Source organism: Phyllopteryx taeniolatus, unplaced genomic scaffold (genome assembly GCF_024500385.1).
Source record: "Phyllopteryx taeniolatus isolate TA_2022b unplaced genomic scaffold, UOR_Ptae_1.2 contig_34, whole genome shotgun sequence".
Taxonomy (NCBI): domain Eukaryota; kingdom Metazoa; phylum Chordata; class Actinopteri; order Syngnathiformes; family Syngnathidae; genus Phyllopteryx; species Phyllopteryx taeniolatus.
This window is the reverse complement of record NW_026903272.1, coordinates 8,826-69,773: the sequence shown is the minus strand read 5'-3', so window position 1 is coordinate 69,773 and position 60,948 is coordinate 8,826. Positions and strand designations below refer to the sequence as shown.

Genomic DNA, 60,948 nt, shown 5'->3' with positions numbered 1-60,948 from the left:
GATATTTTGTGTGTCCAGGAGAGCAGGCGGAAATGCAGTAAGGCTAGAAGCTTAGCCAGGCCTGGAGGTGGGGCTCGACGGCGAGCGCCTGGTGGCCGGGCCTGCACCCATGGGGCCCGGCCGGGCACAGCCCGAAAGGGTAACGTGGGTCCCCCTTCCCATGGGTTCACCACCTGTGGGAGGGGCCATAGGGGTCGGGTGCAGTGCGAGCTGGGCGGAGGCCGAAGGCGGGGACATTGGCGATCCGATCCCCGGCTACAGAAGCTGGCAATAGGGACGTAGAATGTCACCTCTCACGCCCGAACTGGTGTGTGAAGTTGAGATGTTCCGACTAGATAGAGTCGGACTCGCCTCCACACACTGCTTGGGCTCTGGTACCAGTCTTCTTGAGAGGGGTTGGACTCTCTTCCACTCTGGAGTTGCCCACGGTGAGAGGCGCCGAGCAGGTGTGGGTATACTTATTGCCCTCCGGCTGGCTCGGCGCCTGTACGTTGGGGTTCACCCCGGTGGCCGAGACGGTAGCCCCCTCCGCCTTCGGGTGGGGGAACGGGTCCTGACTGTTGTATGCGCCTATGCACCAAACAGCAGTTCAGAGTACCCACCCTTTTTGGAGTCCTTGGAGGGGGTGCTGGAGAGCTCTCGTGCTGGGGACTCCATCGTCGTGAATGCTCACGACCTGGAAGGGTATGATTGGGAGGAACGGCCCCCCCGATCAGAACCTGAACTGTTCTGTTATTGGACTTCTGTGCTCATCACGGATTGCCCATAACGAACACCATGTTCAAGCATAAAGGTGTCCACACGTGCACTTGGCACCAGGACACCCTAGGTCACAGTTCCATGATCGACTTTGTGGTCATGTCATCGGACCGCATGTCTTGTGAAGAGAGGGGCGCAGCTGTCAACTGATCACCACCTGGTGGTGAGTTGGCTCCGATGGTGGGGGAAGATGCCGGTCCGACGTGGCAGGCCCAAACGTATTCTGAGGGTCTGCTGAGAACGTCTTGCAGAATCCCGTCAGAAGGAGTTTTAACTCCCACCTCCGACAGAACATTGCTCATGTTCCGGGGGAAGCGGGGGACATCGAGTCCGAGTGGACCATGTTTCGCGCCTCCATTGCTGAGGTGGCCGACAGGAGCTGTGGCCGTAAGGTAGTTGGTGCCTGTCGTGGCGGCAATCCCCGAACCCGTTGGTGGACACCAACGGTGAGGGATGCCGTTAAGCTGAAGAAGGAGTCTTCTAGTCTTCTATACCTGACCACTTGTACCAGGCCAGACTTAAGCTTTGTGATGAGCAGGTTGTCACAGTAATTTGATGTATTTAGTTTAGGATTTATTGAGTATTCGTATTAGAGTGAACTAGACTGCAGCCCTATGGGGGGCACAAGCCAGTGCAAACTGTAGGCCGGTCCCAAGCCCGGATAAAAGCAGAGGGTTGCGTCAGGAAGGGCATCCGGTTTAAAACTTTGCCAAACAAATATGAGCGTTCATCCAAAGAATTCCATACCGGATCGGTCGTGACCCGGGTTAACAACGTCCGCCACCGTCTCGGTCAACCTGCAGGGCGCCGTTGGAAATTCAGCTACTGTGGGTCGAAGTCGAAGAAGAAGAAGAAGAAGAAGAGGTGGAAAGCGGGTTCTTCGGCAGAAAGAGAAGAGGAAAACACAGAGCCTAGAACTGAATGTGGGGACTTTGAATGTTGGGACTACGACAGGAAAATCTCGGGAGTTGGTTGACATGATGATTAGGAGAAAGGTCGATATATTGTGTGTCCAGGAGACTAGGTGGAAAGGCAGTGAGGCGAGAAGTTTAGGAGCAGGGTTTAAATTATTTTACCATCGAGTGATGAGGCTGAAACTTGAAATTGAGGGTGTTATGTATAATGTGATTAGTGGCTATGCCCCACAGGTAGGATGTGACCTAGAGGTTAAAGAGAAATTCGGGAAGGAGCTCGACAAAGTAGTTCTGAGCACCCCGGACAGAGAGAGTGTCGTGATTGGTGCAGGAAATGGGGGTGATGAAGAAGTGATGGGTAAGTACGGCATCCAGGAAAGGAACTTGGAGGGAGAGATGGTGGTAGACTTTGCAAAAAGGATGCAAATGGCTTTCGTGAACACTTTTTCCAGAAGAGGCAGGAACATTGGGTGACCTACAAGAGCGGAGGTAGAAGCACAAAGGTGGATTACATCTTGTGCAGACGATGTCATCTGAAGGAGGTTACCAACTGTAAGGTAGTGGTAGGGGAGAGTGTGGCTAGACAGCATCGGATGGTAGTGTGTAAGATGACTCTGGTGGTGGGGAGGAAGATTAGGAAGACAAAGGCAGAGCAGAGAACCATGTGGTGGAAGCCGAGAAAGCAAGAGTGTCGTGCGGCTTTTCGGGAAGAGGTGAGACAGGCTCTCGGTGGACGGGAGGAGCTTCCAGAAGACTGGACCACTGCAGCCAAGGTGATCAGAGAGGCAGGCAGGAGAGTACTTGGTGTATCTTCTGGCAGGAAAGGAGAGAAGGAGACTTGGTGGTGGAACCTCACAGTACAGGAAATCATACAAGGAAAAAGGTTAGCTAAGAAGAAGTGGGACACTGAGAGGACCGAGGAGAGGCGAAAGGAATACATTGAGATGCGACACAGGGCAAAGGTAGAGGTGGCAAAGGCAAAACAAGAGGCATATGATGACATGTATGGCAGGTTGGACACTAAAGAAGGAGAAAAGGATCTATACAGGCTGGCCAGACAGGGATAGTTGGGAAGGATGTGCAGCAGGTTAGGGTGATTAAGGATAGAGATGGAAATGTGTTGACTGGTGCCAGTAGTGTGCTGGACAGATGGAAAGAATACTTGGAGTTGATGAATGAGGAAAATGAGAGAGAAAGGAGAGTAGAAGAGGCAAGTGTGGTGGACCAGGAAGTGGCAATGATTAGTAAGGGGGAAGTTAGAAAGGCATTAAAGAGGATGAAAAATGGAGAGGCAGTTGGTCCTGATGATATTCCTGTGGAGGTATGGAAGCATCTAGGAGAGGTGGCTGTGGAGTTTTTGACCAGCTTGTTCAATAGAATTCTAGCGCGTGAGAAGATGCCTGAGGTCAGAAGGAGCTACATTGTGTCTTTGTAGATCTAGAGAAAGCGTATGACAGGGTACCCAGAGAGGAACTGTGGTACAGCATGCGGAAGTCTGGAGTGGCAGAAGTATATTATAATAATACGGGACATGTACGAGGGCAGCAGAACAGCGCTGAGGTGTGCTGTAGGTGTGACAGATGAATTTAAGGTGGAAGTGGGACTGCATCAGGGATCAGCCCTGAGCCCCTTCCTGTTTGCAGTGGTGATGGATAAGCTGACAGATGAGGTTAGACTGGAATCCCCGTGGACCATGATGTTTGCAGATGACATTGTGATCTGCAGTGAAAGCAGGGAGCAGCTGGAGGAACAGTTAGAAAGATGGAGGCATGCACTGGAAAGCAGAGGAATGAAGATTGGCCGAAGTAAAACAGAATATATGTGCATGAATGAGAGGGGTGGTGGGGGAAGAGTGAGGCTACAGGGAGAAGAGATAGCAAGGGTGGAGGACTTGAAATACTTGGGGTCAACAGTCCAGAGCAATGGTGAGTGTGGTCAGGAAGTGAAGAAACGGGTCCAAGCAGGTTGGAACGGGTGGAGGAAGGTGTCAGGTGTGTTATGTGACAGAAGAGTCTCTGCCAGGATGAAGGGCAAAGTTTAGAAAACAGTGGTGAGGCCAGCCATGATGGACGGATTAGAGACAGTGGCACTGAAGAGACAACAGGAAGCAGAGCAAATGAAGATGTTGAGGTTCGCTCTCGGAGTGACCAGGTTGGATCAAATTAGAAATGAGCTCATCAGAGGGACGGCCGAGGTTCGATGTTTTGGAGACAAAGTTAGAGAGAGCAGACTTCGATGGTTTGGACACATCCAGAGGAGAAATAGAGTATATTGGTAGAAGGATGATGAGGATGGAGCTGCCAGGCAAGAGAGCTAGAGGAAGACCAAAGAGAAGGTTGATGGATGTCGTGTGGGAAGACATGAGGGCAGTTGGTGTTTGAGAGGAGGATGCAGGAGATAGGCTTACATGGAAAAGGATGATGCGCTGTGGCGACCCCTAAAGGGACAAGCTGAAAGGAAAGAAGAAGAAGAAGAAGAAGAGTGAACGAGGCTGCATGTTTCGGGGTTGTTGATCTCTGAATACCAGAGATTGATAGGGGGATTAATGAGATACAGAGTTTTATTGTGTAACTGGTCTGGGTGTGAACATGGGTGTTTATTGCAGGGAGAATAAAATGTAAATCAGATGAGGGTGTGGGGGTGTGATGCAGGAAAGCTTCCAGCAGGGTGCATGTTGATCCAGCGGGGAACATTTGTTGGAGACGACAATGGCTGCAGGTCCTAGACTGGCCTGCCGCTAGACGATTGTCCGCGTAAATCGGATTGGCCTATTTTGAGTTCAAAAGGGTAACCTTCGCCGAAAGGCGATTTATTTGCATGTATGAGCCAGCCACCCTTCTCCTAAAATCTGCAACCTGTGGATTATTCTGGACTCAACCCTATTTTCCAATCCCATATCAAACTCATCACAAAATTAGCTTTCATCCACCGGAAACAAATTTCAAGACTGCCCATCACTCATCATGGACGACTACTGTTTCTTGTCCTGTACGTGATAACTAGCAAGGTCTTGGACATGCTCCAATATGTTGACATTCCTGCTTACTTCTCAGTCACTCAAACCTCTGGCAGCACATCACCCCCACCCTCATGCACCTTCACTGGCAACCAATCAAGTGGACCACTGTGGACCACACACACGTACACACACTGTTTGGAGACCCTGAAAGCCGCTCTATAAATGTCGTATTTAATCTATAATCTAATCATCCATCCATCCATCCATCCATTTTCTGAGCCGCTTCTTCTCACTCGGGTCGCGGGCGTGCTGGAGCCTATCCCAGCTATCTTCGGGCAGGAGGCGGGGTACACCCTGAACTGGTTGCCAGCCAATCGCAGGGCACATACAAACAAACAACCATTCGCATTCACGGGCAATTTAGAGATTTCAATTAACCGAGCATGCATGTTTTTGGGGTGTGGGAGGAAACCGGAGTGCCCACGCGGGTACGGGGAGAACATGCAAACTCCACACAGGCCGGCCCAGGGATTGAACCCCGGTCCTCAGAACTGTGAGGCTAACGCTCTAACCAGTCGTCCACCGTGCCTCCATTTGGGAATAGATTCGGTAATTTTTTTTAAATGTAACCAGTGTGACTGTGAAATAAATACTTGGATACTGGAAAGTCGAGGTGAAATTTCCGAAATTGGTTTTGTTTTTTGTAAAGATATCAGGTAAAGTTAATTATGGAAAAACAAAAAAAAAGCAAGCGATAACCAACCATTCTGGCAAATGATAATAATGGCAAATGCATTCACACTTTATTTGAATAAAATGCAAATGACAAGTTGGATTAACACTCGGTTTACCTGCTACTACTGATGTGTTTTGAAAAATGATGAAAATCTTATTGTAATTGAAAAACACCTCATTTATGCATGTTCAAATCGTATTTATTAGTACTCACTCACGAGTCACGATGTGTGACGTAGTGGTGACGTTAGTTCCCATCTGTCCAGGGTGAGACACTTTCCAGTCTGCCTGCTCGATGCTCTCTTTGACTACTTTGGTCTGTTTTAGTAGTGTTGGTGTTCGTTTTGGTGAAGTACAGTATGTCCGTGAAGGAATTTCAAATGTGTTTCCCAACCTTTTAGCTCTCGATTGTGCTATCATGAAGAAAACCTGGATGAAATGTCTCACAAATTGATGGTTGGCCTCGGCTTGCTTCTTGCTTGTGCGTGATTGTGGCTTTTCATATTACTTATATTTCACGACTTGTCGACGGCGGCGGTCGGCAAAAAGGTTATTGCATGCCCGTCATGTTTTTTTCTTCAATTGTTTCTTATGACTGGAAAACCAAAGAGTGTCCATACTTTTCATCACATACGTTACTGATTTAACTTTGATGGACATTCAGTGGCCTGGATTCAACCTTTGCAGATTCCACTCGTGAAGTTTTGCGTTCTGCATTGCGCACTTCTCATCCTGCGCAGTGCGCAGTGGATCATGGGAGATGTGATTTGCTTCTTAGACTGGTCCATTCAATCGTGCCAGAAAAAAAAAACACAGTTTGATTCTCTCATGTTCCCAAACTTAATCGAGTCACGCTGAACAATATATCATTAAAAGTGGTAGAAAAATAAATAAACAAAAAATAATAAAAAAAACACACATTCATCCATCTCAAGTCTGCTGTACGAAAATCCAATCTAATCTAATCGAATCCAATCCTAGGAATAGGAATTGATACATCGATATGAAGAATGGATCATTGCACCCTGAATAATAATAATAATAATAATGATTTCTCCTTCCCTGGCCCTTTCGTGACACTACCAGTATTAATCACTGTGTGCTTGTTTATGTGTGTGTGTGTGTGTTTTTGTGTGGGTATATTTTGTGATGGGCTGGGCTCTTGAATATTTTTTTGCGATTTTAAATGTCTGTTTTGAAATTTGTTTTGACACTGTATCTACGAATATTGAGACTATACTTCCACATGTTTTGTGAAGCGTGGACGGGTGGCCGACTGGTTAGAGCGTCAGCCTCACAGTTCTGAGGACCCGGGTTCAATCCCCGGCCCCGCCTGTGTGGAGTTTCCATGTTCTCCCCGTGCCTGCGTGGGTTTTCTCTGGGTACTCCGGTTTCATCCCAAAAACATGCATGAATTGGAGACTCTCAATTGCCCGTAGGCATGACTGTGAGTGCGAATGGTTGTTTGTTCCTATATCCCCGACAGCTGGAATAGGCTCCAGCACACCCGCGACCCTAGTGAGGAGAAGTGGCTCAGAAAATGGATGGATGGATGTTTTGTGAAGCTCATTTTTGCAATATCTTTTTATTGGGTTTTTAATGTAACAGCCATTGGTGGTATAGTGGTGAGCATAGCTGCCTTCCAAGCAGTTGACCCGAGTTCGATTCCTGGCCAATGCAAGATTTTTTAATGCAGCCCTATGGGGGGCACAAGTCAATGCAAACTGTAGGCCGGTCCCAAGCCCGGATAAATGCAGAGGGTTGTGTCAGGAAGGGCATCCGGCTTAAAACTTTGCCAAACAAATATGAGCGTTCATCTGAAGAATTCCATACCGGATCGGTCGTGGCCCGGGTTAACAACTTCCGCCACCGGCGCCGTCAACCTGCAGGGCGCCGTTGAAAATTCAGCTACTATGGGTCGAAGTCAAAGAAGAAGTCGAGGTGGAAATCGGGTTCTTCGGCAGAAAGAGAAGAGGAAAGCACAGAGCCTAGAACTGAATGTGGGGACTTTGAATGTTGGGACTATGACAGGAAAATATCGGGAGTTGGTTGACATGATGATTTGGAGAAAGGTTGATATATTGTGTGTCCAGGAGACCAGCTGGAAAGGCAGTAAGGCTCGAAGTTTAGGGGCAGGGTTGGAATTATTTTACCATGGTGGAGAAATGGAGTCGGGGTTATTTTAAAAGAAGAGTTGGCTAAGAATGTCTTGGAGGTGAAAAGAGTATCAGATCGAGTGATGAGGCTGAAACTTGAAATTGAGGGTGTTATGTATAATGTGATTAGTGGCTATGCCCCACAGGTAGGATGTGACCTAGAGGTGAAAGAGAAATTCTGGAAGGAGCTCGACGAAGTAGTTCTGAGCATCCCAGACAGAGAGAGTCGTGATTGGTGCAGATTGTAATGGACATGTTGGTCAAGGTAATAGGGGTGATGAAGAAGTGATGGGTAGGTACAGCATCCAGGAAAGGAACTTGGAGGGACAGATGGTGGTAGACTTTGCAACAAGGATGCAAATGGCTGTAGTGAACACTTTTTTCCAGAAGAGGCACGAACATAGGGTGACCTACAAGAGCGGAGGTAGAAGCACGCAGGTGGATTACATCTTGTGCAGATGATGTAATCTGAAGGAGGTTACTGACTGTAAGGTAGTGGTAGGGGAGAGTGTGGCTAGACAGCATAGGATGGTGGTGTGTAGGATGACTCTGGTGGTGGGGAGGAAGATTCGGAAGACAAAGGCAGAGAAGAGAACCATGTGGTGGAAGCTGAGACAGGACGAGTGTTGTGTAGTTTTTCGGGAAGAGGTAAAACAGGCTCTCGATGGATGGGAGGAGCTTCCAGAAGACTGGACCACGACAGCCAAGGTGATCAGAGAGGCAGGCAAGAGAGTACTTGGTGTATCTTCTGGCAGGAAAGAAGAGAAGGAGACTTGGTGGTGGAACCTCACAGTACAGGGAATCATACAAGGAAAAAGGTTAGCTAAGAAGAAGTGGGACACTGAGAGAACCGAGGAGAGGCGAAAGGAATACATTGAGATGCGACACAGGGCAAAGGTAGAGGTGGCAAAGGCCAAACGAGGCATATGATGACATGTATGGCAGGTTGGACACTAAAGAAGGAGAAAAGGATCTATACAGGCTGGCCAGACAGAGGGATAGAGATGGGAAGGATGTGCAGCAGGTTAGGGTGATTAAGGATAGAAATGAAATTGTTGACTGGTGCCAGCAGTGTGCTAGGTAGATGGAAAGAATACTTCGAGGAGTTGATGAATGAGGAAAATGAGAGAGAAGGGAGAGTAGAAGAAGCAAGTGTGGTGGACCAGGAAGTGACAATTAGTCAGGGGGAAGTTAGAAAGGCATTAAAGAGGATGAAAAATGGAAAGGCAGTTGGTCCTGATGACATTCCTGTGGAGGTATGGAAGCATCTCGGAGAGGTGGCTGTGGAGTTTTTGACCAGTTTTTTGTTCAATAGAATTCTAGTGCGTGAGAAGATGCCTGAGGAATGGAGGAAAAGTGTACTGTTGCCCATTTTTAAGAACAAGGGTGATGTGCAGAGCTGTGGGAACTATAGAGGAATAAAGTTGATGAGCCACACAACGAAGTTATGGGAAAGAGTAGTGGAGGCTAGACTCAGGACAGAAGTGAGTATTTGCGAGCAACAGTATGGTTTCATGCCTAGAATGAGTACCACAGATGCATTATTTGCCTTGAGGATGTTGATGGAAAAGTACAGAGAAGGTCAGAAGGAGCTACATTGTGTCTTTGTAGATCTAGAGAAAGCCTATGACAGATTACCCAGAGAGGAACTGTGGAACTGCATGCGGAAGTCTGGAGTGGTAGAGAAGTATGTTAGAATAATACAGGACATGTACGAGGGCAGCAGAACAGTGGTGAGGTGTGCTGTAGGTGTGACAGACGAATTTAAGGTGGACGTGGGACTGCATCAGGGATCAGCCCTGAGCCCCTTCCTTTTTGCAGTGGTGATGGATAGGCTGACAGAAGAGGAATGAAGATTAGCCGAAGTAAGACAGAATATATGTGCATGAATGAGAGGGGTGGTGGGGGAAGAGTGAGGCTACAGGGAGAAGAGATAGCAAGGGTGGAGGACTTTAAATACTTGGGGTCAATCGTCCAGCGCAATGGTGAGTGTGGTCAGGAAGTGAAGAAACGGGTCCAAACAGGTTGAAACGGGTGGTGGAAGGTGTCAGGGTGTGTTATGTAACAGAAGAGGCATCCTGCTAGGATGAAGGGCAAAGTTTATAAAACAGTGGTGAGGCCAGCCATGATGTACGAATTAGAGACAGTGGCACTGAAGAGATAAAAGATAGAGATACATCATCCATCCATTCATACAGTTTTTTCCTCATTGATTTTGTTTTAATGTGAAATAAGGAAAAGTCAATAGGGCGCGACTTACACCTAGTGGGATGTAGTACGAAAGACATCGTTGTCGATTGGTCGTTCGAGTTTATATTAATGATATTGTCCCAACATTATATTAAAAACTTTGCTTCATAATACGAGTAAAACTCAAGGATGGTTCTGATTTTTGATACCCGCATACAAATTGGGATTTCAAAGTGTAATTACAGCTAATCACACAGACGTTATTGATATCTATCATCTTGATTCCGTATTCGTAAAATTTAGCTTTTAAATGTTGAATCCGCTTGCCAGAGTTAGACTCCACTATCTCCTAGCAAATACAGTTTCTCGTTTTCGTAAGTGAATGTGAGACATTCTAATTTCCTCACAATTTGTAACTTCTCTTTCTGAATGATTGATAAAGTCTTCAGTGCTCTCTGACATTATGTGCACTTGCACGTTTTAATATGAATTAATCAACAATTAGTAATCACCAAAAGTATATATTTTTTAGCGTTTTATGATTAAGTCATTTTCCAACAGCAACACTTATTTAGCCTTTACGTAAGAACACTGAGATGTCCCAGGTGACCTGAACATCACTTTGGAAAACGAGTGGTCAAGATAGGTTAGCTTAACAAATTAATGACAAAATTGCATTTTCGCCATCAACGCCTGAAAGAAAATTTTAATACGGAAGACAGACTCCTGTAAGTTGTCAACCTCCTTCGAGTGACCAGTCAGAAGATTTTAAGGAAGCTAAATTGGATATGATGTCACTTCACATCAACAGGGAAAGCTAATTGAGACACACGGGGCCTACTCGTGACCATACATTACCTGTGTGGAGTTTGCATGTTCTCCCCGTGCCTGCGTGGGTTTTCTCCGGGCACTCCGGTTTCCTCCCACATCCCAAAAACATGCATGAATTGGAGACTCTAAATTTCCCGTAGGTGTGAATGTGTGTTTGTTTGTATGTCCCCTGCGATTGGCTGGCTACCAGTTCAGGGTGTACCCCGCCTCCTGCCCGATGATAGCTGGGATAGGCTCCAGCACGCCCGCGACCCGAGTGAGGAGAAGCGGCTCAGAAAATGGATGGATGGATGGTAACCAAATTCGTAGAAGGGGTGTAATTTGCCTCCTCAGCGACGATGGCGCTAGAGTCCTACTTTCAATTAGCAAAGCTGGAAACAGGAAGTAGTTGACTGAGGCAAGGCTATTGATTTCTTTTTGTCAAAATGTTGAGCAAACAGCTATTCCGCTTGTGGCCACAACAAAAATAAATTAACAAATAAATAACAAAACTTGTGGCCACAACATTATACCAACAACCAATTGTTATTACAAAAAACTCATTTTTTGGTTGTTTAAGACTTTATACACGGCTAAATCTATTGGATCGACGTGGACCACGTGACCAAAAAACATGAGCATCAGGCAACATTCTTTCGATACAAACGTTGAAAAACAACACAGTTGACATTCGTTTCATAATTGTTGTTTGGCGTGTCCATATGTGACTCATCTGTGATTATCATGTCGAGCACAACCTCCAGGCAAAAGCCTGGAGGTGGGGCTCGAAGGCGAGTGCCTGGTGTCCCATGGGGCCCGGCAGGGCACAGCCCTATAGGGTAACTTGGGTCTCCCTTCCCATGGGCTCACCACCTGTGGGAGGGGCCATAGGGGTCGGGTGCAGTGCGAGCTGGGCGGCGGCCGAAGGCGGGGACGTTGGCGATCCGATCCCCGGCTACAGAAGCTGGCTCTCGCGATGTGGTATGTCACCTCTCTGGCAGGGAAGAAGCCCGAGCTGGTGTGTGAGATCGAGAAGTTCCGACTAGATATAGTTGGACTCGCCTCCACACGCAGCTTGGGATCTGGTACCAGTCCTCTCGAGAGGGGTTGGACTCTCTTCCACTCTGGAGTTGCCCACGGTGAGAGGCGCCGAGCAGGTGTGGGTATACTTATTGCTCCCCGGCTTGGCGCCTGTACGTTGGGGTTCACCCTGGTGGACGAGAGGGTAGCCTCACTCCGCCTTCGGGTGGGGGGACGGGTCCTGACTGTTGTTTGTGCCTATGCACAAAACAGCAGTTCAGAGTACCCACCCTTTTTGGAATCCTTGGAGGGGGTGCTGGAGAGCGCTCCCGCTGGGGACTCCATCGTTCTGCTGGGGGACTTCAATGCTCACGTGGGCAATGACCGTGAGACCTGGAAAGGCGTGATTGGGAGGAACGGCCCGATCAAAACCCGAGCGATGTTCTGTTATTGGACTTCTGTGCTCATCACGGATTGTCCATAACGATCACCATGTTCTAGCATAAGGGTGTCCACACTTGCACTTGGCACCAGGACACCCTAGGTGGCAGTTCGATGATTGACTTTGTGGTCGTGTCATCTGACTTGCGGGCGCATGTTTTGACACTCGGGTGCAAAGAGGGGCGGAGCTGTCAACTGATTACCACCTGGTGGTGAGTTGGCTCCGATGGTGGGGGAAGATGCCGGTCCGACGTGGCAGGCCAAAACGTATTGTGAGGGTCTGCTTGGAACGTCTGGCGGAATCCCCTGTCAGAAGGAGTTTCAACTCCCACCTCCGATAGAACTTTGCTCTTCCAGGGGAGGCGGGGGACATCGAGTCCCAGTGGACCATGTTCTGCGCCTCCATTGCTGAATGTGATGATTCATTGTTAATGAATTCATATTAAAATGTGCAAGTGGACATAATGTCAGAGAGCACTGAATACTTTACCAATTATTCAGAAATAAGTTACAAATTGCCCTGCGATTGGCTGGCAACCAGTTCAGCGTGTACCCCGCCTCCTGCCCGACGATAGCTGGGATAGGCTCCAGCATTCCCGCGCTACTGAAAGAGCTGATGTAATATTCTGTTGGCAGTAACAATGAAATTGCTCAAAAGGGAAAAGAAAGTGATCTGTTATTATCAGTTTAATATCTGATACGTCTCCTATCCGGGGACCATATATTAAATTTATTTTTGGAACTGGGAGATGGAATAGGGGCTTGCTCCGTCCACTCCACGCATCGACCTGGTATTGCAGTACCTCCAGGAATGTTGCACACCCACAACTTGGTAAAAGTAATGAAATACTTAACCGTGCACACCCAACAATCATATGACATGAAGTGTGCAGAATGTAGTGTAAAACCAATTAATTTCATTTCGGGGGTTGGTCGCTCTCGGGATTCAATGGGTCGCAGACAACTATCAAAAACTTACGTGCATTGTTATTCTGATTTTCGGTACAGTACGCAGGCGTATTAAGTTCCCACATGGAGCATAGTTGAAAAGTGACAAGAAATGTTGCTTCCTTGTTCTCTCGGTAAACAAATACAGACCAGCCCAATCTGGCTGGTGGACATCTTGGCAGGCAATATGACTTTGGCGGTACAGCAAACTCATCTGAAAGGGCATTTACAAATATAATATACTGTACATGGACAAGTAGGTCGCGACTTTGCAACATGAGGAACATGCTCAGTTTATTGCTCAATGACTGTTTTTTTTTGTCAATGTCTTAATGTCTCAAAGTGTTCTCTGTCAATTGACTGTCTGTTGTCGTACGAGAGCGGCTCCAACTCCCGGAGAAAAATTCCTTGTGTGTTTTTTGGACATACTTGGCAAATAAAGATGATTCTGATTCTGATTCAAGACCCTGACCGGAGCATCCGCCAACATCCCCGGACTCACGGCTGTGGTGTCCTTGAGCAAGACAGTGATACCCCAAACTGCTCCCATGGCGTTTCAGTTCCCCCCTGCTCCAGTGTGTTCCACTAACAAGTTTGTGTGTTCACTGTGATGGGTAAAATGCAGAGAACAAATTTTGTGCATGTTCATGACAATTAAGGTGATTCTTCTTCTTCTTTGCTTAATTTCCTCACTATTTGTAAAAAAAAAAATTTCTGAATGTCTTCAGTGCTCTCTCTTTGACATTATGTGCACTTGCACATTTTAATATGAATTAATTAACAATGAAGACTCACAAAATATATATTTTTTTAAAATAATTTAATAAGGAAGTCATTGTCCAATAGAAACACTCATTTAGCACTTACATAAGAACACTGAGATGTCCCAGGTGACCTGGACATCACTTTTGAAAACGAGTGGTCAAGTTAGGTTAGCTTAACAAATGAGATGATAAAATTGCATTTTCGCCATCAACGACTGAAAGAAAATTTTAATACGGAAGAAAGACTCCTGTAAGTTGTCAACCTCCGAGTGACTAGTCAGAAGATTTTAAGGATGCTAAATTGGATATGATGTCACTTCACATCAACAGGTAAAGCTAATTGTGAAACACGGGGCCGACTCGTGACCATACATTTCCTTAAGATTATTATCTTCTTCTTCTTCTTTTCCTTTCGGCTTGTCCCGTTAGGGGTCGCCACAGCGCGTCATCCTTTTCCATGAGAGCCTATCTCCTGCATCCTCCTCTCGAACACCAACTGCCATCATGTCTTCCCTCACGACATCCATCAACCTTCTCTTTGGTCTTCCTCTAGCTCTCTTGCCTGGCAGCTCCATCCTCATCATCCTTCTACCAATATACTCACTCTCTCTCCTCTGGACGTGTCCAAACCATTGAAGTCTGCTCTCTCTAACTTTGTCTCCAAAACATCGAACCTTGGCTGTCCCTCTGATGAGCTCATTTCTAATTTTATCCAACCTGGTCACTCCGAGAGCGAACCTCAACATCTTCATTTCCGCCACCTCCAGCTCTGCTTCCTGTTTTCTCTTCAGTGCCACTGTCTCTAATCCATACATCATGGCTGGCCTCACCACTGTTTTATAAACTTTGCCCTTTATCCTAGCAGAGACTCTTCTGTCACATAACACACCTGACACCTTCCTCCACCCGTTCCAACCTGCTTGGACCCGTTTCTTCACTTCCTGACCACACTCACCATTGCTCTGGACGGTTGACCCCAAGTATTTAAAGTCCTCTACCCTTGCTATCTCTTCTCCCTGTAGCCTCATTCTTCCCCCACCACCCCTCTCATTCATGCACATATATTCTGTTTTACTTCGGCTAATCTTCATTCCTCTTCTTTCCAGTGCATGCCTCCATCTTTCTAACTGTTCCTCCAGCTGCTCCCTGCTTTCACTGCAGATCACAATGTCATCTGCAAACATCATGGTCCACGGGATTCCAGTCTAACCTCATCTGTCAGCCTATCCATCACCACTGCAAAAAGGAAGGGGCTCAGGGCTGATCCCTGATGCAGTCCCACGTCCACCTTAAATTCGTCTGTCACACCTACAGCACACCTCACCGCTGTTCTGCTGCCCTCGTACATGTCCTGTATTATTCTAACATACTTCTCTGCCACTCCAGACTTCCGCATGCAGTACCACAGTTCCTCTCTGGGTACTCTGTCATAGGCTTTCTCTAGATCTACAAAGACACAATGTAGCTCCTTCTGACCTTCTCTGTACTTTTCCATCAACATCCTCAAGGCAAATAATGCATCTGTGGTACTCTTTCTAGGCATGAAACCATACTGTTTCTCGCAAATACTCACTTCTGTCCTGAGTCTAGCCTCCACTACTCTTTCCCATAACTTCATTGTGTGGCTCATCAACTTTATTCCTCTATAGTTGCCATAGCTCTGCACATCACCTTTGTTCTTAAAAATGGGCACCAGTACACTTTTCCTCCATTCCTCAGGCATCTTCTCACGCACTAGAATTCTATTGAACAAGCTGGTCAAGAACTCCACAGCCACCTCTCCTAGATGCTTCCATACCTCCACAGGAATGTCATCAGGACCAACTGCCTTTCCATTTTTCATTCTCTTTAATGCCTTTCTAACTTCCCCCTTACTAATCATTGCCACTTCGTGGTCCACCACACTTGCCTCTTCTACTCTCCCTTCTCTATCATTTTCCTCATTCATCAACTCCTCGAAGTATTCTTTCCATCTACCTAGCACACTGCTGGCACCAGTCAACATATTTCCATCTCTATCCTTAATCACCCTAACCTGCTGCACATCCTTCCCATCTCTATCCCTCTGTCTGGCCAGCCTGTATAGATCCTTTTCTCCTTCTTTAGTGTCCAACCTGCCATACATGTCATCATATGCCTCTTGTTTTGCCTTTGCCACCTCTACCTTTGCCCTGTGTCGCATCTCAATGTATTCCTTTCGCCTCTCCTCGGTCCTCTCAGTGTCCCACTTCTTCTTAGCTAACCGTTTTCCTTGTATGATTTCCTGTACTGTGAGGTTCCACCACCAAGTCTCCTTCTCTCCTTTCCTGCCAGAAGATACACCAAGTACTCTCCTGCCTGCTTCTCTGATCACCTTGGCTGCAGTGGTCCAGTCTTCTGGAAGCTCTTCCCGTCCACCGAGAGCCTGTATCACCTCTTCCCGAAAAGCTGCACAACACTCGTCCTGTCCCAGCTTCCACCACATGGTTCTCTTCTCTGCCTTTGTCTTCCTAATTTTCCTCCCCACCACCAGAGTCATCTTACACACCACCATCCTATGCTGTCTAGCCACACGCTCCCCTATCACTACCTTACAGTTGGTAACCTCCTTCAGATTACATCGTCTGCACAAGATGTAATCCACCTGTGTGCTTCTACCTCCGCTCTTGTAGGTCACCCTATGTTCGTGCCTCTTCTGGAAAAAAGTGTTCACTACAGCCATTTGCATCCTTGTTGCAAAGTCTACCACCATCTGTCCCTCCAAGTTCCTTTCCTGGATACCGTACTTACCCATCACTTCTTCATCACCCTTATTACCTTCACCAACATGTCCATTACAATCTGCACCAATTACGACTCTCTCTCTGTCTGGGATGCTCAGAACTACATCATCTAGCTCCTTCCAGAATTTCTCTTTCACCTCTAGGTCACATCCTACCTGTGGGGCATAGCCACTAATCATATTACACATAACACCCTCAATTTCAAATTTCAGCCTCATCAATCGATCTGATACTCTTTTCACCTCCAAGACATTCTTAGCCAACTCTTCTTTTAAAATAACCCCGACTCCATTTCTCTTCCCATCTACACCATGGTAAAATAATTTAAACCCTGCCCCTAAACTTCTAGCCTTACTGCCTTTCCACCTGGTCTCCTGGACACACAATATATCAACCTTTCTCCTAATCATCATGTCAACCAACTCCCGAGATTTTCCTGTCATAGTCCCAACATTCAAAGTCCCCACATTCAGTTCTAGGCTCTGTGTTTTCCTCTTCTCTTTCTGCCGAAGAACCCGCTTTCCACCTCTTCTTCTTCTTTGACTTCGACTTCGACCCACAGTAGCTGAATTTCCAACAGCGCCCTGCAGGTTGACGGCGCCGGTGGCGGACGTTGTTAACCCGGGCCACAACCGATCCGGTATGGAATTCTTTGGATGAACGCTCATATTTGTTTGGCAAGGTTTTAAGCCGGATGCCCTTCCTGACGCAACCCTCTGCATTTATCCGGGCTTGGGACCGGCCTACAGTTTGCACTGACTTGTGCCCCCCATAGGGCTGCATTTTCCTTAAGATTATTATACTTAAGTATTATAACCAAACTACATTTGTTTAGTTTTTTGTATGTTTTCAGTAATAATGGTTAAAAATAGTTAAATATTTCACGAGTGGTTGGTTTTGCTTTCACTCTGTGTTTTTTTTTTGCATGAATTCTTGTGCAGAGCATGCTTACTGTTTTTGGATATAAGTTGAAATGTTTAATGGCAAATATTCATGTCTTTTGACGTTTCTGGCATGTCTTTAATCGATTATTAACACTTATCACATGACAAATTTGAACGTTGTGTAACCAAATTAGTGGAAGGGGTGTAATTCGCCTCCTCTGCGACGATGGCGCTAGAGTCCTACTGTCAGTTAGCAAAGAAAGAAACAGGAAGTAGTTGAACGAGGCAGAGTCATTGATGTTTTTTCGTCAAAATGTTGAGCAAACAGCTATTCAGCTTGTGGCCACAACATTATACCAGCAACCGATTGTTATTACAAATAACTCATTATTTCTTTGGTTGTTTCAGACTTAATACATGGCTAAAGGATATGCGTTAATCTCCGCATTCTAATGGATCGACGTGGACCACGTGACCAAGGAATACGAGCATCTGACAACATTATTTCGATATAAACGTTGAAAAACAACACAGTTGACATTCGTTTCATATTTGTTGTTTGGGGTGTCCATATGTGACTCATCTGCGACACGTGCCACCATAACTTTGGCGTGTAGGCTGGAGAATGAGGTCGTCTTTTCTGGCGTTATGTCGGCATCGCTTCTCGGCCTTTTGGCTAAGATCAAGTGTAGTATCTGTTCTTATCAGTTTAATATCTGATACGTCCCCTATTCGGGGACCATATATTAAATTGATTTTTGGAGCTGGGAGATGGAAAAGGAGCTTGCTCCGTCCACTCCATGCATTGACCTGGTATTGCAGTATCTCCAGGAATGGTGCACCCCCACAACTTGGTCAAAATAAATATCAATTGAGCCATCAATCCAATGACTTGAACTATATTTCATAAACTGAACCGAAGTTAAACAAGTGACTCTCAACTCTGGGGTTTTTCTGTTATTCTCACTTTCAGTATTGTACAGAAGTGTATTAAGTTTGGACATTGAGCATAGGAGAAAAGTGGAATGTTGTACGGCTCTCCCCAGCCACTTCATCCAGCTCTTCCGGGGGGATCCCGAGGCGTTCCCAGGCCAGCCAAAAGACGTAGTGTCCTGGGTCGTCCCCGGGGTCTTCTCCCGGTGGGACGTGCCCGGAACACCTCACCGGGGAGGCGTCCGGGAGGCATCCGTATCAGAATCCGTGGCCACTTCATCTGGCTCCTCTCAATGTGGAGGAGCAGCGGCTCTACTTTGAGATCCTCCCGGATGACCGAGCTTCTCGCCCTATCTCTAAGGGAGAGCCCGGACACCCTGCGGAGGAAACTCATTTCGGCCGCTTGTATCCGGGATCTTGTTCTTTCGGTCACGACCCACAGCTCTTGACCATAGGTGAGGGTAGGAACGTAAATCGACCGGTAAATCGAGAGCTTCGCCTTTCGGCTTAGCTTCTTCTTTACCACAATGGACCGATACAAAGTCCGCATCACTGTAGACACAACACCGATCCGCCTGTCGATCTCCTGTTCCATTCTCCCCTCACTCGTGAACAAGACCTTGAAATTCGGTCCATAAAAGTTATGAGCAGAATCGGTGACAAATGGCAGACTTGGTGGAGTCCAACCCTCAGCGGAAACGAGTCCGACTTACTGCCGGATATGCGGATCAAACTCTGACTACGGTCGTACAGCGACCCGACAGCCCATATCAGGGGGTTCGGTACCCCATACTCACGAAGCACCCCCCACAGGACTCCCCGAGGGACACGGTCGAACGGCTTCTCCAAGTCCACAGAACACATGAAGACTTGTTGGGCGAACTCCCATGCACCCTCGAGGACCCTTCCGAGGGTGTAGAGCTGGTCCACTGTTCCACGGCCAGGACGAAAACCACACTGCTCCTCCTGAACCTGAGATTTGACTTCCCGACAGACCCTCCTCTCCAGCACCCCTTACCACGGAGGCTGAGGAGTGTGATCCCCCTCTTGTTGGAACACACCCTCGGGTCCCCCTTCTTAAAAAGGGGGACCATCACCCCAGTCTACCAATCCAGAGGCGCTGTACCCGATGTCCACGCGATCTTGCAGAGGTGTGTCAACCAGGGCAGCCCCACAACATCCAGAGACTTTAGGAACTCCGGGCAAATCTCATCCAGGCCCGGGGCGTTACCACCGAGGAGGTTTTTAACCACCTCGGTGACCTACACCCCAGAGATAGGAGAGCCCGCCTCAGAGAACCAGACTCTGCTTCCTCATGGGAAGGCGTGTCGGTGGAATTGAGGAGGTCTTCGAAGTATTCTCCCAACCGACTCACAACGTCCCGAGTCGAGGTCAGCAGCGCCACATCCCCACTAGACACAGTCTTGATGGTGCACAGCTTTCCCTGCCTGAGACGCCGGACCAGAATTTCCTCGAAGCCGTCCGGAAGTCTTTCTCCATGGCCTCACCGAACTCCTCCCATACCGGAGTTTTTGCTTCAGCGACCACCAAAGCTGCATTCCGCTTGGCCAGCCGGTACCCATCAGCTGTCTCAGGAGTCCCACAGGCCAAAAAGGCCCGATAGGACTCCTTCTTCAGCTTGACGGCATCCCACACCAACGGGTTCGGGGATTGCGACGACAGGCACCGACCGCCTTACGGCCACAGCTCCGGTCGACCGCCTCAGCAATGGAGGTGCGGAACATGGTCCGCTCGGCCTCGATGTCCCCCGCCTAGCCCGGAACATGAACAAAGTTCTGTCGGAGGTGGGAATTGAAACTCCTTCTGACAGAGGTTTCTGCCAGACGTACCCAGCAGACTATCACAATACGTTTGGGCCTGCCACGTCGGACCGACATTCCACATACCCTAGAGTCAGCTACTGTAGCCGGGGGTCGGATCGCCAAGGTCCCTGCCTTCGGCCAGCGCCCAGCTCGCACTGCACCCGACCCCTATGGCCCCTCCCACAGTAGGTGAGCCCATGGGAGGTAGAATGAATGCTTTTTGTCTAAAACGTCACCAAGTTTGTAATGCGCAATAGCTCTGAGTAGGTGGCAGTAGCAATTTGAGATGCGCAGCCAACTGTTGGAACCGGAAGTCTTTTTAGTGTCTGACATTCGACGAGACGAATGCATTATTTTTGTCAAGAACTACTTCTAATTATGTTTACTTTCAATGGTTTTTAATTAGTCCAATCATTTCTCTTAAACCCGAATGGGTGGACTCTAAATTTCCCTTAGACTTGAATGTGAGTGCGAATGGTTGTTTGTTTCTATGAGCCCTGCGATTGGCTGGCGACCGGTTCAGGGTGTACCCCGCCTCCCGCCCGAAGATAGCTGGGATAGGCTCGAGCAGCCCCCGACCCTCGTGAGGAGAAGCGGTAAAGACAATGGATGGATGGAGGGAGGTTTATATGTTTCTGGGTGTTAATGACCTCACTTTCAACGTATTTTATCCTCTCTCGACGCCGCTGTGCATTATTGGTATCCATTTACTGTCTCAATTTAAACTGAAATTCTATAATGAGAGTGTTGCTCATTATAAAGGCTGGAGTGTGCATCATATGACGCTATGGTATTGCAGTATGATCTAATTTCTAGCATACATGGGTTTGCCTTGAGTAGTCGAACAAGATGAAGAAGCTTCATAACATCGTAACGCTTCGGTCATTGGTTCGAGTCATGGTCCATGTCTTGATGCTTTATGTGCACACGAAACCACCTGCTGGCTATGTGTATAATCACAGGCAACTGTATCTTCGGCCACGTATTGTGTGATGCGTTGCAATATGGCGTTTGTTGTGGCTCTTGGAAATGACTTATGAATGGCAAAAAAATGTTTGATCAAATATTGTGTCGACATGAAATTATAAAATATTGTTTCAACTTACTCTGTCTGTGTAACTGGTAATGGTAGTAATCATATACAGGTAAATAAAAAAAAAATGGAAAACTCAATTGATTTCAGGACTCATACATAGAGATTCTTGAAACACTTGTTTGATAGTAGTTTGTTACATTATATTCTAGATTCTAGAGGTGGTGAATTTGGAGCTGTCATTAGCTTTAAGCTACAATCCTCAAATTATCCATGTATAAAAAAAATTAAATATTTCAGTGTGTGTGGTGCATCTCTATAATATGAGTTTCACTTTTTGAATTGAACTACTTCACTAAATTAAGCTTTTGACACTATTATAATTTATTTAGATCTACCACTATGGCAGCTTGTGTAATGTGTTTGTCAACACACGTTTGGAGAATGGCAAACCATAAACCCAAATTTTCATGGAGCTGCTTGACATGGTCTCTATTGCTGCGTTGAAGGGTCACCCATCGTTACAAATTCTGAACCACTTCCTGAAGCAGGAAACAGGAAGTTGTTGAGCGAGGCAAGGCCATCGATGTTTTTTCGTCAAAATGTTGAGCAAGCAGCTATTCAGCTTGTGGCCACAACATTATACCAACAACCGATTTGTATTCCAAATAACTCATTATTTCTTTTGTTGTTTAAGACTTAATACACGGTTAAAGATATGCGTTAATCTCCGCATTCTATTGGATCGACGTGGACCACGTGACCAAGGAACACGGGCATCTGACAACATTATTTCGATATAAACGTTGAAAAACAACACAGTTGACATTCGTTTCATAATTGTTGTTTGGCGTGTCCATATGTGACTCATCTGTGATTATCATGTCGATATGTGCCACCATAACTTTGGCTTGTAGGCTGGAGAATGAGGTCGTCTTTTCTGGCGTTATGTTGGCATCGCTTCTCGGCCTTTTGGCTAAGATCAAGTGTAGTATCTGTTCTTATCAGTTTAATAGCTGATATGTCCTCTATCTGGGGACCCTATATTAAATTGATTTTTTGAACTGGGAGATGGAGTAGGGGCTTGCTCTGTCCACTCCACGCATCGATCTGGTATTGCAGTACCTCCAGGAGCGGTGCACCCCCACTAAATGGTTGAAACAAGTGTGTATCTCTCAGTCATATGCTTTGAAATTGCATAATGCACTCGATGGTAAGCAAGTTAATAGTCTATACACTATGTTGTATTGTTATTTCCATTTTGGGTGCAGTACAGTGGCGTATTAGTTTCCCACGTGGAGCATAGTTGAAAAGTGACAAGAAATGGTGCTTCCTTCTTCTCGAGGCGCGAGTTTCCTCTGTAAACAACTACAGTGCAGCCCTGCCTGGCTGGTGGATGTCATGGCAAGCAATATGACTTTGGTGGTACAGCAAACTCATCTGAAACGGCATTTACAAATATAATATACTGTAAATGTTTTCAGAGGCTATTTTTAAACAAAGTAATTTATTATTCTCAATTTATATGAAAGTGGGTCGCGACTTTACATTAGTAACATGCGGGTGACAGTTGACAACCACTGTTAAGACCACGCTAGCCTGCTTGAGTGTTTGCCAAGGTTGTCATGCGCAATAGGTCACAGTAGGTGGCAGTAGCGTTTTGATACGCACATCAAACTGTTGTACCCGAAAGTGTTATCAGTGTGTGACATTCGACTGGACGAATGCATTATTTTCTTCAAGTCCAATTATGTTTACAGTTTTTCGATTTTCTTTAATTAGTTAAATCATGGCAGCACGGTGGTGTGAATGTGAGTGCGAATGGTTGTTTGTTTGCATGTGCCCTGCGATTGGCTGGCAACCAGTTCAGGGTGTACCCCGAATGGGTGGTTCATATGTTTCTGGGTGTGAATGACCCAACTTTCAAGTTATTTTATCGTCTCTCGATGCCGCTGTGCATTATGGGTATCAATTTACTGTCTCAATTTAAACTGAAATTCTCAAATAAGAAGCATATTTCTTTGTGTATTAGCACACAGTAGCGTTTCATCTAGCGTATGTTCCGTTGTGGGTGTGGTTGTTCACATGCTCATGATGACACCGTCGCTTGACATAGCGTGCGCGTGAATGACTTGTGTGCTCGCGCCCAGTCCAACTCATACTTACCTGGCAGGGGAGACACCATGATCAAGAAGGTGGTTCACCCAGGGTGAGGCTCAACCATTGCACTCTGGTTGTACTGACTCCTGCGAATTCCCCAAATGTGGGAATCTCGACTGCATAATTTCTGGTAGTGGGGTACTGCGTTCGTGCTTTTCCCTGATCATTGGTTAATGAAAATGAACACTCTGTATTCAATGGTGATGTAGTTGTGTGGTAATTTAGCATGGTTTAAATGTTTATCAGCTGTTTTGTTACTTTGTTTTCAAATAGTTTTAGTCATGTAAAGCACATTAAGTTATCTTGTTAATGAAATGCGCTATATTCTCCTGAAAATCAAGGAAAAAAAGTGTCTTTCAATTGATTTATATTGTGATTTCCTGACTCCTTGGAACTAAAACAACAACTCACAATTTAGAGATTTAAAAACAAACATTTTTAATTTTGATTTTATAGCATGTCTACTGTAGTTGACAGCAGAACGATTTTACCATAACACAACAAAATTATAACAGGCTGAAATGAAATCAAAAATATCAATCTTTTTTTAAAAAAATAGCACATTTGGCCTGTGTTTCTGTTCAACTGTGAAACAAAAAGGCTATTATATCATACAGACTTGAGCTTTAACATGTTTGTCCTCTAAAGTCAGGAGGCCTAAGGAGCACAGGTTTCAATGTGTTTGCTTCTCCTCAGCTTCCTCTTTTCTTCATGAATAAGTTCTTTGTTATGGTACTCCAGGAAGCAGTTTCTCTTCTTTGTAAGGCAGAGGAACATCTTGCAACTTATGCATCACATGTGTTTTGCCCTTGAAACCTTGGTTTCGGCACCTCTCTGCATGGTTGCAGTCTCCCATTTCTGGCAAGTGCCTGGCCCCATATTTTCTTAACGATGATTCTCGTTGTGGAATTATCTTCTTCACTTACCTCATGCTCCTCTACCCTCTTGTCAGCATTGTCAGGATCTAGGTCGTTCAGCAGGTCATTTGCCTGATGCAGTTTCAAGTCCAGGAACTGTTCAGTTTTTTTCGAATCAGTTAAGCACTTTGATGTCAGACTTGTACTGGATCCAGGAATTTGTGATGGCAACATCAAAGAAATAAGTAATCACACGCGTGGTCCATTTCTTGGTTCTGCTTGCCATGCGATAAAAGCTCAGTATTCACCGAATGAGCACAGAGGTCCACACCACCCATGTTGTCATTGTACTCCCTGATGACTGCGGGTCTTCTCACTTGGACCTGGATCTGGTCTTTGTCTTTGTTCGACCATCTGATGCAGACATCTTCAGGATTTTTCCCGTGTGCAGTAGAAGCCATCAAAACTGGCTTGTTGTCAAACCAATTTGTTATTGCCAACTCTGGACTTCTGACTATCATCACTGACAATCCCGTCCCTTCTCTTTTCAATTTTTTGTCATCAGTCAACCGACATGGCTTTGGGACACGTTTTTTTGTTATGGTCTCAATTGCCGGAAGGCCCTTGGTCAGCAATTCATCCATGTGGTTAATTTACGTGAAGTAGCGGTCGAAGTACAGCGGACTTCCTGTGGGAACAGTTTCAACGTAGTACTGCCGCTGCCCCAATTCTCAACCTTTGACCAGCAAATGTATTCTTCCCTTGATATACGGTCCAACATCAGAACATCAGGAGAAGCAAGGAGAAATACCTTTAAGCCTGTAGGGTATGGATTACATGGAACAAATTGCCTGATGGGACAGCGGCCTGTAAAAGGGATCATTTGCATCATCGATGCAGACTTTTCCTGGTTTCGGGAAGCTAAGGCAGCCTCGCCTTACTCTGTCCAGAAGAGGCCTGACTCTCCAAATAATGTCTTTCCTCTGTTACATCCAGGTCATTGACAATCTTCAGTGAGTTTCTCAACCTGAAGAACCTGTTCCTTGTCATTTTTTGGCTTATTATTACTTATCTTATTACTTACTATTACTTATCTTAAGTATCCATCTATCGAGTTATCATACGTGCTGGTCTTGGCCCACAGAGGACGACAGTTTTCCTGTTCATGTGTGTCTGTCAGATCATTTGATGAGTCTCCTGCCTCTTCTTCTGAGCTTTCGCTCTTCTCCAGCCTAAGCAAGCTCATTGTTTGCATTTTCTTCATCTGACAATTCCAGAAATGAATTTTCTTCCATTCTTTGGTACAAAATTTGCCTCGCTTCTGCCTCGTAAAATAGTGTCACAATTAAAGAGGTTGAAATAAATAGTTATAACCTTATCTATCTATCTATCTATCTATCTATCTATCTATCTATCTATCTATCTATCTATCTATCTATCTATCTATCTATCTATCTATTTATCTATCTATCTATCTATCTATCTATCTCGCTATCTCGCTATCTATCTGTTTATAACCCCACAAAGAACTGTGTTTTGGGGCAGAAAATGGAATGTAAACAAAGAACTTGAAAGCTATTAAGCTATGAGCTAACACTATCAAATCATCCTCATGTCCATTACAGTAGACATTTATAAAAGGGCTCTAATTTTTATGAACAAAAAGTTCAACAGAACTCTGACTCCAAATTATGACTCATAACATGTTCATAAACAATAATATATGATTGCCGTTGGTGAAAAAAACATTATCTTTGTAATATTTAACTTTCCATTTCTCTTTTCCTGGCATTTGTGTTTTGCTGCATTCTCCATTTTGTCTCAGGAAGAAAGCACAGCCGCTTCGAAGCCACCCAAACACGAGATCATTGGAAAGGCCAGGATGTCCTCGACTGCGCTGTGCGTCGAAACAGTTGACAATCTAGATAAAGAACAGGAAAACTAAGCATTGATACAGGTTTAAATGGTCTTTTTGCGTTAAAAGATGAGACTTTTGGAGTATGTCAAATGTCGATGAAGAACTTTTATTTGGATTCAAAAGAAATAGTGGCACTTTTGAATTGAAGACCGCTAGTTAAAATGGCATGGCGGACAATGACATAGTCCGCTTCGCTCTGACCTGAGAAATTCACTGTTGTTTTTTTTGTCAGATTATATAAATTTTTGCCTTGTGTGAAAGATTTTAATATGGAGGAAAAACAAGAGTCTATCTCAATTTGTTGATGCTCTGCAGAAGTGGAGCTGACTTCGCACTGTAAAAAATCTCAATGCTTTAATGGTGTTGTTATATGCAGACGGTGTTAAAAATAATAGTGTTAGGTAATCCCCTCCTTGAGCTGTCATTTTATTGTGGTGGAGGGGTTTGTGTGTTCCAATGATTCTAGTAGCTAAGTTGTCTGGGGCTTTATGCCCCTAGCAGGGTCACCCATGACAAACAGGTCCTAGGTGAGGGACCAGACAAAGCACGGCTCAAAGACCCCTTATGATGATGACAAAAAATGGACTCAGGTTTCCCTTGCCATGCATCCATTTTCTGTACAGCTTATCCTCACAAGGGTCGCGGGCGTGCTGGAGCCCATCCCAGCTCAAATAATTCTCTAGCATTTTAGACAAAAGTTAAAACACCAATGACCTCTACTCTAGGGGGAATTCAAGGATTGGCCACTGACATAAGTTTAGGTCAAATCAACATTACACACCGACGACGTGTTTTTTCACCGACAAGATTGACTTTATTGGCCGTCAGATAGTTACAGTACTGCGCAACAAGACACGTGACAAGGCTAAAAATAAACTACCTTTTGGATTCATACGCGATGAAGATGCGGAGTTAAATGTCTTGTGCGGAGCCGATCGATGACGTCATTGATCGGATCGGCGACTTATGACATGAAAGCCGGTCAGCATAAAATGCTAATTATCGGCCGATAACGATAACACCGATCAGATCGGCGTAAAATCTACTTTTAAACAAAATAATTTATTCTTTTCAATTTATAAGTGGGTCACGACTTTGCAACATTAGCCACATGTAAGCTGAATGTACTACTGAACTGAATGTACTGTTAGCCACGAGTGATTCGTTCGTTGAACTAGTCCTGTCCTGCCACGAGTGACTCAGGCGGAATTTCACTGCGAACTAGTACGATGAGTGATTCGTTGGCGCAAGGAACGACATATTATGCAGTGAACATACATCCATCCATCCATTTTCTGAGCCGCTTTTTCCTCACTCGGGTCGCAGGCGTGCTGGAGCCTATCCCAGCTATCATCGGGCAGGAATATATATATTCCCTGAATTGGTTGCCAGCCAATCGCAGGGCACATACAAACAAACAACCATTCGCACTCACATTCACACCTACGGGCAATTTAGAGTCTCCAATTAATGCATGTTTTTGGGATGTGGGAGGAAACCGGAGTGTCACGCAGGCACGGGGAGAACATGCAAACTGTACACAGGCGGGGCCGGGGATTGAATTGATTGAACTCAGAACTGTGAGGCTGACGCTCTAACCAGTCGGCCGCCGTGCCGCTGAACGTACTCGTGAGTGATTGTAACCGTTCTTCCTTACGGGACAGCTTTCACGAGCATCTGTTTCTCCAAGCTAACGACTAATGTTGGGTCAAGCACATGAAAACAAGCACACATATTTAAAAAATATGTAAATTCATAATTCATGTACGCATGCATACAGACATATTCCCCGGTGTCCCTAATGCAATTATTAAAACCTTTAAATTAATAACAACACAAATGCAAAGAAGCTTACATAGCACTTCTCAAACCACTCAAAGACACTTTCGAGTAATCAGATGAAAGCATTGAAGATAAAATTGGGAATGAATCAGATTTATGTATCCAGACAATAAATTTTATTTTTCACAGCAAGACAAAGCTCCGCTTTCGCAGAGCATCAAAAAATTGACATAGACTCATGTTGTTCCTCCCCACAGAAATCTTTAGTAAAAGGTTTTGATGCACGGCATTGTGGGAACGTGACACATTTCATGTCATCTGATTGATTGGTGTGTTCGGTTGAGTTTATGATTATTTGGACAATCTTGTGGGGGTGCACTGTTCCTGGAGGTACTGCAATACCGATGCGTGGAGTGGACGGAGCAAGCCCCTATTCCATCTCCCAGTCCCAAAAATCAATTTAATATATGGTCCCCAGATAGGGGACGTATCAGATATTAAACTGATAAGAACAGATACGACACTTGATCTTAGCCAAAAGGCCGAGAAGCGATGCCAGCATAATGCCAGAAAAGATGACCTCATTCTCCAGCCTACACGCCATATATCGACATGATAATCACAGATGAGTCACATTTGGACACGGCAAACAACAATTATGAAACCAATGTCAACTGTGTTGTTTTTCAACGTTTATATTGAAAGAATGTTGTCAGATGCTCGTGTTCCTTGGTCACGTGGTCCACGTCGTTCCATTAGAATGCGGACATTAACGCATATCCTTTAACCGTGTATTAAGACCGAAGAAAATAATGAGTTATTTGGAATAAAAATAGGTTGTTGGTATAATGTTGTGGCCACGAGCTGAATAGCTGTTTGCTCAACATTTTGAAATGAACACACATTTTGAAATCAATGGCTCTGCCTTGGTCCAATACTTCCAGTTTCCTGCTTTGGGAACTGACAGTAGGACTCAAGCGCCATTGTCGCAGAGAAGGCGAATTACACCCCTTCCGCTAATTTAGTTACACAACGTTGCTGCTCCTCATGTTGTAAGCCTTAATAATCGAATAAAAACATGCCAGAAACGTCAAAATCCTTGAATATTTTCCATTAAACATTTCAACGTATACCCCAAAACAGTAAGCATGCCCTGCCCAAGAATTAATGCAAAAAACGACAGAGTGAAAGCAAAACCAACCACTTGTGAAGTACTTAACTATAATCAGCCATTATTACTTGACAACACACAACAATAGAAAAAGAAAATCCATACTCGTAAACAAATTTAGTTTGGTTGTCATATATAGTATGTAGTATAGTATAATAGTCTTAATGAAATGTATGGTCACGAGTAGGCCCCGTGTTTCGCAATAAGCTTTACCTATTGATGTGAAGTGACATATCCAATTTTGCTTCCTTAAAATCTTATGACTGGTCACTCGAAGGAGATTGACAACTTAGAGGAGTCTGTATTAAAATTTTGTTTCAGTTGTTGATGGCGAAAATGCAATTTTGTCATCGAATTTGTTCATTTTACCTAACTTGACCGCTTGTATTCCAAAGTGATGCTCAGGTCACCTGGGAGATCTCAGCTTTCTTACGTAAAGGCGAAATAAGTGTTGCTATTGGACAATGACTTCCTTATAAAACGCTAAAAAGATGTATTTTTTGTGATTATTCATTGTTAATGAATTCATATTAAAATGTGCAAGTGGACATAATGTCAAAGAGCACTGAAGACTTTACCAATTATTCAGAAATAAGTTACAAATTGCCCTGCGATTGGCTGGCAACCAGTTCAGGGTGTACCCCGCCTCCTGCCCGACGATAGCTGGGATAGGCTCCAGCATTCCCGCGCTACTTAAAGAGCTGATGTAATATTCTGTTGGCAGTAACAATGAAATTGCTCAAAAGGGATAAGAAAGTGATCTGTTCTTATCAGTTTAATATACGATACGTCTCCTATCCGAGGACCATATATTAAATTGATTTTTGGAACTGGGAGATGGAATCGGGGCTTTCTCCGTCCACTCCACGCATCGACCTGGTATTGCAGTACCTCCAGGAACGGTGCACCCCCACAACTTGGTCAAAGTAATGAAATGCTTAACCTTGCACACCCAACAATCATATGACATGAAATGGAGAATGTAGTGTAAAACCAATGAATCTCATTTCGGGGGTTGGTCGCTCTCGGGATTCAATGGGTCGCAGACAACTATCAAAAACTTACGTGCATTGTTATTCTGATTTTCGGTACAGTACGCAGGCGTATTAAGTTCCCACATGGAGCATAGTTGAAAAGTGACAAGAAATGTTGCTTCCTTGTTCTCTCGGTAAACAAATACAGAGCAGCCCAATCTGGCTGGTGGACGTCTTGGCAGGCAATATGACTTTGGCGGTACAGCAAACTCATCTGAAAGGGCATTTACAAATATAATATACTGTACATGTACAAGTAAGTCGCGACTTTGCAACATTAGGAACATGCTCAGTTTATTGCTCAGTGACTGTTTTTTTTTTGTCAATGTCTTTATGTCTCAAAGTGTTCTCTGTTAATTGACTGTCTGTTGTCGTACGAGAGCGGCTCTAACTACCGGAGAAAAATTCCTTGTGTGTTTTTTGGACATACTTGGCAAATAAAGATGATTCTGATTCTGATTCAAGACCCCGACCGGAGCATCCGCCAACATCCCCCGGACTCACGGCTGTGGTGTCCTTGAGCAAGACAGTGATACCCCAAATTGCTCCCATGGCGTTTCAGTTCCCCCCTGCTCCAGTGTGTTCCACTAACAAGTTTGTGTGTTCACTGTGATGGGTAAAATGCAGAGAACAAATTTTGTGCATGTTCATGACAATTAAGGTGATTCTTCTTCTTCTTTGCTTAATTTCCTCACTATTTGTAACATTTTTTTCTGAATGTCTTCAGTGCTCTCTCTTTGACATTATGTGCACTTGCACATTTTAATATGAATTAATTAACAATGAAGACTCACAAAATATATATATTTTTAAAATAATTTAATAAGGAAGTCATTGTCCAATAGAAACACTCATTTAGCCCTTACATAAGAACACTGAGATGTCCCAAGTGACCTAAACATCACTTTTGAAAACGAGTGGTCAAGTTAGGTTAGCTTAACAAATGAGATGATAAAATTGCATTTTCGCCATCAACTACTGAAAGAAAATTTTAATACGGAAGAAAGACTCCTGTAAGTTGTCAACCTCCGAGTGACTAGTCAGAAGATTTTAAAGATGCTAAATTGGATATGATGTCACTTCACATCAACAGGTAAAGCTAATTGTGAAACACGGGGCCGACTCGTGACCATACATTTCCTTAAGATTATTATACTTAAGTATTATAACCAAACTATATTTGTTTACTTTTTGTATGTTTTCAGTAATAATGGTTAAAAATAGTTAAATATTTCACGAGTGGTTGGTTTTGCTTTCACTCTGTCGTTTTTTTTGCATGAATTCTTGTGCAGAGCATGCTTACTGTTTTTGGATATAAGTTGAAATGTTTAATGGCAAATATTCATGTCTTTTGACGTTTCTGGCATGTCTTTAATCGATTATTAACACTTATCACATGACAAATTTTAACATTGTGTAACCAAATTAGTGGAAGGGGTGTAATTCGCCTCCTCTGTGACGATGGCGCTAGAGTCCTACTGTCAGTTAGCAAAGAAAGAAACAGGAAGTAGTTGAGCGAGGCAGAGTCATTGATGTTTTTTCGTCAAAATGTTGAGCAAACAGCTATTCAGCTTGTGGCCACAACATTATACCAGCAACCGATTGTTATTACAAATAACTCATTATTTCTTTGGTTGTTTCAGACTTAATACATGGCTAAAGGATATGCGTTAATCTCCGCATTCTAATGGATCGACGTGGACCACGTGACCAAGGAACACGAGCATCTGACAACATTATTTCGATATAAACGTTGAAAAACAACACAGTTGACATTCGTTTCATATTTGTTGATTGGCGTGTCCATATGTGACTCATCTGTGATTATCATGTCGATATGTGCCACCATAACTTTGGCGTGTAGGCTGGAGAATGAGGTCGTCTTTTCTGGCGTTATGTCGGCATCGCTTCTCGGCCTTTTGGCTAAGATCAAGTGTAGTATCTGTTCTTATCAGTTTAATATCTTATACGTCCCCTATTCAGGGACCATATATTAAATTGATTTTTGGAGCTGGGAGATGGATAAAGAGCTTGCTCCGTCCACACCACGCATTGACCTGGTATTGCAGTACCTCCAGGAACGGTGCACCCACACAATTTGGTCAAAACAAATATCAATTGAGCCATCAATCCAATGACTTGAACTATATCTCATAATCTGAACCGAAGGTAAACAAGTGACTCTCAACTCTGGGGTTTTTCTGTTATTCTCACTTTCAGTATTGTACAGAAGTGTATTAAGTTTGGACATTGAGCATAGGAGAAAAGTGGAATGTTGTACGGCTCTCCCCAGCCACTTCATCCAGCTCTTCCGGGGGGATCCCGAGGCGTTCCCAGGCCAGCCAAAAGACGTAGTGTCCTGGGTCGTCCCCGGGGTCTTCTCCCGGTGGGACGTGCCCGGAACACCTCACCGGGGAGGCGTCCGGGAGGCATCCGTATCAGAATCCGTGGCCACTTCATCTGGCTCCTCTCAATGTGACCGAGGTTCTCACCCTATCTCTAAGGGAGAGCCCGGACACCCTGCGGAGGAAACTCATTTCGGCCGCTTGTATCCGGGATCTTGTTCTTTCGGTCACGACCCACAGCTCTTGACCATAGCTGAGGGTAGGAACGTAAATCGACCAGTAAATCGAGAGCTTCGCCTTTCGGCTTAGCTTCTTCTTTACCACAATGGACCGATACAAAGTCCGCATCACTGTAGACGCAACACCGATCCACCGAACAAGACCTTGAAATTCGGTCCATAAATGTTATGAGCAGAATCGGTTACAAATGGCAGACTTGGTGGAGTCCAACCCTCAGCGGAAACGAGTCCGACTTACTGCCGGATATGCGGATCAAACTCTGACTACGGTCGTACAGCGACCCGACAGCCCATATCAGGGGGTTCGGTACCCCCTACTCACGAAGCACCCCCCACAGGACTCCCCGAGGGACACGGTCGAACGGCTTCTCCAAGTCCACAGAACACATGAAGACTTGTTGGGCGAACTCCCATGCACCCTCGAGGACCCTTCCGAGGGTGAGCTGGTACACTGTTCCACGGCCAGGACGAAAACCACACTGCTCCTCCTGAACCTGAGATTCGACTTCCCGACAGACCCTCCTCTCCAGCACCCCTGAATAGACCTTACCACGGAGGCTGAGGAGTGTGATCCCCCTCTAGTTGGAACACACCCTCGGGTCCCCCTTCTTAAAAAGGGGGACCATCACCCCAGTCACCCGACTCACAACGTCCCGAGTCGAGGTCAGCAGCGCCACATCCCCACTAGACACAGTCTTGATGGTGCACAGCTTTCCCTGCCTGAGACGTATCAGATATTAAACTGATACGAACAGATCACTTTCTTTTCCTTTTTGAGCAATTTCATTGTTACTGCCAACAGAATATTACATCAGCTCTTTAAGTAGCGCGGGAATGCTGGAGCCTATCCCAGCTATCGTCGGGCAGGAGGCGGGGTACACCCTGAAGTGGTTGCCAGCCAATCGCAGGGCAATTTGTAACTTATTTCTGAATAATTGGTAAAGTCTTCAGTGCTCTCTGACATTATGTCCACTTGCACATTTTAATATGAATTCATGAACAATGAATAATCACAAAAATACTTATTTTCTGTGTTTTATAATGAAGTCATTGTCCAATAGCAACACTTATTTAGCCTTTACGTAAGAACGCTGAGATCTCCCAGGTGACCTGAGCATCACTTTGGAATACGAGCGGTCAAGTGAGGTAAGCTGAACAAATTAGATGACAAAATTGCATTTTCGCCATCAACGACTAATTCAGACTCCTCTAAATTTTCAATCTCCTTCGAGTGACCAGTCATAAGATTTTAAGGAAGCAAAATTCGATATGTCACTTCACATCAATAGGTAAAGCTAATTGCGAAACACGGGGCCTACTCGTGGCTATACATTTCCTTAAGACTATGATACAATACTACATACTATATATGACAACCAAACTAAATTTGTTTACGGATATGGATTTGCTCTTTCTATTGTTGTGTGTTGTCAAGTAATAATGGCTGATTATTGTTACGTACTTCACAAGTGGTTGGTTTTGCTTTCACTCTGTCATTTTTTGCATTAATTCTTGGGCAGGGCATGCTTACTGTTTTGGGGTATACGTTGAAACGTTTAATGGAAAATATTCAAGGATTTTGACGTTTTTATTCGATTATTAACGCTTACGACATGAGGAACAGCAACGTTGTGCAACTAAATTAGTGGAAGGGGTGTAATTCGCCTCCTCTGCGACGATGGCACTAGAGTCCTAATGTCAGTTCCCAAAGCAGGAAAGAGGAAGTAGTTGAGCGAGGCAAGGCCATTGATGTTTTTTCATCAAAATGTTGAGCAAACAGCTATTCAGCTTGTGGCCACAACATTATACCAGCAACCTATTTTTATTCCAAATAACTCATTATTTCTTTGGTTGTTTAAGACTTAATACACGGCTAAAGGATATGCGTTAATGCCCGCATTCTGTTGGAACGACGTGGACCACGTGACCAAGGAACACGAGCATCTGACAACATTATTTCGATATAAATTTTGAAAAACAACACAGTTGACATTCGTTTCATAATTGTTGTTTGGCGTGTCCATATGTGACTCATCTGTGATGATCATGTTGATATGTGCCACCATAACTTTGGCTTGTTTCGTCTTTTCTGGCATCGCTTCTCAGCCTTTTGGCTAAGATCAAGTGTTGTATCTGTTCTTATCAGTTTAATATCTGATACGGGGACCATATATTAAATTGATTTTTGGAACTGGGAGATGGAATATGGGCTTGCTCCAGTCCACTCCACGCATCGACTTGGTATCGCAGTACCTCCAGGAATGGTGCACCCCACAAGATTGTCCAAATAATCATAAACTCAACCGAACACACCAATCAATCAGATGATATGAAATGTGTCACGTTCCCACAATGCATTGCGTTAAAACAGTTGACAATCTTGATAAAGAACGGCAACACAGAGCATCTATACACGTTTGCATTGTCTTTTTGCGTGACAGGATGAGAATATTGGAGTATGTCAAATGTAGGTGGATTTTTTTATTTGTGTTAAAAAAATAGTCCAATTGTTTGAATTTAAGACCGTCTGTTAAAATGGCATGGTGGACAATGACATAGTCCGCTTCGTTCTGACCAAAGCAGTTCACTCTTGTTTCTTTTCAGGTCGTATAAATCTTTCGCCTTTTACTAAAGATTTCCGTGGGGAGGAGCAACAAGAGTCTATTTCATTTTTTTGATTCTCTGTGAAAGAGGAGCTTTCTCTTGCTGTGAAAAATTAAATTTATTGTCTGGATACATAAATCTGATTCATTCCCTATTTTATCTTCAATGCATTCATCTGATTACTCTAAAGTGTCTTTGAGTGGTTTGAGAAGTGCTATGTAAGCTTCTTTGCATTTGTGTTGTTATTAATTAAAAGGTTTTAATAATTGCATTAGGGACACCGGGGAATATGTCTGTATGCATGCGTACATTTATTATGAATTTACATTTATTTTAAATATGTGTGCTTGTTTTCATGTGCTTGACCCAACATTAGTCGTTAGCTTGGAGAAACGGATGCTCGTGAAAGCTGTCCCGTAAGGAAGAACGGTTACAATCACTCACGAGTACGTTCAGCGGCACGGCGGCCGACTGGTTAGAGCGTCAGCCTCACAGTTCTGAGTTCAATCAGTTCAATCCCCGGCCCCGCCGATCCGATCAATGACGTCATCGATCGGCTCCGCACAAGACATTTAACTCCGCGTCTTCGTCGCGTATGAATCCAAAAGGTAGTTTATTTTTAGCCTTGTCATGTGTCTTGTTGCGCAGTACTGTAGCTATCTGACGGCCAATAACGTTTTTCAGACAGTCATTGGTGTTTTAACTTTTGTCTAATATGCTAGAGAATCATTTGAGCTGGGATGGGCTCCAGCACGCCCGCAACCCTTGTGAGGATAAGCTGTACAGAAAATGGATGGATGGGAAGGGAAACCTGAGTCCATTTTTTGTCGTCATCATAAGGGGTCATTGAGCCGTGCTTTGTCTGGTCCCTCACCGAGGACCTGTTTGCCATAGGGCACCCTGCCAGGGGCATAAAACCCCAAACTATTTAGCTCCTAGGATCATTGGGACACACAAGCCCCTCCACCACAATAAGATGACAGCTCAAGGAGAGGATTAGCTAACACTATTATTATTAACACCGTATGAATATAACAACACCATTAAGTATTTTGATTTTTTACAGTGCAAAGTCAGCTCCACTTGTGCAGAGAATAAAAAAATTGAGTTACACTCTTCTTGTTCCTCCCCATTGAAATCTTTTGTAAAAAGCAAAAGATTTACACAATCTGACAAGAAACAAGAGTCAACTGCTTTGGTCAGAGCGAAGCGGACTATGTCATTGTCCACCATGCCATTTTAACAAACGGTCTTAAATTCAAAAGTGCCACTATTTCTTTTGAATCCAAATATAAATTCTTCATCTACATTTGACATACTCCAAAAGTCTCATCTTTTAACGCAAAAAGACAATTTAAACCTGTATCGACGCTTAGTTTTCCTTGTCAACTGTTTCGACGCACAGCGCAGTCGAGGACATCCTGGCCTTTCCAATGATCTCATGTGTTTGGGTGGCTTCGAAGCGGCTGTGCTTTCTTCCTGAGACAAAATGGAGAATGCAGCAAAACACAAATGCCAGGAAAAGAGAAATGGAAAGTTAAATATTACACGGATAATGTTTTTTTCACCAAAGGCAATCATATATTATTGTTTATCAACATGTTATGAGTCATAATTTGGAGTCAGAGTTCTGTTGAACGTTTTGTTCGTAAAAATTAGAGCCCTTTTATAAATGTCTACTGTAATGGACATGAGGATGATTTGATAGTGTTAGCTCATAGCTAAATAGCTTTCAAGTTCTTTGTTTACATTCCATTTTCTGCCCCAAAACACAGTTCTTTGTGGGGTTATAAACATGCTGAATGTATTCTCTGAATAAAATAATGATAGATAGATAGCTAGATAGATAGATAGATAGATAGATAGATAGATAGATAGATAGATAGATAGATAGATAGATAGATAGATAGATAGATAGATAGATAGATAGATAGATAGATAGATAGATAGATAGATAGATAGATACATAGATAGATAGATAGACAGATAGATAGATAAGGTTATAACTATTTATTTCAACCTCTTTAATTGTGGCACTATTGTATGAGGCAAAAGTGAGGCAAATTTTGTACCAAAGAATGGAAGAAAATTCAGTTCTGGAATTGTCAGATGAAGAAATTGCAAACAATGAGCTTGCTTAGGCTGGAGAAGAGCGAAAGCTCAGAAGAAGAGGCAGGAGACTCATCAAATGATCTGACAGACACACATGAACAGGAAAACCGTCGTCCTCTGTGAGCCAAGACCAGCACGTATGATAACTCGATAGATGGATACTTAAGATAAGTAATAGTAAGTAATAAGATAAGTAATAATAAGCCAAAAAATGACAAGGAACAGGTTCTTCAGGTTGAGAAACTCACTGAAGATTGTCAATGACCTGGATGTAACAGAGGAAAGACATTATTTGGAGAGTCAGGCCTCTTCTGGACAGAGCAAGGCGAGGCTGCCTTAGCTTCCCGAAACCAGGAAAAGTCTGCATCGATGAGCAAATGATCCCTTTTACAGGCCGCTGTCCCATCAGGCAATTTGTTCCATGTAAGCCATACCCTACAGGCTTAAAGGTATTTGTCCTTGCTTCTCCTGATGTTGGACCGTATATCAAGGGAAGAATACATTTGCTGGTCAAAGGTTGAGAATTGGGGCAGTGGCAGTACTACGCATGGTTGAAACTGTTCCCACAGGAAGTCCGCTGTACTTCGACCGCTACTTCACGTAAATTAACCACATGGATGAATTGCTGACCAAGGGCCTTCCGGCAATTGAGACCATAACAAAAAAAGGTGTCCCAAAGCCATGTCGGTTGACTGATGACAAAAAATTGAAAAGAGAAGGGACGGGATCGTCAGTGATGATAGTCAGGAGAAGTCCAGAGTTGGCAATAACAAATTGGTTTGACAACAAGCCAGTTTTGATGGCTTCTACTGCACACGGGAAAAATCTTGAAGATGTCTGCATCAGATGGTCGAACAAAGACAAAGACCAGATCCAGGTCCAAGTGAGAAGACCCGCAGTCATCAGGGAGTACAATGACAACATGGGTGGTGTGGACCTCTGTGACCGAATGCTGAGCTTTTATCGCATGGCAAGCAGAACCAAGAAATGGACCACGCGTGTGATTACTTATTTCTTTGATGTTGCCATCACAAATTCCTGGATCCAGTACAAGTCTGACATCAAAGTGCTTAACTGATTCGAAAAAAACTGAACAGTTCCTGGACTTGAAACTGCATCAGGCAAATGACCTGCTGAACGACCTAGATCCTGACAATGCTGACAAGAGGATAGAGGAGCATGAGGTAAGTGAAGAAGAGAATTCCACAACGAGAATCATCGTTAAGAAAATATGGGGCCAGGCACTTGCCAGAAATGGAAGACTGCAACCATGCAGAGAGGTGCCGAAACCAAGGTTTCAAGGGCAAAACATACATGCGATGCATAAGTTGCAAGATGTTCCTCTGCCTTACAAAGAAGAGAAACTGCTTCCTGGAGTACCATAACTAAGAACTTATTCATGAAGAAAAGAGGAAGCTGAGGAGAAGCAAACACATTGAAACCTGTGCTCCTTAGGCCTCCTGACTTGAGAGGACAAACATGTTAAAGCTCAAGTCTGTATGATATAATAGCCTTTTTGTTTCACAGTTGAACAGAAACACAGGCCAAATGTGCTGTTTTTTTAAAAAAAGATTGATATTTTTTATTTCATTTCAGCCTGTTATAATTTTGTTGTGTTATGGTAAAATCGTTCTGCTGTCAACTACAGTAGACATGCTATAAAATCAAAATTAAAAATGTTTTTTTTTAAATCTCTAAATTGTGAGTTGTTGTTTTAGCTCCAAGGAGTCAGGAAATCACAATATAAATCAATTGAAAGACACTTTTTTTCCTTGATTCTCAGGAGGATATAGCGCATTTCATACACAAGCTAACTTAATGTGCTTTACATGACTAAAAGCATTTGAAAACAAAGTAACAAAACAGCTTATAAACATTTAAGCCATGCTAAATTAACACACAACTACATCACTATGGAATACAGCCTGTTCATTTTCATTAACCAATGATCAGGGAAAAGCGCGAACGCAGTCCCCCACTACCAGAAATTATGCAGTCGAGATTCCCACATTTGGGGAATTCGCAGGGGTCAGTACAACCAGAGTGCAATGGTTGAGCCTCACCCTGGGTGAACCACCTTCTTGATCATGGTGTCTCCCCTGCCAGGTAAGTATGAGCTGGACTGGGCGCGAGCACACAAGTCATTCACGCGCACGCTATGTCAAGCGACGGTGTCATCATGAGCATGTGAACAACCACACCCACAACGGAACATACGCTAGATGAAACGCTACTGTGTGCTAATACATGAAGAAATATGACTGAGAGATACACACTTGTTTCAACCATTTTGTGGGGGTGCACTGCTCCTGGAGGTACTGCAATATCAGGTCAATGCGTGGAGTGGACGGAGCAAGCACCTATTCCATCTCCCAGTTCCAAAAATCAATTTAATATATGGTCCCCGGATAGGGGACATATCAGATATTAAACTGATAAGAACAGATACTACACTTGATCTTAGCCAAAAGGCCGAGAAGCGATGCCAACATAACGCCAGAAAAGACGACCTCATTCTCCAGCCTACAAGCCAAAGTTATGGTGGCACATATCGACATGATAATCACAGATGAGTCACATATGGACACGCCAAACATCCATCCATCCATCCATTTTCTGAGCCGCTTTTCCTCACTAGGGTCGCGGGCGTGCTGGAGCCTATCCCAGCTGTCATCGGGCAGGAGGCAGGGTACACCCTGAACTGGTTGCCAGCCAATCGCAGGGCACATAGGAACAAACAATCATTTGCACTCACAGTCATGCCTACGGGCAATTTAGAGTCTCCAATTCATGCATGTTTTTGGGATGTGGGAGGAAACCGGAGTGCCCGGAGAAAACCCGGGCGGAATTTCACTGCGAACTAGTACGATGAGTGATTCGTTGGCGCAAGGAACGACATATTATGCAGTGAACGTACATCCATCCATCCATCCATTTTCTGAGCCGCTTCTCCTCACTCGGGTCGCAGGCGTGCTGGAGCCTATCCCAGCTATCATCGGGCAGGAGGCGGGGTACACCCTGAACTGGTTGCCAGCCAATCGCAGGGCACATACAAACAAACAACCATTCGCGCTGACATTCACACCTACGGGGAATTTAGAGTCTCCAATTAATGCATGTTTTTGGGATGTGGGAGGAAACCGGAGTGCCACACAGGCACGGGGAGAACATGCAAACTGTACACAGGCGGGGGCGGGGATTGAACTGATTGAACTCAGAACTGTGAGGCTGACGCTCTAACAGGTCGGCCGCCGTGCCGCTGAACGTACTCGTGAGTGATTGTAACCGTTCTTCCTTACAGGAGAGCTTTCACAATTATGTATCCAGACAATAAATTTGATTTTTCACAGCAAGAGAAAGCTCCGCTTTCGCAGAGAATCAAAAACTTGACATAGACTCTTGTTGTTCCTCCCCACGGAAAACTTTAGTAAAAGGCGAAAGATTTATACGATCTGAAAAGAAACAAGAGTGAACTGCTTTGATCAGAACGAAGCGGACTGTGTCATTGACCGCTATGCCATTTTAACAGACGGTCTTAAATTCAAATAATTGGACTATTTTTTTTAACACAAATAAAAAATCCACCTAGATTTGACATACTCCAATATTCTCATCCTGTCACGCAAAAAGACAATGCAAACGTGTATAAATGCTCTGTGTTTCCGTTCTTTATCAAGATTGTCAACTGTTTTAACGCACTGCATTGTGGGAACGTGACACATTTCATATCATCTGATTGATTGGTGTGTTCGGTTGAGTTTATGATTATTTGGACAATCTTGTGGGGGTGCACCGTTCCTGGAGGTACTGCAATACCAGGTCCTATTCCATCTCACAGTCCCAAAAACGAATTTAATATGTGGTCCCCAGATAGGGGACGTATCAGATATTAAACTGATAAGAACAGATACTCCACTTGATCTTAGCCAAAAGGCCGAGAAGCGATGCCGACATAACGCCAGAAAAGACGACCTCATTCTCCAGCCTACACGCCAAAATTATGGTGGCACATATCGACATGATAATCACAGATGAGTCACATATGGACACGCCAAACAACAATTATGAAACCAATGTCAACTGTGTTGTTTTTCAACGTTTATATTGAAAGAATGTTGTCAGATGCTCGTGTTCCTTGGTCACGTGGTCCACGTCGTTCCATTAGAATGCGGACATTAACGCATATCCTTTTGCCGTGCATTAAGACCGAAGAAAATAATGAGTTATTTGGAATAAAAATCGGTTGTTGGTATAATGTTGTGTCCACGAGCTGAATAGCTGTTTGCTCAACATTTTGAAATGAACACACATTTTGAAATCAATGGCTCTGCCTCAGTCCAATACTTCCAGTTTCCTGCTTTGGAAACTGACAGTAGGACTCTAGCACCATCGTCGCAGAGGAGGCGAATTACACCCCTTCCGCTTATTTAGTTAAACAATGTTGCTGTTCCTCATGTTGTAAGCCTTCATAATCGAATAAAAACATGCCAGAAACGTCAAAATCCTTGAATATTTTCCATTAAACATTTCAACGTATACCCCAAAACAGTAAGCATGCCCTGCCCAAGAATTAATGCAAAAAACGACAGAGTGAACGCAAAACCAACCACTTGTGAAGTACTTAACTATAATCAGCCATTATTACTTGACAACACACAACAATAGAAAAAGAAAATCCATATTCGTAAACAAATTTAGTTTGGTTGTCATATATAGTATGTAGTATAGTATCACAGTCTAAAGGAAATGTATGGTCACGAGAAGGCCCCGTGTTTCGCAATTAGCTTTACCTATTGATGTGAAGTGACGTATCCAATTTTGCTTCCTTAAAATCTTATGACTGGTCACTCGAAGGAGATTGACAACTTAGAGGAGTCTGTATTAACATTTTGTTTCAGTTGTTGACGAATTTTGTCATCTAATTTGTTCAATTTACCTAACTTGACCGCTTGTATTCCAAAGTGATGCTCAGGTCACCTGGGAGATCTCAGCGTTCTTACGTAAAGGCTAAATAAGTGTTTCTATTGGACAATGACTTCATTATAAAACTCTAAAAATACGTATTTTTGGTTATTATTCATTGTTAATGAATTCATATTAAAATGTGCAAGTGGACATAATGCCAGAGAACACTGAAGACTTTACCAATTATTCAGAAATAAGTTACAAATTGCCCTGCGATTTGCTGTCAACCAGTTCAGGCTGGTAAGAGCGTCAGCCTCACAGTTCTGAGGACTGGGGTTCAATCCCCGGCCCCGCCTGTGTTCAATCCGGGCACTCCGGTTTTCCTCCCACATCCCAAAAACATGCATGCTCAGTTAATTGACGACTCTAAATTGCCCGTAGGTGTGAATGTGAGTGTGAATGGTTGTTTGTCTGTGCCCTGCGATTGGCTGGCAACCGGTTCAGGGTGTACCCCGCCTCCTGACCAATGATAGCTGCTATGGGCTCCACCACGCCCGTGACCCTCGTGAGGAGAATTGGCTCAGAAAATGGATGGATGGATAATTATTACAGTGAAGAATTTTAAGCAACTTTTCTATGACTTCTGTAATTTATTTTGCCCTCATTTCAATGTTTAATTTATGTGAAAGATAAAACTGTGCTCCCTACTTAAAGAGCTGATGTAATATTCTGTTGGCAGTAACAATGAAATTGCTCAAAAGGGAAAAGAAAGTGATCTGTTCTTATCAGTTTAATATCTGATACGTCTCCTATCCGGGGACCATATATTAAATTTATTTTTGGAACTGGGAGATGGAATAGGGGCTTGCTCCGTCCACTCCACGCATCGACCTGGTATTGCAGTACCTCCAGGAATGTTGCACACCCACAACTTGGTCAAAGTAATGAAATGCTTAACCGTGCACACCCAACAATCATATGACATGAAGTGTGCAGAATGTAGTGTAAAACCAATGAATCTCATTTCGGGGGTTGGTCGCTCTCGGGATTCAATGGGTCGCAGAAAATTTACGTGCATTGTTATTCTGATTTTCGGTACAGTACGCAGGCGTATTAAGTTCCCACATGGAGCATAGTTGAAAAGTGACAAGAAATGTTGCTTCCTTGTTCTCTCGGTAAACAAATAAAGAGCAGCCCAGTCTGGCTGGTGGACGTCTTGGCAGGCAATATGACTTTGGCGGTACAGCAAACTCATCTGAAAGGGCATTTACAAATATAATATACTGTACATGTACAAGTAGGTCGCGACTTTGCAACATTAGGAACATGCGGGTGACAACAGTTGAGAACCACTGTAGAAGACTTTTCCTTCACCTGCGTAAACACCTGTTTCTGGGTGTGAATGACCTCACTTTCAAATTATTTGATCGTCTCTCGATGCCGCTGTGCATTATGTAACCATTTTCTGTCTCAATTTCATCTTTTATTGTCATGAACATGCATGTATGCATGCATGCACCCACACAAAATTTGTTCTCTGCATTTAACCCATCACAGTGAACACATACACATGTTTGTGGAACACACAAGAGGAGGGGGAAGCTGAAGCGCCCGGGGAGCATTTCAGGGTATCAGTGTCTTGCTCAAGGACACCACAGGTGTGAGTCCGGGGGATTTTGGCGGATGGTCCAGTCGGGGTTTTGAATCAGAATCATCTTTATTTGCCAAGTATGTCCAAAACACACAAAGAATTTGTCTCCGGTAGTTGGAACCGCTCTAGTACAACAGACAGTCAATTTACAGAACACCTAGGTCCCCCTCGGTGGCAGGCGACGATCTTAACCATTGGTTCACGGCTGCCGGCTTTACAACATTAGGAACATGGGGGTGACAGTTGACAACCACTGTTAAGACCACTCGCCTGCTTGAGTATTAGCCAAGGTTGTCATACACAATAGGTCACAGGAGGTGGCAGTAGCGTTTTGAGCCGCACATCAAACTGTTGTACCCGAAAGTGTTATGAGTGTGTGACATTTGACTGGACGAATGCATTATTTTCTTCAAGTCCAATTATGTTTACAGTTTTTCGATTTTCTTTAATTAGTTAAATCATGGCAGCACGGTGGTGTGAATGTGAGTGCGAATGGTTCTTTGTTTTCATGTGCCCTGCGATTGGCTGGCAACCAGTTCAGGTTGTACCCCGAATGGGTGGTTTCTATGTTTCTGGGTGTGAATGACCCACTTTCAAGTTATTTTCTCGTGTCTCGATGCCGCTGTGCATTATGGGTATCCATTTACTGTCTCAATTTAAACTGAAATTCTCAAATAAGAAGCATATTTCTTCATGTATTAGCACACAGTAGCGTTTCATCTAGCGTATGTTCCGGCTTGCCCCTTATGTGTATGGTTGTTCACATGCTCATGATGACACCGTCGCTTGACATAGCGTGCGCGTGAATGACTTGCGTGCTCGCGCCGAGTCCATCTCATACTTACCTGGCAGGGGAGACACCATGATCAAGAAGGTGGTTCACTCAGGGCGAGGCTCAGCCATTGCACTCTGGTTGTGCTGACCTCTGCGAATTCCCCAAATGTGGGAATCTCGACTGCATAATTTCTGGTAGTGGGGGACTGCGTTCGCGCTCTCCCCTGATCATTGGTTAATGAAAAATAAGTTTTTTCAATAGTGTTGTAGTTGTGTGGTAATTAAGCATGGTACTATGTTACTGATAGTGATGAGCGTTTGAGTGTACTGAATCATTCAAAACTGTTTATCAAAAACATTCGTTCACGTTCAGTTCTTTTTCACATAGTCATTCAAGTGCTTTCTTATTCAGTTAATGATCCATCCCCAAAGCTCATGTTCACTCAACACATTCACCGAAGGACTATGCGTTGTTGTTGTCATGTATTGTAAACTAGGAAATGCGGGGAGATTATTTATTTACAAAAACAAAAAGGCTAAATTATGACCTACCAATGTCTCTCTCAGCAACCTCTCGAACACCCGCTTCGGTCGTGACTCGTGAACATGCGTTCATCGAGTTCAGCTAGCGACCATCCTTCCGCGTCCCCTGACGTCCAGCTAGGCTCTCGCCACCCGGCGTGACTTTTCTGCATCCACCGCGGTGGACAGCATCGCTGACACCAGCACCTGTGCTTCCTGTTTACCCACCTTAATGTTATTGTTATCTAATCAGTGTTAAGCGTCTTTGAGTGTCTTGAAAAGCGCAATAGGTTTGATCTGTTATTATTATTATTGTTATTGTTATTATTGAAGAAAAAGCTAAAAATGGGAACGTCAACCTCCCCAATATGGCCACTAAGTAGGCACGTTGGTTCGCCGGGCTGGTACAGCGAGCTTACGTGTCTAGTCTTCATAATTATCATATTAGCATGAGCGACGATCCCCCCAAGCTGAGAACAATAGCACACTAGCCAACGACTTGAATACCTTCTACTGCAGATTTGAAAAGGACAGTTTCACACCACACACCAACCCGGCCGCACCCGCGACCACAATCACACCTCTGACCTCTGCGTTAACCATCCATGAACAGGATGTGAGACGCATCTTCAAACAACAAAAGATTCACAAAGCGGCAGGCCCGGACCACATGTCCCCATCCTGCCTCAAAGTCTGCGCGGACCAGCTCGCTCCAGTCTTCACTCAGATCTTCAACAGATCTCTGGAACTGTGCGAAGTTCCATCCTGTTTCAAACGCTCCACCATCATCCCAGTCCCCAAGAAACCTGCAATCTCGGGTCTGAATGACTACAGGCCTGTCGCTTTGACATCTGTGGTCATGAAGTCCTTTGAACGTCTTGTGCTGGACCACCTCAAGAGTGTCACAGGTCCCCTGCTGGACCCCCTGCATTTTGGCTACCAAGCGAACCGATCTGCGGATGATGCAGTGAACATGGGACTGCACTTCATCCTAGAACACCTCGACAGTGCAGGGACCTACGCGAGGATCCTCTTCGTGGACTTCAGCTCAGCGTTCAACACCATCATCCCTGAACTCCTTTCATCCAAGCTTCTCCAGCTCAGCGTCTCACCTGCCATCTGCCAGTGGATTTACAGCTTTCTGACGGGCAGGACACAGCAGGTCAGGCTGGGGGAGGCCACCTCATCCACACGCAGCATCAGCACTGGGGCGCCCCAAGGTTGTGTCCTCTCTCCGCTGCTCTTCTCTCTCTACACGAACGACTGCACCTCAGCGAACCCGACTGTCAAACTCCTGAAGTTTGCAGATGACACCACTGTCATCGGCCTCATCAAGGACGGTGACGAGTCTGCATATCGACAGGAAGCGGAGCGGCTGGAGCTGTGGTGCGGCCGACACAACCTGGAGCTGAACACGCTCAAGACTGTAGAGATGATCGTGGACTTCAGGAGGCATCCTTCGCCACAGCTGCCCCTCACGTTGTCCAGCTGCCTTGTGTCAACCGTCGAGACCTTCAAGTTCCTGGGAATTACAATCTCCCAGGACCTGAAGTGGGCGACCAACATCAACTCCGTCCTCAAAAAGGCCCAGCAGAGGATGTACTTCCTGCGGCATCTGAGAAAGCATGGCCTGCCACCGGAGCTGCTGAGACAGTTCTACACAGCGGTCATCGAATCAGTCCTGTGTTCTTCCATCACAGTCTGGTTTGGTGCTGCTACAAAAAAGGACAAACTCCGACTGCAACGGACAATCAAAACTGCTGAAAGGATTGTCTGTACCCCCCTACCCACCCTTGAGGACTTGCACGCTGCCAGAACTAAGACAAGGGCGTGCAAAATCCTCTCGGACCCTCCCCACCCCGGTCACCAGCTCTTCCAGCTCCTTCCCTCAGGTAGGCGCTAACGATCAATGCAAACTAGAACTAGTAGACATTCCAACAGCTTCTTCCCTCTTGCAATCAACTTCTTAAACAGCTAACTTACAATTCCATTACAACAAGCTGGCAATTTTTTGACTTGAGTTCGTTGTCACATTTCTGTGGGGCCAATTATGTATTACTCGTGCACTCACTATAGTTGTCTCGCCGTGCTGCACTATTTGCATATACTGGCCACTCATGCCAGAGTAGCATCTGCTCCATTTGCACACTGATTGAGGAGTATCTGTAACATTTGCACCATTGTCCCAGATTATCGCACTACTCGTCACTTTAAACCGCATACACTCCTTGAAGTCTCAGCGCCCTTTGCACAATGGTCATTGCACCGGACTATTGCTATATTAGTCATTCGAACTGCTCTAAGTGCTAGAGGACTCTGCATTTTTGTACAATTGTTTAAAAAAAATAAATAAATAAATAAAAATAAAAAATGTACCGGCATTACCAGATAACTATTAACCATTTATTGCTCAGTGACTGTTTTTTTTTTGTCAATGTCTTTATGTCTCAAAGCGTCTCTGTCAATTGACTGTCTGTTGTCGTACGAGAGCGGCTACAACTACCGGAGAAAATTCCTCGTGTGTTTTTTGGACATACTTGGCAAATAAAGATGATTCTGATTCTGATTCAAGACCCCGACCGGAGCATCCGCCAACATGCCCCGGACTCACGGCTGTGGTGTCCTTGAGCAAGACAGTGATACCCCAAACTGCTCCCCGGGCGTTTCAGCTGCCCCCTGCTCCAGTGTGTTCCACTAACAAGTTTGCGTGTTCACTGTGATGGGTAAAATGCAGAGAACAAATTTTGTGCATGTTCATGACAATAAAGGTGATTGTTCTTCTTCTATGCTTAATTTCCTCACTATTTGTAACATTTTTTTAATGTCTTCAGTGCTCTCTCTTTGACATTATGTGCACTTGCACATTTTAATATTTTTTTAAATAATTTAATAAGGAAGTCATTGTCCAATAGAAACACTCATTTAGCCCTTACATAAGAACGCTGAGATGTCCCAGGTGACCTGAACATCACTTTGGAAAACGAGTGGTCAAGTTAGGTGAGCTTAACAAATTAGATGATAAAATTGCATTTTCGCAAAGAAAATTTTAATACGGAAGAAAGACTCCTGTAAGTTGTCAACCTCCGAGTGACTCGTCAGAAGATTTTAAGTATGCTAAATTGGATATGATGTCACTTCACATCAACAGGTAAAGCTAATTGTGAAACACGGGGCCGACTCGTGACCATACATTTCCTTAAGATTATTATACTTAAGTATTATAACCAAACTACATTTGTTTACAAATATGTATGTTTTTCTTTTTTTATATTTTTTCAGTAATAATGGTTGAAAATAGTTAAATATTTCACGAGTGGTTGGTTTTGCTTTCACTCTGTCGTTTTTTTTGCATGAATTCTTGTGCAGAGCATGCTTACTGTTTTTGGATATAAGTTGAAATGTTTAATGGCAAATATTCATGTCTTTTGACGTTTCTGGCATGTCTTTAATCGATTATTAACACTTATCACAAATTTGAACGTTGTGAAACCAAATTAGTGGAAGGGGTGTAATTCACCTCCTCTGCGACGATGGCGCTAGAGTCCTACTGTCAGTTAGCAAAGAAAGAAACACGAAGTAGTTGAGCGAGGCAGAGTCATTGATGCTTTTTTCATGAAAATGTTGAGCAAACAGCTATTCAGCTTGTGGCCACAACATTATATATTATACCATAGCATTATTATATTATTATATTATATATATATATATATATATATATATATATATATATATATATATATATATATATATATATATATATATATATATATATATATATATATATATATATATATATATATATATATATATATATATATATATATATATATATATATATATATATATATATATATATATATATATATATATATATATATATATTATATATTATATAGGGGGCACGGTGGACGACTGGTTAGAGCGTCAGCCTCACAGTTCTGGGGACCCGGGTTCAATCCCTGGCCCCGCCTGTGTGGAGTTTGCATGTTCTCCCCGTGCCTGCGTGGGTTTTCTCCGGGCACTCCGGTTTCCTCCCACATCCCAAAAACATGCATTAATTGAAGACTCTAAATTGCCCGTAGGTGTGACTGTGCGTGCGAATGGTTGTTTGTTTGTATGTGCCCTGCGATTGGCTGGCAACCGGTTCAGGGTGTACCCCGCCTCCTGCCCGATGACAGCTGGGATAGGCTCCAGCACGCCCGCGACCCTAGTGAGGAGAAGCGGCTCAGAAAATGGATGGATGGATGGATGGATATTATATATTATATATATATATATATATTACATAGGCGGCACGGTGGCCGACTGGTTAGAGCGTCAGCCTCACAGTTCTGAGGTGCGGGGTTCAATCCCCGTCCCCGCCTGTGTGGAGTTTGCATGTTCTCCCCGTGCCTGCGTGGGTTTTCTCCGGGCACTCCGGTTTCCTCCCACATCCCAAAAACATGCATTAATTGGAGACTCTAAATTGCCCGTAGGCATGACTGTGAGTGCGAATGGTTGTTAGTTTCTATGTGCCCTGCGATTGGCTGGCAACCAGTTCAGGGTGTACCCCGCCTCCTGCCCGATGACAGCTGGGATAGGCTCCAGCACGCCCGCGACCCTAGTGAGGAGAAGCGGCTCAGAAAATGGATGGATGGATATATTATATATATTATATATATATTTTTTTATATAATATATTATATTATTATACCATAATATATTATACCAGCAACCGATTTTTATTCCAAATAACTCATTATTTCTTTGGTTGTTTCAGACTTAATACATGGCTAAAGGATATGCGTTAATCTCCGCATTCTAATGGATCGACGTGGACCACGTGACCAAGGAACACGAGCATCTGACAACATTATTTCGATATAGATGTTGAAAAGCAACATAGTTGACATTCGTTTCCTAATTGTTGTTTGGGGTGGTATTGCAGTATCTCCAGGAGCGGTGCACCCCCACAACTTGGTCAAAATAAATATCAATTGAGCCATCAATCCAATGACTTGAACTATATTTAATGCACTGAACAGAATGTAAACAAGTGACTCTCAACTCTGGGGTTTGTCTGTTATTCTCACTTTCAGTATTGTACAGAGGCGTATTAAGTTTGGACATGGAGCATAGGAGAAAAGTGACAAGGAATGTTGTACGCCACTCACCAGCCACTTCATCCAGCTCTTCCGGGGGTTATCCCGAGGCGTTCCCAGGCCAGCCGAAAGACGTAGTGTCCTGGGTCGTCCCCGGGGTCTTCTCCCGGTGGGACGTGCCGGAACACCTCACCGGGGAGGCGTCCGGGAGCCATCCGAATCAGTATCCCCAGCCACCTCATCTGGCTCCTCTCAATGTGGAGGAGCAGCGGCTCTACTCTGAGATCCTCCCGTATGACCGAGTTTCTCGCCCTATCTCTCAGGGAGAGCCCGGACACCATGCGGAGGAAACTCATTTTGGCCGCTTGTATCCGGGATTTTGTTCTTTCGGGCACGACCCACAGCTCTTGACCATAGGTGAGGGTAGGAACGTAAATTGACCGGTAAATCGAGAGCGTCGCCTTTCAGCTTAGCTTCTTCTTTACCACAACGGACCGATACAAAGTCTGCATCACTGTAGACGCTGCACCGATCCGCCTGTCGATCTCCCGTTCCATTCTCCCCTCACTCGTGAACAAGACCCCAAGATACTTGAACTCCTCCACGTGGGGCAGGATCTCATCTCCGACCTGGAGAGGGCACGCCACCCTTTTCCAACTGATGACCATGGTCTCAGATTTGGAGGTGCTGATTCTCATCCCTGCCGCTTCACACTGGAGCAAACTGCTCCGGTGAGAGTTGGCGATCACGGCTTGATGAGGCCAACAGAACCACATCATTTGTAAAAAGCAGAGATGCAATGATAATACCGGACCCCTTCTACGCCTCGACTGCGCCTTGAAATTCGGTCCATAAAGGTTATGAGCAGAATCGGTGACAAAGGGCAGCCTTGGTGGAGTCCAACCCTCACCGGAAACGAGTCCGACTTACTTCCGGATATCAAACTCTGACTCCGGTCTTACAGGGACCCGACAGCCCGTATCAGGGGGTTCGGTACCCCATACTCCCGAAGCACCCCACACAGGACTCCCCGAGGGACACAGTCGAACGGCTTCTCCAAGTCCACAGAACACATGTAGATTGGTTGGGCGAACTCCCATGCACCCTCGAGGACCCTGCCGAGGGTGTAGAGCTGGTCCACTTTTCCACGGCCAGGACGAAAACCACACTGCTCCTCCTGAACCTGAGATTCGACTTCCTGACGGACCCTCCTCTCCAGCACCCCTGAATAGAGTGTGATCCCCCTGTAGTTGGAACACACCCTCCGGTCCCCCTTCTTAAAAAGGGGGACCATCACCCCAGTCTGCCAATCCAGAGGCACTGTCCCCGATTTCCACGCGATCTTGCAGAGCCGTGTCAACCAGGACAGCCCCACAACATCCAGAGCCTTTAGGAGCTCCGGGCGAATCTCATTCAGGCCCGGGGCCTTGCCACCGAGGAGCTTTTTAAACCACCTTGGTGACCTACACCCCAGAGATAGGAGAGCCCGCCTCAGAGAACCAGACTCTGCTTCCTCATGGGAAGGCGTGTCGGCGGAATTGAGGAGGTCTTCGAAGTATTCTCCCAACCGACTCACAACGTCCCGAGTCAAGGTCAGCAGCGCCACATCCCCACTAGACACAGTCTTGATGGTGCACAGCTTCCCCTGCCTGAGACGCCGGAGGGTGGACCAGAATTTCCTTGAAGCCGTCCGCAGGGCTTTCTCCATGGCCTCACCAAACTCCTCCCATACCGGAGTTTTTGCTTCAGCGACCACGAAAGCTGCATTCCACTTGGCCAGCCCGTACCCATCAGCTTGTCACGTACGTGGTTAGGGCGAAGGCGAGGAACGCAAGGCAAGAACATGGTGGACCCAATTGCAGGGAAGCAGGGAGGCAAGGCAGGAGTGTGGGAATCTCAAAATAATAATATTTAATTCCAAAAACAAAGGAAAACAAAGATCATGAAAAAGTCTAAATGCTAAATTAACAAAGTCCAAAATCTAAACACAAAGTAACAAAGAAACACTTGAGTGAACCCAAAACAAGAAACAAGACATGACTGGTGAAATACCTGAGCGACAATGACATGGCAAGACGTGACAACGACAATGAACCGACGAGAACTGAAAGAAACCAGGGAACTAAATACAAACAAATTGACGAGACAACGAGGAACACCTGGACAAGACGAGTGGCTAGAGAGAGCTGATTGGTCGACACAAAGTAGACGAGAACAGGTGGACACAACAACCTAATGAGCACACGACAAACATGGAACACAGGAAAACATTGAACAAAACTAAACACAACCCAAACCAAAACACAGACCATGACAGTACCCCCCCTCTAAAGGAACGGATCCCAGACGTTCCCCAAACAACAACCAAAAAGTCACCAACCCAGGGTGGGCGGAAGGGGGCCTGGAGGAGGGTACAGAGTCCACCCCTCAGGTCAGTCTGGTGGCCATCCAGGCCACCCGAGGTGAGGTGCTTGGCTGAGCGGTTCAGGAGGTCGTCCAGGACGCCAAGCACCAGGGTCTTTACAGGGCCATTCAGGCGGACGGCCACGGTGCCGAACCCAATGGTAATGCAGGGGCCAGGCAATAGGGTCGGGTGGCGGCCGCTGGACGAGCGCCGCCGGAGCGGGGTCGGGGGGCGGCCGCTGGACGAGCGCCGCCTGAGCAAGGACGGCTGGCGGCCGCTGGACGAGCGCCGCCTGAGCAAGGACGGCTGGCGGCCGCTGGACGAGCGCCGCCTGAGCAAGGACGGGTGGTGGCCGCTGGACGAGCGCCGCCGGACCAGGGACGGGTGGCGTCCGCTGGACGAGCGCCGCCGGACCAGGGACGGGTGGCGGCCGCTGGACGAGCGCCGCCGGACCAGGGACGGGTGGCGGCCGCTGGATGAGCGCCGCCGGACCAGGGACGGGTGGTGGCCGCTGGACGAGCGCCGCCGGACCAGGGACGGGTGGCGGCCGCTGGACGAGCGCCGCCGCAGTGGGAGCCTGGCGCCGCTGGACGAGCGCCGCCGCAGCGGGGACGGGTGGCGGCCGCTGGACGAGCGCCGCCGGAGCAGGGGCAGTCGCTTCCTCAGCCTGCCGCCATTGAGGTTTGGGAGTAGCGGATACGGGAGTGGAAGAGTGCACAAGGTCTCGGGAAGGTGAACTAGGAAAAATGGCTGGTACTGAACATGGTGGCTTGGGGGCAGGTTTGACTAGACGTGACTTAATTGGAGCAGTAGAACAACGTGTGGGAACAGGTGAAAAATTAAGTGACTTGTGAACAGGGGGAAAAAAACGAGGAGGCAAAATTTGACCTTTACTTGGGCGCCTCCGTTGGCCACCACACGGCGGTCCCGGGTAGATGGCCAAACGGGTGCCCAAGAAAAGGTCAGAGGGAAAGGATTTTGACTCACTGGGGTTGGAAACGGGGAGACGTGACAAAAACGGACGAGGACGGGATAAACTAGGGAAGGAACCAGAAAAATCTAAATCTGTGTCAGAGTCAGAATCAGATAGGAGGTTAACTAAATCAGGGCCATCTTCACAATCAGAAAAATCAGAATCTAAAGAAACATGTGGATGTAAAATAGTAGGGCATGGTGAATAACTAGGACAAGTGGGGGGACCCGATGAAAAGGACAGAAAAGACTGAACGATAGGGCTTACTGGAGGAGGGTAGGTATGGATGGCAGGCTGAGGACGGTGGGAGGCAGTTTGGTGGTGTCCAGGGTGACGCCATGTTCTTCCCGCTGGGTCCTGTTCTGGTCGGTTCATTCTGTCGCGTACGTGGTTAGGGCGAAGGCGAGGAACACAAGGCAAGAACATGGTGGACCCAATTGCAGGGAAGCAGGGAGGCAAGGCAGGAGTGCGGGAATCTCAAAATAATAATATTTAATTCCAAAAACAAAGGAAAACAAAGATCATGAAAAAGTCTAAATGCTAAATTAACAAAGTCCAAAATCTAAACACAAAGTAACAAAGAAACACTTGAGTGAACCCAAAACAAGAAACAAGACATGACTGGTGAAATACCTGAGCGACAATGACATGGCAAGACATGTGACAACGACAATGAACCGACGAGAACTGAAAGAAACCAGGGAACTAAATACAAACAAATTGACGAGACAACGAGGAACACCTGGACAAGACGAGTGGCTAGAGAGAGCTGATTGGTCGACACAAAGTAGACGAGAACAGGTGGACACAACAACCTAATGAGCACACGACAAACATGGAACACAGGAAAACATTGAACAAAACTAAACACAACCCAAACCAAAACACAGACCATGACACAGCTGCCTCAGGAGTCCCACAGACCAAAAAGATCCGATAGGACTCCTTCAGCTTGACGGCATCCCTCACCAAAGGGTTCGGGGATTGCCGCCACGAAAGGCACTGACCACCTTATGGCCACAGCTCCGGTCGACCGCCTCAGCAATGGAGGCGCGAACATGGTCTACTCGGACTCGATGTCCCCCGCCTCGCCCGGAACATGAGCAAAGTTCTGTCGGTGAGAATTGAAACTCCTTCTGACAGGGGATTCTGCCAGACATTCCCAGCAGACCATCACAATACGTTTGGGCCTGCCACGTCGGACCGGCATCTTCCCCCACAATCGGAACCAACTCACCACCAGGTGGTGATCAGTTGACAGCTCCGCCCCTCTCTTCACCCGAGTGTCCAAGACATGGGGCCGCAGGTCTGATGACATGACCACAAAGTCGATCATCGAACTGCCACCAAGGGCGTCCTGTGTGGGTACCCTTATGGTTGAACATGGTGTTCGTTATGGACAATCCGTGATGAGCACAGAAGTCCAATAACAGAACGCCGCTCGGGTTCTGATCGGGGGGGCATTCCTCCCAATCACGCCCTTCCAGGTCTCACTGTCATTGCCCATGTGAGCATTGAAGTCCCCCAGCAAAACGATGCAGTCCCCAGCGGGAGCGCTCTCCAGCAGCCTCTCCAAGGACTCCAAAAAGGGTGGGGACTCTGAACTCCTGTTTTGTGCATAGGCGCAAACAACAGTCAGGACCCATCCCCCCACCCGAAGGCGGAGGGAGGCTACCCTCTCGTCCACCGGGGTGAACCCCAACGTACAGGCGCCGAGCAGGTGTGGGTATACTTATTGCCGAGCAGGTGTGGGTATACTTATTGCCGCCCAGCTCGGCGCCTCTCACCGTGGGCAACTCCAGAGTGGAAGAGAGTCCAACCCCTCTCGAGAGGACTGGTACCAGAGCCCAAGCTGCGTGTGGAGGCGAGTCCGACTATATTTAGTCGGAACTTCTCGACCTCACACACCAGCTCGGGCTTCTTCCCTGCCAGAGAGGTGACATTCCACGTACCCTAGAGCCAGCTTCTGTAACCGGGGGTCGGAAAGCCAAGGTCCCTGCCTTCGGCCACCGCCCAGCTCGCACTGCACCCGACCCCTATGGCCCCTCCCACAATTGGTGAGCCCATGGGAAGTAGAATGAATTCTTTTTGTCTAAAACGTCGCCAAGGTTGTCATGCGCAATAGCTCTGAGTAGGTTGCAGTAGCAATTTGAGATGTGCAGCCAACTGTTGGAACCGGAAGCGTTTTTAGTGTCTGACATTCGACGAGACGAATGCATTATTTTCGTCAAGAACTACTTCCAATTATGTTTACTTTTGATTTATTTAAATTAGTCCAATCATTTCTCTTAAACCCGAATGGGTGGACTCTAAATTGCTAATAGGTTTGAATGTGAGTGCGAATGGTTGTTTGTTTCTATGTGCCCTGCGATTGCATCCTTCGCCACAGCTGCCCCTCACGTTGTCCAGCTGCCTTGTGTCAACCGTCGAGACCTTCAAGTTCCTGGGAATTACAATCTCTCAGGACCTGAAGTGGGCGACCAACATCAACGCCTTCCTCAAAAAGGCCCAGCAGAGGATGTACTTCCTGCGGCTTCTGAGAAAGCACGGCCTGCCACCGGAGCTGCTGAGACAGTTCTACACAGCGGTCATCGAATCAGTCCTGTGTTCGTCCATCACAGTCTGGTTTGGTGCTGCTACAAAAAAGGACAAACTCCGACTGCAACGGACAATCAAAACTGCTGAAAGGATTGTCGGTACCCCCCTACCCACCATTGAGGACTTGCACGCTGCCAGAACAAAGACAAGGGCTTGCAAAATCCTCTCGGACCCTCCGCACCCCGGTCACCAGCTTTTCCAGCTCCTCCCCTCAGGTAGGCGCTACCGATCAATGCAAACTAGAACTAGTAGACATTCCAACAGCTTCTTCCCTCTTGCAATCAACTTCTTAAACAGCTAACTTATAATTCCATTACAACAAGCTGGCAATTTTTTGACTTGAGTTCGTTGTCACATTTCTGTGGGGCCAATTATGTATTACTCGTGCACTCACTGTAGTTGTCTCGCCGTGCTGCACTATTTGCATATACTGGCCACTCATGCCAGAGTAGCATCTGCTCCATTTGCACACTGATTGAGGAGTATCTGCAACATTTGCACAACCATTGTCCCAGATTATCGCACTACTCGTCACTTTAAACCGCATACACTCCTTGAAGTCTCAGTGCCCTTTGCACAATGGTCATTGCACCGGACTATTGCGATATTAGTCATTCGAACTGCTCTAAGTGCTAGAGGACTCTGCATCTTTTTGCACAATTGTTTTTTGTCAATGTCTTTCTGTCTCCAAAGTGTTCTCTGTCAATTGACTGTCTGTTGTCGTACTAGAGCGGCTCCAACTACCGGAGACAAATTCCTTGTGTGTTTTGGACATACTTGGCAAATAAAGATGATTCTGATTCTGAATTGTGACGTGAAACAGAATGGAGCCAATCAAGAAGCGCCCTGACTCGAAACAACTGTAAATAAAAACAAACATGTCACCCGATGTCATGGTTTTTTTTTGTACAAAGGTGGGTTGCCCAGACGGCAAAAAGCATTTTCCAAAGCAAGTCCGTTATGGACATCGCCGTTCTACAGAATTGTTGGAAATTGTTGTTTCCGTGGTGGAAGAGAATCTTTCCGTGTGTGGTGTGGTGCGTTGAGTTTATCGGAGCACACTACACACAACACGACTGAATCTGTTAAATGCCAGAATTGGAAAACTTAAGATTGGAAAAATCCTTGTGTCTTCCGGGCCTTAGTAAGTAGAATTGTCGCTCAAGGTGCGTGTTGGAATTCTCAATTTGAATGACAATTTTTTTTTTTTTTTTTACAATCGAAACTCAATGTACCATTTTCACCTTCAAAACTCAACACATTGAGATGATTTTACTAACGCTGATTTTATTTTTTCATCAAAATATTAAATCCAAACATTTCAGCTTCAAATATTCAGCAGCTCCATTTCAGAAAGTGTCCTTTTCAAATCTGCAGTAGAAGGTATTCAAGTCGTTGGCTAGTGTGCTATTGTTCTCAGCTTGGGGGGATCGTCGCTTGAAATTAATCAGCGATTGGAATGCATGCCAGACTGATTTAGAGTCGTTAGTGCTAAACTGGTTTTCCAACTTTGCTGCATAGTTCCTCTTTGCAATGTTAATTTCTTTAGTCAGCTGGTTTCTAGCTCGATTATACAGCGCCCTGTCCCCGCTCTGATATGCGTCCTCCTTAGCTTGGCGAAGCTGCTTCAGCTTAGCAGTGAACCACGGCTTGTTGTTGTTGAATGTGCGAAATGATTTTGTTGGTACACACACATCTTCACAGAAACTGATATAGGATGTGACAGTGTCCGTATATTCATCCAGGCTGCCAGCTGAATTTTCAAAGACACTCCAGTCTGTGCAGTCTCCACAGCTTTGAAGTTCCATCTTTGCTTCATTGGTCCACTTTTTCACTGTTTTCACAGTAGGCTTCGCGCATTGAAGTTCTTGCCTGTACGTCGGTATTAAGAGAATTAAGCAATGATCAGGCGAGCCCAGTCCTACACGAGGTTTGGCACGGTATGCGTTTTTTAGCGTAGTATAGCAGTGGTCTAAAATGTTATTTTCCCTGGTAGGACAGTCGATGTGCTGCTTGTATTTAGGGAGTTCGTGGTTGAGTTTAGCTTTGTTAAAGTCCCCGAGAATAATGAGGGGTGAGTCCGGGTGTTTTTTTTTCAATTTCGTTGACTTGTTCGGCGAGCGTTAGCAGTGCGGCGTTCGTGTTAGCTTGAGGTGGAATGTAGACGCCAGCCAGGATGAATGATGCGAACTCACGCGGCGAGTAGAACGGATTACAGTGTCATGAACATGGTTAGGGCGACGGCGAGGAACGCAAGGCAAGAACATGGTGGACCCAATTGCAGGGAAGCAGGGAGGCAAGGCAGGAGTGCGGGAATCTCAAAATAATAATATTTAATCACAATGATAAAACAACAGGCGACTATGACAAAAACAACTGGCGACTAACAACCCAAACCCAAAACACAGACCATGACAGTACCCCCCCTCTAAAGGAACGGATCCCAGACGTTCCCTAAACACAACCCAAACCCAAAACACAGACCATGACATACAGTTCTAAAACAGCGACTCCAAATGCGGGCTGCACTGTGTGCTGAGCTCCGTGACGTCCGTACACCATTTTTCATTGATATAGAAGTATATCCCGCCGCCCTTTGTTTTCCCCGATGATTCCATGTCGTGGTCTGCTCGATGAATATGGAAGCCGGGAAGCATGACGGCGCCATCGGGTAGAGCGTCGCAAAGCCAGTCTCCGTAAAGCACATGGCGGCGGAACGTCCAAAGTCTTTACTGGTCTTTAACAGAAGATGAAGCTCGTCCATTTCACACAAATTCCTTGTGTGTTTTGGACATACTTGGCAAATAAAGATGATTCTGATTCTGATTCTGATTTTGTTGGGTCGGGAGCGTACATTCGCGAGGTGGATCGACGGGAACGCCAATCTGTGTCTTCTCTTGCGGAGTTTCACCTGAATGCCGGATCGCTTCCCTCTGTGGCGCTGTTTCCGCCTCCACGCGCCGAAAACCGCGGACGCCGCCCAGGTAAGTAACTCGGGGGAAAAACTGAGCGGATTTGCGAAAGTTGGTGAAAGAAAGTCCGGAGTAGCCACCTTGATTGTTAGCAAGTCTCCCCTTGTGTGAGTCGTGTAATGTCTCCAAAGACGAACGAAAAACACAAAAACAAAAACAACATGAGAGAGCGCGTTACCGAGGCGACCACACTGGTTGGCGCCATCTTGGTTTGCATGTACGCTTTGACGATTTCAAGTACAGTTGGGTGCTCCTGGACGTCAAAATCCTCCTCCTCCACATAGGCCAACACGTTTCTCGTCATTGCGTATAGTGTGTTTGGCAATTGTAACGTCACTTCTGGTAGCCCTTGGGGTGGACCACACCCCGTTGTCTTAACCACACCCCGGTGTCTTGAGATTCAGGTATGCTTGGGGAGGACTCAATGTGCGTCATAAAAACCTTGTTTTTAGCTAAACTATGGTTGAAAACTTGCTGTTACGTGCATGTATTACATAACATGTAAACAATGCAAATATGAATTTGAACTGACCTCGTAACATCTGACCTTTAAGTTACCCTCTGCTCGAGCGTGTGCCACGAACAAGTGTGTATGTTTGCTGTATCGACAAATGTGATGGGTAAAATGCAGAGGAATTTTTTTTGTATATGTTCACGTTCATGTTTTGGGGGGGGGTAATCGTTGGTCACTCACGGAAAGACTTGCCGATTCTTATTTTTCAGTTACGTTGCAAGAAATGTTTCAAAATATTTTCATGTCAAAATACAAAATGCGGTCTGTATACAATATGTAGCCTCTCTTAACCAAACTTCCAATGAAAGTCAGAAGGCTCTTTTCTGTGTGTTTGGTGTGGGAGCAGAAATAAATACAAACAAACATAGAAAAATTATTTTACAAAGCCTCATCGCATTCATCCCAACATCATTCTTTCAAACGTTTGCAGTGTACATGATCACTGCATTTGTTTATAGCTTGTATTCAACTTGTGCTTTGATGGAATATCACATAATGTAAATATGTAACTATATCACATTGTACAGTTTACTTTGCTTGTATTTGCTTTGGTTTACTCACTTTCAATCAGCCCCTGTGCATAATTTCAACTGACAAAATATTGACAACTTGTTCCTTTTTATTAAATTTTTGTTTAATGTATTCAATACCATGTCTTGACACTTGTGTGATCTATTTTACTATCATGTAATGACAGTTTTATTTAAAGAATGACAGGTTAGAAGAATATCAAGTTTCGTAATATGTTAACCGAGTTACTCAAGTAGAGTTCCAAGTCAACGAAAACCTGATGCTCCAAGTGAAATTATGATGTGGCTTCTCGCATAGGTTCAGCCTGCATAATTTTACTTGGAGTGGGTTGCTGTCAGCAGCCTCAACAGCGTACAACATTTACGTAATAAATCTTGGGGTGTATCCCATCCATCCATCCATCCATCCATCCATTTTCTGAGTCGGTTCTCCTCACTAGGGTCGCGGGCGTGCTGGAGCCTATCCCAGCTATCATCGGGCAGGAGGCGGGGTACACCCTGAACTGGTTGCCAGCCAATCGCAGGTCACATACAAACAAACAACCATTCGCACTCAAATTCACACCTCCGGACAATTTAGAGTTGTCAATTAACCTACAATGCATGTTTTTGGGATGTGGGAGGAAACCGGAGTGCCTGGAGAAAACCCACGCAGGCACGGGGAGAACATG

The 60,948-nt window shown here is 45.3% G+C and overlaps 11 non-coding genes and 5 pseudogenes across 11 annotated transcripts; 10 read left to right on the top strand and 6 right to left on the bottom strand.

The window, feature by feature from the left end:
• The first annotated feature begins 12,630 nt into the window (after positions 1 to 12,630).
• LOC133473684 (U2 spliceosomal RNA) lies at positions 12,631 to 12,809 on the top strand (annotated as a pseudogene).
• Positions 12,810 to 17,998: 5,189 nt separating this feature from the next.
• LOC133473691 (U2 spliceosomal RNA) lies at positions 17,999 to 18,189 on the top strand. The gene has a single exon (XR_009787194.1). It is a non-coding gene; the product is annotated as a U2 spliceosomal RNA (small nuclear RNA).
• Positions 18,190 to 22,087: 3,898 nt separating this feature from the next.
• LOC133473678 (U2 spliceosomal RNA) lies at positions 22,088 to 22,278 on the top strand. Its single transcript, XR_009787186.1, has one exon. It is a non-coding gene; the product is annotated as a U2 spliceosomal RNA (small nuclear RNA).
• A 1,011-nt stretch (positions 22,279 to 23,289) lies between these two features.
• LOC133473690 (U1 spliceosomal RNA) lies at positions 23,290 to 23,453 on the top strand. Its single transcript, XR_009787193.1, has one exon. It is a non-coding gene; the product is annotated as a U1 spliceosomal RNA (small nuclear RNA).
• Positions 23,454 to 28,216: 4,763 nt separating this feature from the next.
• Positions 28,217 to 28,402, bottom strand: LOC133473680 (U2 spliceosomal RNA). Its single transcript, XR_009787188.1, has one exon. It is a non-coding gene; the product is annotated as a U2 spliceosomal RNA (small nuclear RNA).
• A 1,351-nt stretch (positions 28,403 to 29,753) lies between these two features.
• On the top strand, positions 29,754 to 29,932 carry LOC133473685 (U2 spliceosomal RNA; annotated as a pseudogene).
• Positions 29,933 to 31,956: 2,024 nt separating this feature from the next.
• LOC133473679 (U2 spliceosomal RNA) lies at positions 31,957 to 32,147 on the top strand. Its single transcript, XR_009787187.1, has one exon. It is a non-coding gene; the product is annotated as a U2 spliceosomal RNA (small nuclear RNA).
• A 2,584-nt stretch (positions 32,148 to 34,731) lies between these two features.
• Positions 34,732 to 34,912, top strand: LOC133473681 (U2 spliceosomal RNA; annotated as a pseudogene).
• A 309-nt stretch (positions 34,913 to 35,221) lies between these two features.
• Positions 35,222 to 35,335, top strand: LOC133473686 (U5 spliceosomal RNA). Its single transcript, XR_009787189.1, has one exon. It is a non-coding gene; the product is annotated as a U5 spliceosomal RNA (small nuclear RNA).
• Positions 35,336 to 36,316: 981 nt separating this feature from the next.
• Positions 36,317 to 36,430, bottom strand: LOC133473689 (U5 spliceosomal RNA). The gene has a single exon (XR_009787192.1). It is a non-coding gene; the product is annotated as a U5 spliceosomal RNA (small nuclear RNA).
• A 2,873-nt stretch (positions 36,431 to 39,303) lies between these two features.
• On the bottom strand, positions 39,304 to 39,467 carry LOC133473677 (U1 spliceosomal RNA). Its single transcript, XR_009787185.1, has one exon. It is a non-coding gene; the product is annotated as a U1 spliceosomal RNA (small nuclear RNA).
• Positions 39,468 to 39,646: 179 nt separating this feature from the next.
• Positions 39,647 to 39,837, bottom strand: LOC133473692 (U2 spliceosomal RNA). The gene has a single exon (XR_009787195.1). It is a non-coding gene; the product is annotated as a U2 spliceosomal RNA (small nuclear RNA).
• An 875-nt stretch (positions 39,838 to 40,712) lies between these two features.
• Positions 40,713 to 40,825, bottom strand: LOC133473687 (U5 spliceosomal RNA). The gene has a single exon (XR_009787190.1). It is a non-coding gene; the product is annotated as a U5 spliceosomal RNA (small nuclear RNA).
• A 310-nt stretch (positions 40,826 to 41,135) lies between these two features.
• On the bottom strand, positions 41,136 to 41,299 carry LOC133473682 (U2 spliceosomal RNA; annotated as a pseudogene).
• Positions 41,300 to 43,007: 1,708 nt separating this feature from the next.
• Positions 43,008 to 43,186, top strand: LOC133473683 (U2 spliceosomal RNA; annotated as a pseudogene).
• Positions 43,187 to 44,746: 1,560 nt separating this feature from the next.
• LOC133473688 (U1 spliceosomal RNA) lies at positions 44,747 to 44,910 on the top strand. The gene has a single exon (XR_009787191.1). It is a non-coding gene; the product is annotated as a U1 spliceosomal RNA (small nuclear RNA).
• The last annotated feature ends 16,038 nt before the right edge of the window (positions 44,911 to 60,948 follow it).